Here is a 71477-nt window from a genome sequence, read left to right as displayed (position 1 = left end):
GAGGGGAAATGGCCGTTGGAAGCGAATTCATCGCCAAATCGCTCAAAGACCCATCCGAAGAGGATACCTCAAGGTGGGCCCTGGCCGGACTGCATATGTGTGTTCGATGTTATAACAGACTATAAAGCGAAGTCGCACTAAAGAACAACAGAAGTGCGGGTACTTACGATCTTACTAGGGGCTTCCCCCTGGGCAGCCACTCCTCCTCGCTGTAGGCGGCCATGGTGGAGTAATCCGGAAGGGACGCCTTTCCCTTCTTGGGCGTCCTAGCCTCCCCCTCTGGGTCGGCCTTCCTTTTCTTCTCCTCCCCAGTGTAGGGAGGCGGAGTTTCCTCGTGTTTCCCCCCGCCTCCACGGGAGGAATCTTCCTCGTCATCTTCGGACGACGAGTTTATGACGGCCTTGCGCCGGGGACCCTTCCTGGTCCCCTGGGCCGCCTTCTTAGGCCCTTCGGCCTCCCCGGATGGGGCAGCCCTTTCCTTTTCCTCTTCCTCTTCGTGGGAAGAGTGTTCCTCGTCGTCTTCGGACGAGGCGTCCGGTATGACCTTACGCCGGAGACCCTTCCTGGTCCCCGAGGCCTTCTTTTCAGCCTTCATTTCTGGCACCTTGTAGGGTGCTGGGACTAGCATCTCCGTCAGGAGAGCGGTCGCTGGGCCTTCTAGCAGTGGAGCCGGACAGACGATCCGCTCCGCCGTCTCCACGTACTCCTGATTAAGTACACACGATGACTTAAAATCCTCCCATAAGTATGCTGGGAAAACTACATCTGGTGATGGTTAGAAAACTCACCGGACGGGGGGGGGGGCGCGGTGTGGAGTCAGTGGTCCTCGGATGTGGGAGGAGGTATTTCGGAGGCCTTGAACAGCACCTTCCATGCGTCCTTGTGTGTCGTGCCGTAGAGCTCTTGAAGTGTCTGGTGTTCGGCCGGGACGAACTCCCACAGATTAAAAGCCCGTCTTTGGCACGGAAGAATTCGGCGGACGAGCATGACCTGGACCACGTTGACAAGCTTGATTTTCTTGTCAATCATATTCTTGATGCAGTTCTGAAGTCCGGTCAGCTCCGCAGGCTCACCCCAGGCCAGGCCCTTCTTTTCCCAGGAGGTGAGCCGCATGGGAATTCTGGATCAAAATACGGGGGCCGCCGCCCAGTTGGCGTCGCGTGGCTCGATGATGTAGAACCACCCCGATTGCCACCCTTTCATGGTCTCCGCGAAAGAGCCATCAAGCCAGGTGACGTTGGGCATCTTGCCCACCATGGCGCCTCTGCACTCCGCTTGTTGGCCGCTCACGATCTTCGGCTTCACGCAGAAGATTCGTAGCCACAAGCCGAAGTGAGGCTTGATGCGGAGGAAGGCCTCACACACGACGATGAACGCCAAGATGTTGAGGACGAAGTTTGGGGATAGATCATGGAAGTCCAACCCATAGTAAAACATAAGCTCACGGACGAAGGGATGAAGAGGAAACCCTAGTCCACGGATGAAGTGGGCGAGGAACACGACCCTCTCATGGGGTACCGGAGTTGGAATGATCTGCCCTGCATCCGGCAGCCAGTGCGCAATATCTGTGGCCAAGTATCCGGCCGCCCGGAGCTTCTTGATATGCTCCTCCTTCACGGTGGAGGCCGCCCACTTGCCCCCTGCTCCGGACATGTTTGCATGTGCGGAGAAGGTGTGAACTAGGGCGCTGGAGCTCGAGGGTGCGAGAATGGATAAGCAGGGGAGGAAGAAGGCATGGGTAAAAATGGGGAAATCCTTATCCCTTTATAGTGGCGACGAAGGCGGTGCGCCTCCCCACTTGCCCGTTGAAGATCGCTTATTTCCCAAGCGCCGCGATTGATGGTGCGGTTGGGTTACCCATACCCGTATTGATGGCAATCCCATGATAAGGGGACATGATCTCTACTTCGACAAGACGTGCCGAGGAAGCCGCCTCGCAATATGCATTGTGGCTGGTTGTGGGAAAACGATTCGAATAATGACTCGACCGTAGTGTCATGTCACGTTGTCTGAAGTTGTCAATGGATTACATTTGTGGAATATCGTTCTCTCTATGGTGGTATGTGAAGATCATCTTGCGGATCCAGACATGATTTAAGTGTTCGATAATTACTTTGGAGTATTTGGAGATGGAACCTGCCTTGCAATGCCAAAGACAAAACTGCGCGCCGGACTCATCGTCATTGAAGCCTGGTTCAGGGGCTACTGAGGGAGTCCTGGATTAGGGGGTATCTGGACAGCCGGACTATATACTTTGGCCGGACTGATGGACCATGAAGATACAAGACTCAAGACTTCGTCCCGTGTCCGGATGGGACTCTCCTTTGCATGGAAGACAAGCTTGGCGATCCGGATATTAGATTTCATTCTTTGTAACCGACTCTGTGTAAACCCTAGCCCCCTCCGGTGTCTATATAAACCGAAGGGTTTGGTCCATATAGGGATGATCATAACAATCATAATACTCATAGGCTAGCTCCTAGGGTTTAGCCTCTACGATCTCGTGGTAGATCAACTCTTATACTCATATCATCAAGATCAATCAAGCAGGAAGTAGGGTTTTACCTCCATCGAGAGGGCCCAAACCTGGGTAAAACATTGTGTCCCTTGCCTCCTGTTACCATTAGCCTTAGACGCACAGTTGGGGCCCCCTACCCGAGATCTGCCGGTTTTGACACCAACACCTAGTGCTCCAGGATCCATCAATGAACTGACAAACAAAAAGCAATCAAAAGGAAACCACAATCGCAATGAAAACGGGAAAAGAATAGGATGTGAGAATCGGTCGGTGCTACGCAAAAAGAAGATTCTTGGAATGAAAATATAGCAGCATCACTGATTCTTGGAAGTGAGTAGCCTGGAGTGAGGTTTTCTTCAAGAAAGGGGAGAAAGGGCTTCAACAAGCGTTCCAATGAAATGATGGTTGCTTCGTCCAGTCCAACTTCGAGGCCACTTTACCACTGCTGGTAAAGGTGTGGGTTTTCTGATATGATGGGTCATGACGGCCACACCGGGGTGACCGGTGAGTTTCTACTGTAGCACTTCGCTGTGATTTGGTGGATGGCACGTGGGCCCGGATGCTTTGATGTCCCGCATGTAGATAAAGCGGCTTGTCATGTAGAAGTGCTCAATATTGTGCACCGTGACCAAGGCGGAGAGGAAAACGAGAGAACTACATAATTAATGCATGAGTTTAATTAGGGTAGTTTTGTAAAGTACGAGATACATTCCTCCAATCGCAAAATGCCTTGGTTGATGAGATTTGAGATTTGAGCCCAATAAACCGGAAGGGAGATTTGAGATTTGAGATACTACACGCGGTGTAGTCTAGTCACTTGTTGGAATCTCTAGAAAGACTTATACCACATGATTCTTTGCTTCTTCTTACTACTACGTACTACTTCGCCGACATGTGGGACAGCCAGCAGCATCCGGGTCAACGTAATACATGTCATGCACCAGATTAGAGTGCGGAACGGAAGGGGGGCATCACCCCGGTCATACCGCCTGGCCCTGTTTGGATACTCTAACTCGGTTAAAGGTTAGAGTTAGATTCTAACCCTGAACTAACCCTGAAGTAACTCTAGCGAAAGAGGTGTTTGGATGACAGGGTTAGATGGAGCGTGAATACGGCGAGGTGCCTTCATGGGCGGTGCGAGAGGGAGGGAGGGAGAGGATGAGAAGCTTAGAGGAAGTGGGGAGGGATCTGCTGCGGGGAGAGCGAGAGAAAAATGTGTTTTTTAGTGTCCCGAGAAGAACTAACCCAAATAAGCACCTTGGGTGGGTTAGATTTTTTTGGTTAGTTGAGTTCAAACTAACCCAAACTAACTCTAACACATGGATCCAAACGGTAACCCAAACTAACCCTCCTGTTTGGATATTTTTGGGTTAGTTGAGTTCAAACTAACCCAAACTAACTCTAACACATGGATCCAAACAGTAACGCGCCATCAAATCACACAGCCCGACCTTTCCAGCAGTAAGTAAGTTGAATCCGCTACTCCCTCACCCTCCTCGCCTCTCTGTCAAACCACCTACGCAAAAACTGCCGCGCGTACTGCCCGGGAAAAGCCCCGCCGTCAACTTTTAACTATGCGAAATAGTTCGAGCTTGTTCATTCTATATAAATACTAGTACTGTATGTTCATTCACCCGCGGGTTGTTCAATGAATGGAGGTCCGGGTAGCACAAGTGAACAATACTACTACTAGTAGTAGTAAGTAGGAGTCGTACATGTAGTCACCTTAAATAGAGAGTTTCTTTTCTTTAATGCCACGTACACAAATTGAAATGCTATTTGTGGAGAGAAAAAGATATTCACTCCACTATATATGTACGCAGGGGCCTGAGCACTTGCTTTACTAGGGTTGCTCTCTTCATTCTCTAATCCTCTACAGATATAAACAAGACAGCGGTAGCGACATTTTCTCTCTGCTTACCGTTGGTCACAGATCCGGCCGGATCCCTTTGGCTGGTGTGTGTAGAGGACTAGGTGCATCGTGCACGCGGTCATCGCTAGTGAGGTAGGAAACCCACAGCTGCCGGAGGGGCCCGATCCTCTGCCCGTGCAGTTCTCTCCCACACAACGCCGGCTCGGGAGGTCCTCCGACCCTTCTTCCTCCCTGCTGTATTGTCCGCAGATCCGACATGCCGCCGCCGATATCCCGACGACCCTCAGGTATAAGTTCTTCGAAAGCGGCCTTGCTCTACTGCCCCAGCTCCTCACATGTCTCCATGTGCATCTTTTTCTACTCCCATCAGCTCTTCCAAAGCCACCTAAATTTTTAGTATTATTAGTGGTAAAGCTACTTCATGCATTCGAATCTAGGACTTTGTTCAAACAACGAGGAAAGGGGGAAAGTTGTAGCATGAATCTAGGACTTGATTCAAAGAGGAAATAATATGGTGAAAGTAGTAGAGACCGGATACCCAACCGGTCTCTTGGTTGAAAAGGGAAATAATGGGAAAACGCAGTACAAACTGGATAAGGAACAGATCTATTATTGGTTGAAAAAAGGATAGAAAGTGGCGGCTGGTGGACAAGTCAACAGAGTATGTCCAGGATTAGATTTGTTGCCCTCACATAGTAAAAGGTCTCCAGGATTAGAATTGCTGCCCTCACATAGTAAAAGGTCTCAGGATTAGATTTGCTGCCCTCACATAGTAAAAGGTCTCCAGGATTAGATTTGCTGCCCTCACATAGTAAAAGGTCTCCAGGATTAGATTTGCTGCCCTCACATAGTACAAGGTCTCCAGGATTAGGTTTGCTGCCCTCACATAGTAAAAGGTCTCCAGGATTAGATTTGCTGCCCTCACATAGCATGAACAAACTCGGCATCACCACTTTATGCCTCCTTGTAGGTACATTGTGCTGATGCGTCCACTGTCGCATGTCCTTATACCAACCTTTTGCTGTTGTTAATGTAAGGGCGCATGTAAAATGAAGCGATCACACTGTTACCTTAGGGACATGTCTAACCAGTGTTATTGTTAATCTAATGCCTCCAGTGATAAGATGCAATTAAACTGTGTTACAAATGGCACTCCTGCTGTTTTCCCCAGTATGATAAGTAAGTTGCTCCTTTACGCTGCTGAGTGTCCTGGTGTCCCCACGGTCCCATGCCCTTAAACCAACTCTTTAGCTGCTGTTGATTTACTGTATCTGGTAAACAAGCAATGCCACCATTAAAGTAATCCCATATTTGAGGAATCTCATTGTTGATCGTAATGCTTCTGGTAACATGAAGCATTGCTGACGTTTTAAAATTTCTACTGTCCTTGCGTGATTGCCATGAACATAATTAAGATGCTTCTTTTCATTTCGTATATGTTTCGTATATTCTTATTGACCAGCAACTGTTTACTTTCTATCTTTTTGTGCAGATAGGGATATCCATTTCACCTTGTTGCTATTGTGACCTTTTGGTGAACTGCACAAAACACTTTTTTTGGAATGAGTGTCTTGTGCAGTTCAACTAAAATGTCACGTGGGCAACATCTCTCAATTTTGGTGGAACTGCACAAAATGGTGATTGGAGTTTCCAAAATCTCCGTCAAGTTCTGCTGGTAATCTCGTGCAACATTTTATTAGCCTTTGCAAGATGAGCCGTCACTGTCACCACAATGGCACTTTATTTTAGTGGAACTGCACAAAAGGATAAGAAAATTATAGTTGCACCTTACATGAGCCGGACAGCCAACCTTAATGTTCCTCAATTTTAGTGCAACTACTAAAGAAGAACCTGCCAGCTCACGAGAGCAAGTACTTCTTGCTAGCTGAATGATGCAATCTTTGCTTCATTTCAGGTGAACTGCAGAAAAAGGCGCATGAATTGAATCATGGAACTCCAGGCAGGCCTCATCCGAGTGGAGCTGCAGGTTGAGTTCAAGGAGGCCACTATTAAAGTGAAATCATGCTCTTCTTGTTTGTGCTGTGCAAACAGGAATACTCAACTACAGATGTTGTGACGGTCAAGAGCATTCGCCAAGTTCTTCGATTGTATGACATGGCTAGCCAAGATGGATTTAATCCCGATATTCACTTTATCAAAAGGCTCTAATGGGTTGGTTCTGAATCTTGCAAGCTGGGAATCAATGAGATGTGTAGGCATCTTTGTTGTACTTATTATTTGAATCTTATTTGTTGGTTCTGAATCTTGCAAGCTGGGAATCAATGAGATGTGTAGGCATCTTTGTTGTACTTATTATTTGGATCTTATTTGTTGGTTCTGAATCTTGCAAGCTGGGAATCAATGAGATGTGTAGGCATCTTTGTTGTACTTATTATTTGGATCTTATTTGTTGGTTCTGAATCTTGCAAGCTGGGAAACACGGCATGATGATGCAGAGGACAACAACCATAACAAACAGTTCAAACTTGGTAGTATTATCTTTGTGAAAGTGCGACAAATGTGCTGATCGTGTGCGTCCTGAGAATAATAATTCTAATTGTTGTGCATGTTGATCCTGTGGCACTGATAGAACGAGCCAATGCATTGCTTGTTTTAAGTATAAATTTCTATTAAAGCTAATTAAATTTAAGTAAAGTGACCACTAACTCCTGTTATTACAGTACCAATACAGACCCGCTCGTGAACCGACGTGTGGCCGGAGTAGGTTTCTTAATGGAGGCGTTTGAATGCGCCGAGGGTGCATCTTCTGCCGGGCGTGCAGCGGACGAGGGAGGGGTAGTAACTGTTGTCGCCTGTACACACTCAGTTTACTGTTGAATCCAGTTCCCCAAGAGCTGAAAAACGAACTGCTGCCGCCGCCTACACACTCGTTCACTTGAAGAGACTCCAATGGCGATCCGAGGGGTGAGCCTGCTGGATATGGACTTCAGCAAGGAGTTCCCCTTTGAGTTCGCCGTTCAGTCCTATGGCTGCACCAAGTTGAATGTGATGTACACCAACGATCCGGACTCGGTGAAGCTCTGCCTCGCCGAGTTCAAGCAGTACCTACAGGACGAGAAAGCACAAGGTTGCAGGACTAGACCTTGTGCCCATCCATTCGTCTCCTGACAGGGACCAGCGGATCGCCGTCGCCCAGGTATGTGTGCGGGACGAGGTTCTCATCTACCACTTCTGTAGGGCCATCAGAGGTTCTGGAGCATTCGCCCGTTTCATCGGCAGCGCCGACTGCACCTTCGCTACGGTGGAGAGAAGGAAGAACGCGACGATTCGGCCATCTGGTGCAACAAGCTTGTCGACATCCAGAAGCAATACAAGATCATCAGCAACGGGCAGGAGAAGGACTCCGTGGTTGACCTCGCCGAGACCATCATCGACCCCTGATACGCCAACATGAAAGAAGACAACGATACCAAGGACCTGAACACGTGGGAGGTACCTCTGAATCTAGCCTACATAACCTACGCGGCCAAGGACGCATACGCATGCTACGACATGTACAGGCAGATCTTGGACATGAGGGCGTGTCTGCTTCCCGTAACCGACGAGTACACGGACAGCCGCAGCGTCATGATCAAGCGTGCCAGGAAGGTCTAGATGTTGTACTTTATCAGTTTATAAGCACCTTTATCATCTGAGTGTTTCATGCATTAGCCTATGTGTTGTAATTATCTGTTTTGTCCGAAATATTTCTTTCAAGAACCCATTAACCTGTTTGCTTTTTTTAGTGGCTATTTGCTTATGTATGTAACTAGTTCACTTGTCCGTTAGAAAAAACTAGTTCACTCGGCTGCCGTGCTTTGAATCTCCTTCCTCCCAACATATTTTCCTCCTCATGTGGACCCAGTAGGTCTCGTACACAGACATATGCGACCAACCACATATCCATTTGTATTTCTTTATTTTGTTCAATCTTTCGTCCTCTTCCTATACAGCGGCTGGCCATCATAGCCTATGGCGTTTCCCAAGCCATCCCTCTACTACCACACATTGTCCGGCGGCGGCAGCTCCACCGGTCCACCCTGCACCCGAACAAGTCAACCCTCGTACTCCCCTCCGCCTGCGTCTTCCCCCGCTCCGGTTCGTTCGGTCCGAGGTCTAGACTTTGTCCTTCGCCTTGGTGCTCTAGCCGCGGCGCCGCCGTCTGTCGTTCCCAACATGGTCAGCAAAACAAGAGGAATCGGGAGACAACTATTCATCGAGAGGCTGACAGTCCCAGGCCCATCAGGTCCATGGCCTAGGTTTTGTTGTTTAACATGGGCAGCCCATGACATGTTTCAACATTTTTTGGATCCAGCAGGTACCAAGCGGCCTCTGGGCCTCCCAACCTAGCTTGTCTATAACATCAGCAGCCCAAGTTATGTTTGTTTTTTCAAGACGACACACAGCTCAGCTCTATTTTTCTATAAGAATGAAAAACTGAACCTATATTTATATCTTATATATATATATTAGAAACAACGTAAGTTTCCGTTAAACCTATCGTTCGTCCAACCATTTTATAGACCTTCCCACTTCCTTTATTTTTTGTTTTCATTGACCCTATATTTGAATTTCTCCCACTTTCTTTTTCGATGTAAACTGAGTTTTCTCCCAGTACTTTTCCCTAGAACCAACTCAATTGTCCCACGTCTAGCCTAAAAAATAATAATACCCCATGTACTATTAACTCATCAAATTAAAATGATATTTTATTTCGTAAGTTGAAAGTTCTTACAAAATAATAATAATAATTGTTTATATATAACTTGGCAAGTTAACTCCTAGTGATTGCGTACATAAGCTTGCAAAGATTTTACTGACCAATGTAGTAATAGACGTGGAATCATTTGTTTATGTTTTTATAACATTTCTCCGTCTAGCCAAACATGATATTTTCACCCAGCCCAGCAAGTCCGTGGTTTTCGAGAAAAATGCAAATGGGCTTTAAATTCTACCATATATATAAACGGGCTGCATAGATGCTACATCATTGTTTCACCCAGCCCACCAAATGGACTAAAAAACAAATAAACTGGCTGACATGTGGGCCAGTAGGTCGAAGCCTAAGAAGGCGTTGGATTTATATCCAACGGCCGGCATTCTTCTTCAATATCTCGTCTTCCTCCCCCGGCGCTGCCGGGACCGCCTGCTCCAGCCTCCAGCGTCCAGCGGCGTTGTTTTGCGCTCCTCAGCGAAACGCTACCCCGCCGACGGCCAGGCCATCCCTCCACTCCGCACTTTCTGTTATTCTCTGCCGAGTGTAGGCCCACCGCTCACCTGAACCAGTCAAGTTTCCCACTCCTCTCCGTCTGCGACTCCACTACCGCGTCTTCCCCATCTCCGGGTCGTTCCAGTCTGGGGCCTCACCATCATGCACCGCCTCGGTGCACTCGGTGTGGCGTGCTCAACATACAAGAGTCGTCGGAAGAGGACTGTACGTGGAGAGCCTGAGGGCTAGGACCCACGAGGTCCATGGTCGCACGCAAGCAAAGTTCCTCCTTATTACGCACTGTACATGGACTGTACGTGGGAAGGGCTTCTGTATTTCGCGAAAAAAAAACATTCCCCCCGTTGACAGGTCGGACCCACCAGCTATATCTTTGCACGCAAGGAAGTGCCTCCTTATTACGCACAAAAAAATGAATACCCCCTGCTAGCTGGGACCCACCATAGTGGGTGGCTGACTTGTGGGCCTACTAACTTGACGGGGACGGAGGGCTTTGTCAACTTAGTCAATATGAACGATTCTAGCTCTAGTGACCGTACGATGTCCATCCAACGGCCATAGTGCTTCTTCAACATCTCGTCTTCTTGCTCCAGCCGCCCAAAGCAGCATCGGTCGTGCCGCCTGCTCTTGCCTCCCGTGGCCGTCTGTGCTGCCGCGGAGGCCTCACCGCCCCCATACTACTCCCACCGCTGGCCAGGCCATCGCTCCACTCACCCACACCCCCTGTTATTCCACGGCAACGGCAGCCTCACACCGCAGCCGAACCAGTGAACCCTCGTACTCCTTTCCACGGGGGCATCCACTGTCGCGTCTTCCCCGGCTCCGCGTCGTCCCCTTCCTAGGCCTCGCCGTCGTCCACCGCCTTGGTGCTCTCGGCGCGGTGTGGTCAATGTGGTCAACGACCGACTTCCATCAGAAGAGTACTGTACGTGGAGAGGCTGACAGCTGGGTCCACGGCCACAGCCCAGTTTTTTTGTGATTTGCCAAGTAAGTCGCTTTGTCAGGCATGTTGGGCTGCAAATCTTTCAAGATGAGGAGAGCTTCTACCGGCTGGCCAAGAAAATGGCCTATCAGTAATGAGAAATGGGTTGTACATTTTTAAAACACATCAAACCGGCAATTAGTTTCAAATTTCTTTTATTTATTTTGAGATTTTAAATTGCATTGATTTCTATGCGTGGACAATTTGTTGGATTTTATATTGATATACATTTATTTTTAAAATCAGTTTGAATGTGACTCGAAATTTCGGGATTAAAAATAGTTCACACCGCATCGAAATATGCAAAATTTCGTACAATTTTTTAACCGTGGCCACAATATTGGCTGTAATGCTAACAAAAAGAATATGGGCTCCAAAAAAACCTTAAGTATTAGCAAATGGGCTGTAAATTATTAGAAATAATGGCAGATGGGTTGTATGTTGTTTTCCACATATTTGAGGCTTTCCTAAAAAAAAGGTTGACGCACAAGTAGTGACTGTTGGATGTCCATCCAACGGCCGTCGTGCTTCTTCAATCTCTGCTCTTCCTACTCCAGTCGCTCAAACAAGCGCCGACGGGACTGCCTGCTCCCTCCTCCCCACGGCCGGCCTGTGCTGCCGCGCAGGCCTCACCGCCCCACCGTACTCCCATCACTGGCCTAGCCATCCCTCTACTCACCCACACCTGTTGTTATTCTCCGGCGATGGTAGACGAACTAGTAGACCCTTGTATAGTCGTACTCCCCTCCGCGTGGGAAACAACTGCCGAGTCTTCCCTGGCTCCGTGTCGTTCCCTTCCTAGGCCTCGCCATCGTCCACCGCCCTGGTGCTCTCGGTGCGGCCTGGTCAACGTGGTCAACGACCGACATGCATCTGAAGTGGACTGTACGTGGAGAGGCTGACAGCAAGGTCCACGGCCGCATGCAAGGAAATGCCTCCTTATTACGTGCAAAATAATGATTCCTCCACCTGACATCTGGGACCCACCGAAAGGCCCTCTATATTTCATGAAAAAAATGTTCCTCCCGCTGACAGGTCGGACCCACCAGCTAAATCTTCGCACGCAAGGAAGTGCCTCCTTATTACACACAAAAAAAATGAATACTCCCCCTGCTAGTTGGGACCCACCTTGGTGGGAGGCTGGCTTGTGGGCCTACTAAGTTGACGGGGACGGAGTGCTTTGTCAACTTAGTCAATATGAATGATTCTAGCTCCAGTGACCGTACGATGTCCATCCAACGGCCATAGTGCTTCTTCAACCTCTAGTCTTCTTGCTCCAGCCGCCCAAAGCAGCGCCGATCGTGCTGCATGCTCCTACCTCCCATGGCCGGTTGTGCTGCCATGGAGGCCCCACCGCCCCTACTATTCCCACTGCTGGCCAGGCCCTGCGGCGACGGCAGCCTCACACCGCAGCCGAACCAGTGAACCCTCGTACTCCTCTCCGCGCGGGCTTTTACTGTCGCGTCTTCCCTGACTCCGTGTCGTCCCCTTCTTAGGCCTCGCCGTCGTCCACCGCCCTAGTGCTCTCGGCATGGCATGGTCAACGTGGTCAAGGAACGACTTCCATCAGAAGAGTACAGTACATGGAGAGGCTGACAGCTGGGTCCACCGTTGTTGCAAGGAAGTGCCTCCTTATTACGTGCAAAATAATTATTCCTCCACCTGACAGCAGGGACCCACCGGACGGGCCACCATATTTCGCGAAAAAAACGTTTCCCCCCTGACTACTTGGACCCACCAGCTACATCTTCACACGCAAGGAAGTGCGTCCGGGCAAAAAAAATGATTCGCCCCCCTGACTGCTGGGACCCACCAGCTATATCTTCGCACGCAAGGAAGTGCCTGACAGTCGGGACCCACCTAGTTGAAGTGTACATAGAGTTATTATTCTGGTCGCGAACACGTACGTACATACTGGTCGATGTAGAGGCATGCACGTGTCGTAGTAGAGGCGCGCACGTAGCATGTACACGTACGTAAAGCGGCCAGTGTGAAAGAAAGAAAATACGACTACGTACATACATACGGGTAGGGTCTCGAACGCCTACTCGCGCATACGTACGGCTAGGGCTCGTGTACATGGCTGGGTCAAAACGGAGAAATAGTGTCGTCGTCGTGTTCATGGGGAGCCAACCGGCTGGGTAGGAACGGAATGCGTCGTCGTGTTCATCGGGAGGGCTTGGACGGAACAGCCGATGGAAACAAGGCCTGGCGTACCACAGGACGGAGGAAACGGCCTTGTGTTCGACCGGCCACGATCGAAACAGGATCCTGTTCATCGAGAGGGGTCTGGCGTACCGCAAAACGGAGGAAATAGACCTCCTACGGTCAAAACGGGGGTCCTGTTGATCGGGAGGGGTGTGGCGTACCATAAAACGGAGGAATAGACTTGTGCTGGAGCGCTACGGTCGAAACGGGTGTCATGTTCATCGGGAGGGGTGTGGCGTACTGTAAAACAGGACTCCACGGGATACTGTTCATCTCCACCGTCGACCCCCTCCAGCCTCCACGGGCTACTGTTCATCCATCGTCGACCTCCTCCAGCCTCCACCTGCGACTGTTCATCCACGGGCTCCTGTTCATCCAGCCTCCACCGCGCGCTACTCCAACGGCTACTGTTCAATCAGCCCTGTCCACGGGCTCCTGTTCAACCACCCCTCCACGGGATCCTGTTCAACCACCCCTCCATGGGGCTACTGTTCATCCAGCCCTCCACCATCTATTGTTCATCCAGCCCTCCACCGTCTACTGTTCATCCAGCCCTCCACGGGGTGGTCCTGTTCATCCAACCCTCCACGGGGTCCTGTTCATCCAGCCCCAACCGGCTCGATCGATCGGGGTCCTGTTTATCTAGAGGCAACACCACGGCGTCCTGTTCATCCACCCCCACCGGGAACTGTTCATCCAACCCCCCCCCCCCCCACAGCAACGCTCACTGTTCATCTAGAGGCAGCATCGATCAGCTTCAATTAGCAGCAGTAGCGAAGGAATCGCTCGATCGTGTTCAGTTAACAGCCATCGATCGATCGCTCGGGTTCAATAACGCGTAGCCTGTGGTGCAATCGCTCGGGTTCAGTTAGAGCCCAACGCCTCGCTCGGGTTCAGTTAGATCCCAATGCCTCGCACCCACGCGCGTGCGTGTATGAGAGAAATGCACATCGCTCGGCCCCGACCACCCATCGTAACCGGGAACACCCCGATATTTTCCTCGCTCTCGCTTCTACCACGGTTTTTTCCATCATGGACGGCCCAAAGAATGTCATGCAGCTGTGTCTCCGGCCCGCCCAGGACGAAAAGCCCATTTTCTGTCATGATTTTTTGTCATAGAAGTAGGAGCCCACCACATCTATGATGATACTGGGTTTTGTCACAATTATCGTCATAGAAGTGTCATAAGTATGACAGAAAAAAAATTTGTTCGGCCCAAAATGTCACGGATGTGTCTTTTTTTGTAGTGACATCAACACCATAGCCTCTCCGATGATGTGTGAGTAGTTTACCACATACTTTCGGGTCCATAGTTATTAGCTAGATGGGTTCTTCTCTCTTTGGATCTCAATACAAAGTTCTCCTCGATCTTCTTGGAGATCTATTCGATGTAATACTTTTTTTAGTGTGTTTGTCGAGATCCGATGAATTGTGGGTTTATGATCAAGATTATCTATGAACAATATTTGATTCTTCTCTGAATCTTTTATGCATGATTTGATATCTTTGCAAGTCTCTTCGAATTATCAGTTCGGTTTGGCCTACTAGATTGATCTTTCTTGCAATGGGAGAAGTGCTTAGCTTTGGGTTTAATCTTGCGGTGTCCTTTCCCAGTGATAGCAGGGGCAGCAAGGCACGTATTGTATTGTTGCCATCAAGGATAAAAAGATGGGGTTTATGTCATATTGCTTGAGTTTATCCCTCTACATCATGTCATCTTGCCTAATGCGTTACTCTGTTCTTATGAACTTAATACTCTAGATGCATGTTGGATAGTGGTCGATGTGTGGAGTAATAGTAGTAGATGCAGAATCGTTTCGGTCTACTTGTCACGGACGTGATGCCTTGATACGTCTCCAACGTATCTATAATTTATGAAGCATTCATGCTATTTTATTATCTGTTTGGAATGATTACGGGCATTATTATACACTTTTATATTACTTTTGGGACTAACCTATTAACCAGAGGCCCAGCCCATATTGTTGTTTTATTTCCTGTTTCAGTATTTCGAAGAAAAGGAATATCAAACGGAGTTCAAACGAAAGAAACCTTCGGCAGCGTGATTTTTAGGAAGAATATGATCCGGGAGACTTGGAGTTCACGTCAGAAGATCATCGAGGAGGCCACGAGACAGGGGGCCGCGCCCACCCCCTGGGCGCGCCCTACCCTCTCGTGGGCCCCTCGAGGCTCCCCCGACCGACTTCTTTCGCCTATATAAGCCTACGTACCCTAAAAACATCGAATAAGAAGACAGGTCGGGAGTTCGGCCGCAGCAAGCCTCTGTAGCCACCAAAAAACCTCTCGGGAGCCCATTCCGGCACCCTGCCGGAGGGGGAACCCATCACCGGTGGCCATCTTCATCATCCCGGCACTATCCATGACGAGGAGGGAGTAGTTCACCCTCGGGGCTGAGGGTATGTACCAGTAGCTATGTGTTTGATCTCTCTCTCTCTCTGGTATTCTCTCTTGGCACGATCTTGATGTATCGCGAGCTTTGCTATTATAGTTGGATCTTATGATGTTTCTCCCCCCTCTACTCTCTTGTAATGGATTGAGTTTTCCCTTTGAAGTTATCTTATCGGATTGAGTCTTTAATGATTTGGGAACACTTGATGTATGTCTTGCCGTGTTTATTTGTGGTGACAATGGGATTTCACATGCCACTTGATGTATGTTTTGGTGATCAACTTGCGGGTTCCACCCATGAACCTATGCATAGGGGTTGGCACACGTTTCCGTCTTGACTCTCCGGTAGAAACTTTGGGGCACTCTTTGAAGTACTTTGTGTTGGTTGGATGAATCTGAGATTGTGTGATGCATATCGTATAATCATGCCCACGGATACTTGAGGTGACAATGGAGTATCTAGGTGACATTAGGGTTTTGGTTGATTTGTGTCTTAAGGTGTTATTCTAGTATGAACTATATGATGGATTGAGCGGAAAGAATAGCTTTATGTTATTTTACTACGAACTCTTGAATAGATAGAACAGAAAGGATAACTTTGCGGTGGTTCCGTACCCTACCATAATCTCTTCCTTTGTTCTCCGCTATTAGTTGCTTTGGAGTGACTTGTTGTTGCATGTTGAGGGATTGTTATATGATCTATCTATGTTATTATTGTTGAGAGAACTTGCACTAGTGAAAGTATGAACCCTATGCCTTGTTTCCTATCATTGCAATACCGTTTACGCTCACTTTTATCATTAGTTACCTTGCTGTTTTTATATTTTCAGATTACAAAAACCTATATCAACCATCCATATTGCACTTGTATCACCATCTCTTCGCTGAACTAGTGCACATATACAATTTACCATTGTATTGGGTGTGTTGGGGACACAAGAGACTCTTTGTTATTTGGTTGCAGGGTTGTTTGAGAGAGACCATCTTCATCCTACGCCTCCCACAGATTGATAAACCTTAGGTCATCCACTTGAGGGAAATTTGCTACTGTCCTACAAACCTGTGCACTTGCAGGCCCAACAACATCTACAAGAAGAAGGTTGTGTAGTAGACATCAAGCTCTTTTCTGGCGCCGTTGCCGGGGAGGCTAGATAAGCGGCACTCACACCACGTCAACTAAGCTCTTTTCTGGCGCCGTTGCTGGGGAGGTGAGTGCTTGAAGGTATATCTTTAGATCTTGCAATTGAATCTTTTTGTTTCTTGTTTTATCACTAGTTTAGTTTATAAAAGAAAACTACAAAAAAATGGAGTTGAGTTTGTCTCATACGCTTCGTCTTTTTAATATATTTCGTGAGTATGATGAAAAGGAAAATTGTGCTCAAGTGCTAGAAGGAGAAATCTATAGAATGTTTGATACTAAATCTTTGAATGATGAGCATGATTGCAATGTTGTTAGTATGAATTCCTTGAATATCCATGATGCTAATGATATGCAAAGCCACAAGCTTGGGGAAGCTATGTTTGATGAATATGATATATTTTGTCCCCCAAGTTTTGATGAGCAAATTTATTATGATGAAAGCATGCCTCCTATTTATGATGAGTATATTAATGAAAGTGGGTTTGGAAGAGTGTCAACTTTAGGAAGTAGTGATCCCACTATTTTGGAGGATGTTGAATTTTATTGTGATAAACATGAAAGTGGATTTGGAAGAGTGTCAACTTTATTTAGTGATGATTCCACTATTTTGGAAGAGGTTCCAATTGATTATGAGAACAAAGTTGCTATCTATGATGATTATTGTGATGACTTGTATGCTATTAAGAATAATGATAACCATGAAACTTGTCATCATGATTTTAGTTTTCAATTGGATTATGCCTCACATGATAATTATTTTGTTGAGTTTTCTCCCACTACTATTCATGAGAAGAATTTTATTTATGTGGAGAGTAGTAAATTTTCTATGCTTGTAGATCATGAAAAGAATGCTTTAGGTGCTGGTTATATTGTTGAATTCATTCATGATGCTACTGAAAATTATTATGAGGGAGGAACATATGCTTGTAGGAATTGCAATAATGTCAAGTTTCCTCTCTATGTGCTTCAAGTTTTGAAGTTATGCTTGTTTTGCCTTCCTATGCTTGTTGATTATTGTTCCCATAAGTTGTTTGCTCACAAAATCCCTAGGCATAGGAAGTGGGTTAGACTTAAATGTGCTAGTCATATTCTTCTTGATGCTCCCGTTATGTTTCAATTCTTATCTTTTATGTGAGCATCATTGTCATCATCATGCCTAGCTAGAAAGACATAAAAGAAAAGCGCTTGTTTGGAGACAACCCAATATTTCACCTTGCTGTTTTTGTGTGTCCACATGATTATGCTACTGTATTAATCATGTTTTATAGCTTTTGTTTCAATAAAGTGCCAAGTAAGACCTTTAGGATGGCTTACGGTGATAGTTGTGTTGATCCTGCTAGAATCAGAAACTTTTGCACCCAGTAAATTAGTTTTGTTAATTCACAGAAATGTGATTATGATATGATTCTTTTTTCTATGGATTGGTACACGAATTTTTTAGGACGTCCTAATTTTATAGGATTTTTGGAGTTCCAGAAGTATACGTTTGATACAGATTACTATAGACTATTCTGTTTTTGACTGATTCTGTTTTCATTGTGTTGTTTGCTTATTTTGATGAATCTATGAGTAGTATCAGAGGGTATGAACCATAGATAAGTTGGAATACAGTAGATATTATACAATTATAAATTTAGAATGAGTTCATTACAGTACCTAAGTGGTGGTTTTATTTTCTTATACTAACGGAGCTTACGAGTTTTCTATTAAGTTTTGTGTTGTGAAGTTTTCAAGTTTTGGATAAAGATTCGATGGACCATGGAATAAGGAGTGGCAAGAGCCTAAGCTTGGGGATGCCCAAGGCACCCCAAGGTAATATTCAAGGACAACAAAGAGCCTAAGCTTGGGGATGCCCCGGAAGGCAACCCCTCTTTCGTCTTCGTTCATCGGTAACTTTATTTGGAGCTATATTTTTATTCGCCACATGATATGTGTTTTGCTTGGAGCGTCATTTTATTTTGTTAGTATTTGCTTTCTGTTATTTATAATAATGTTTTGCATCTTTATTTTCATTAAAAATGTCAAAGATAGCCTTTACCATGCTTATTTTGCTAGTATACATATTGCTGTTTGAAAACAGAAAGTTTACGGCTGTTGCCAAAATTCCCTAGAAAACTCAGAGAATGATATAATGTTGAAACTTTTTGCATAATGAGATCTGATAAATCTTCTACAGCGTAGTATTTTTCTCATAATTTTTGGAGTTAGGGAAGTATTGATACTCTTGCATTCTTTACAGACTGTACTGTTTTGGCAGATTGCTATTATGGTTGCATTGTTTGCATATGATTGCTTGTTTAATGATTCTACTTGAGGATAGGAGTATTAAATATGCAGAGGCATTTAGTATGCAATGTTGAATAATAATGTTAGTGATTTGTTACAGTAGAAAATGATAAGGTTTTGCATTGGTTTATACTAACCTATCTCACGAGTTCTTGTTGAGTTTGGTGAGGATGAAGCTTTTGATAAAAAGAGAAACCATGATATGAGAGGGATTAAGGAGACACAAAAGTTCAAGATTGGGGATGCCCAAGGCACCCCAAGATAATATTTCAAGAAGTCTCAAGCATCTAAGCTTGGGGATGCCCCGGTAGGCATCCCACCTTTCTTCTTCAACAACTATCGGTTAGTATCGGTTGAGCCTAAGTTTTTGCTTCTTCACATGAGTTGTGCTATCCTTAAAATGTCATTTTATTTTGCTTTGCTTGATGTTTGAATAAAATACCAAGATCTGAAATTCTTTAATGAGAGAGCATCTTCACATAGTTACATAATTATTTAGCTACTCATTGATCTTCACTTATATCTTTTTGGAGTAGTTTTTCGTTTACTCGTGTGCTTCACTTATATCCTATGAGTAAATTGTTGAATGAGTTGATTGTCATAAAACTGAAATTATATATGTTTCATTTGCTTATCCCATGGGGAGTAATGACTTCCCATCTAAGAAGCAGAGGTTGTAAATTTATTGAAGGTTAGCAAGCATCGTATTGGTCATTTGAACAATTCATGAAAGAATATTGAAGGAAGAGAGATTTCACATATAAATACACTATCCTAGACATCTTTTATAATTGGGAGCACTCATTAAGTATGACATGCTAAAGAGTTGATGTTGGACAAGGAAGACAATGTAATGAGTTATGTTTTCGCACATCTCAGTTAAAGTATATTGTCATGGATCATTCAAACATGTTGAGCTTGCCTTTCCCCCTCTTGCTAGCCAAAACTCCTTGCACCAAGTAGAGATACTACTTGTGCTTCCAAATATCCTTAAACCCAGTTTTTCCATGAGAGTCCACCATACCTACCTATGGATTGAGTAAGATCCTTCAAGTAAGTTGTCATCGGTGCAAGCAATAAAAATTACTCTCTAAATATGTATGATCTTTTGGTGTGAAGAAAATAGCTTTATACGATCTTGTTATGGAAGCAATAAAAGCGACAGACTGCATAATAAAGGTCCATATACAAGTGGCAATATAAAGTGACGTTCATTCGCACTAAGATTTTGTGCATCCAACCATAAAAGCACATGACAACCTCTGCTTCCCTCTGCGAAGGGCCTATCTTTTACTTTATGTCTTTTACTTTTATGCAAGAGTCAAGGTGATCTTCACCTTTCCCTTTTTCATTTTATCCTTTGGCAAGCACCTCGTGTTGGGAAGATCTTGATATATATATCCAATTGGATGTAAGTTAGCATGAACTATTATTGTTGACATCACCCAAAGGTGAATACGTTGGGAGGCAACACCAAAAGCCCCTAACTTTCTCAGTGTCCGATTGAAACTCCATAACCATTAGTATTGCGTGAGTGTTAGCAATTGTAGAAGACTATATGATAGTTGAGTATGTGGAGTTTGCTATTCCTGAAAATAAGATGAATTGCAATTGTTAGATGACTGAGAATGAAGTTTGCTAGTTTTCAAGAAAGTTTATGGTCTATGCTTTGACATGTGATGTCAGGACCCCAACTCAATGCCACATCGATCGAGCATGTAACACCTCATATCACTTTGCAGCCTCACGCACGGTATTCCCACGGGTGTCGCCTTACCTTTGCCCGGGACCGTTTACGCCTTTTGGCACACGTATATGATAGTGTCGCTAGCATCCATATGATAAGGAGCCCGGGATGACATGGCTAGTCGTAAACCCAAAGTGGCACAAACTTACAAGGGCAGGCATCCATGACCCAGCATCGAACGTGTCCGTCATCAGCGAGTGAATCCAGGCTGTAGCGGGCTAACAGGACTCCGGTATTCATCGTGTGACATTTCCCCGAGGGGACAGACACATGAACGAAGAAGGACACATGTCGGCCAGCCTAAGTGTTCCGGAGCAGTAGCAAGCTACCATGGCTCAGTGGAAGCACTAGGAGACATTTCCCGGTAAGAGAGGCTACCAAGGATAAACAACTAGATAGTCAGATCCCACACATACCAAGCATTTCAATAACATACACACAATATGCCCGATATGTGCAAATACAAAATGGCATCACAACATGACTCTACAACTCAAGTATTTTATTCAATAGGCTCCGAGGAGCGAGATATTACAAACATGGGTCTCATGACCCAACATTCAGAGCATACAAGTCAAAGCACATGCGGAAGCTTAACATGTCTGAGTACAGACAACTACAAATGAATGAGGCTGAGAAGCCTGACTAACTACCAGATCCTGCCGAGGGCACAAGATCGTAGCTGAGGGAACAAGCTAAACATCGAAGTCCACGCGGAACTACTAGCGAGACTAAAGTCTCTCTGCAAAAACATAAAATAAGCAAACGTGAGTACAAATGTACACAACAAGACTTACATCAGAACTATCTACATATGCATCATTATCATCAAAGGGGAATGTGGGGTTTAACTGCAGCAAGCCAGCTTTGACTTGGTGGCTATCCTGAACTACGACTGCAAGTAACTCTTTTAAGGTGGCGCACACGAGTCCACATATTCACCATATCAATACACCACTATGGATTCGCTCCCATCTCCCTACGAGAACGCCATCCATAGCACTCACGCTTATCTTGCGTATTTTAGAGTATCCACTTTCACTTGTCTATGAACTGTACAGGCAACCCAGAAGTCCTTTACCGCGGACACGGCTATTCAAATAGATGATGTTACCCCTGTAGGGGTGTACTTCTTCACACACGCTCTCACCACTTACCGCCGTTTACACGACATGTACGCGGCAACCTTCAAGCGGAAGCCCAACGTGGGTGTCGGCCACAGCCTACCTAAGCACTCAAGTCTCTATCCAGGTTTATCGCCTATTCAGGTTCCATCCGCAGGGAGTCCGACCGAGGTTTCCACATACGGCCCCGAACGATGTGAGTAGGGTTCCCGAGACACCAAATGGGCGCCCGGTACACCGTGCCACGTGCCTACCGCATCACAGCCCACCCCTCCGGTCAGCGCTGCCCACAGCCTCCAGCATACTACAAACACCAGAAACTACTTGCAACTCCTGGACAGAGGACAAGGGTGATTAAGAAGCCGAGAGGGTCCATTGGTTTCGGGTCCAATGCGTGGTAGTATCTGTTTCATGGATCACAAACACAGAACTCAATTCCTGAGGACGGCTTCAATGAGACAACCCACCATGTACTCCTACATGGCCTCTCACCGCTACCTTTACCAAATCGTGTTCGCACACTTAGCTCACACACAGTAGGACATGTTCACACACCTCTGATTCATCCCCGATGAATCAGACATGACTCAACTCTAAGCAGTAGCAGGCATGACAAACAAGCATGAATGAGTAGGCACAACAGGGCTCAAACAACTCCTACTCATGCTAGTGGGTTTCATCTATTTACTGTGGCAATGACAGGTCATGCAGAGGATAAAGGGGTTTAGCTACCACAACAAGTAACAGATGAATCGTTGTTGTCCTAATGCAGTAAAAGAGAGGAGGAGCGAGAGAGTAGGATTGTATCGGAATGAACAAGGGGGTTTTGCTTGCCTAGCACCTCCGAAGATAATATAGCTCTTCATCAGTGTCATCAATCACGTTGTCGGAACATGTCTATCGAGAGGGAGCAACCACCGGCACACAAGAAGGAACACAATCAATGCAATGCGAAAATATGATGCATGATCATGACATGGCAATCTGCTGTGATTTGGGCTAATGCAACAGAAAGTCATTTTGATTGAAGTGGAGTTCAAAGCTAGATCAAACTCCAACTCCAAATCTATTATCAAATTTGCCCTAACCATGTTTTATCCTAAACAATGAGGTTAACTAGCTCAAACATGCATGAAAATGTTACAGATGGATAGATTGGATTTTTCTGATCATTTTTCATATATAATTTATTTGATTTGGAGCTACGGTTGATTTTATATGATTTTTAGAAGTTTGCATTATTTTCTGAAATTTCCTGAATAAGAATAAATACAGAAAATAATTAACTATGTCAGCACTACATCACTGTGATGTCAGCGGTCAACAGGCGTCGACCAGGTCAAACCTGACCAGTGGGACCCACTAGTCAGTGACCCAGTCAACTAACTAAGTTAGTTAGCCCTAACTAACTGGGCAGGGCCCACTAGTCAGTGGATGTAGTAACTAACCTAACTAGTTAATTAGTGCTAACTAGAGTAATAAGTCGGGCAGGGCCCGCAAGTTAGTGAGAGAGAGGGGGAAGTCAAACCGGGCAGTGGGGTCAACCCACGCTAGTCAACGGGTCAGCGGTAGCCGGTGTTTAGCCGCCTGCGGGTCCAGATGCGGCGTAGGGCTTCGGAAGATGCCCACAGGGATCGGTTTTGGACGAGGTTTGCGGCTACGGAAAGCTGAGAGTCTCTCGCATCCAACGGAGGCAACAGCTCGCGCCAGAGTGGACTAAATCAACGACGGTGGCAACTTTTGCGGCGGCCGGAGTTCGGGCGAGCTCAGGTTCGGTGTTAGGGAGCACGGCAGGAGGAGCTGGTGCATGCGTTCGGCTCCTGGGAGCATGGTGAGAACGGCAACACGCTCAGAAGAGGGCGGAGGTAGCTCTGGCCGCGGCAGCGACATGGCACAGTGGCGGCGAGATTCGGGCACGGCGGTGAAACTAGCTGGGGGCGCAAAAAGAAGAGAGAGGAGAGGGGGGAGACGCAGTAGCTCACAGGGAGGACGGGAAGAGGGTCAGTGTGCTCGAGGAAGGCTTGATGGCGGCGGAATCCCGGCTGCGATCTCCCGTGGCCGAGGAAGAAGATGAGGTCGAGGACGACGCGTCGGCGCTCTTCTGGTCGCCTGAGTCGACGTAGAGGGCTACGGCGATGATTCAGAGCTCCTGGACTGCTCAAGGGGAGGAGGGAGAGGCGGTGGCCGCGGCTATGGCGGCAGCGAGCTCGCGGGCGTCTCGGCCATGGTGGAGAGGGTGAGAGGGAGTCGGTGGGAGAGTGCGGGGCGGTCATAGTGATCCAGACGGCTCTCGCGGGTCTGTCCGCGGCGCCACGCAAGCTAGCAGGCAGGAGGTGGCATGGGCGCGTGTGTGCGCACGGCGAGCACGCGCTCGGCGTCCTTCTGGCGCGGTGGAGACGACAACTGGCAGCGCCAGTCAGCTGGGCCAGAGTAGAAGGGCCGCCAGGTAAGTGCCCCAGGTAGGTTCTCTCTCTCTCTCTCTCTGGTTTTTCTATTTATTAATGTTTTCTATTTTCTGCAATTGGTTTTGATTTGATTTAAAACATCAAATCCTTTTTTTTACTTTCTGTAACTTGTAAGTGAGCTCAGGAACTAGTCCAAGGTCACAGGCAACTTACAAAAATATTGGAACTTTATTTCTTATATAATAGAAATAAATTCAACTCAAATATGTCATTGGTTTAAGTCAAAGGCCCAAAATAAATATTTCTGTGATTCCAAAAATATTGATTTGAATTTCACTTCTTACCAATATTTTCACAGAGTAACAGGAACATTTCTTTGGACTCATTTGATGAGAATTAAATGTTGATTACTTTTAAAAGGTTTTTGAGGCTTTGAAAATTCCCTCAATTCAAATTTTAGAATTTAGACATGATGATCATGCAAGGACAAGCAAAGGCTAAATTAGGGTTGTGACAACTCACCCCCACTAAACAAGAATCTCGTCTCGAGATTCAAGCGTAGGGTAAGATGAAGGGGGAACGCAAATTAACACAATCTTCACGATCCGGGGTCCACTTCAAGTAAACGTTGATTCGATCACCAACTTTGTTCGGTGTCTTGCTCTGAGAACTCCAACCAACACGACAACGGGAGGAAAGGAAAAAAAAACTCTAGAAGGATCGATCTTCTCGAAGATCAAACAACTTAGGATCAACTCATGGGATGAGACATTGAAACAACTCTCGAGCTCAGACATGAAACATACATCCAAAGGAATAGAGTGAAACAGACGATGAAGGTTCGCTAGGTAGACAACAATTACACACCTGAGAGGATGGTGAATGGTTGTCAACGTAGCGAGAATTTGAGTTGCCATGATACCATAGCAAGACATCTCAGAGAGGGTGACTCATAGAAATATCCCCTTAAGTGGCAAAAAGAATTACCTTTGATTCAAAGAGCATTGAAACCCTTTATACTAGCTTAAGGCAAATCGTAATCCATTTGAAGGAGTCTCGATGAATGACATACCCGGACTAATATGGATGATGTGGACTACCTTGTTGAAGACAATGCATGGGATGACTTTTGATTATCATCAAAAATGGATGGAACCCATGGTAGGATGGCACAATGGCGGTGCAAGCTGGGGCAGAATGCAAACGTTGGAATGATTCTAGTAACTGGGGAGGAGCTGAACAGTAGAGAGTGATTTCACTGTTGGAGTGGTTATAGCATGACCGAAGAGACTAGGAGCAATCCTAGTTAGTGCCAATGATAATACCTAGTGCTTGTGCGTGCTCTCAAGAACTTGAGCATTTCCATATTCATCAAGGTTTTACCAATATCCATGTCAAGGATCCTGGCAACACAACATACCACCAAGATGAATAGTGATGGACTATGCAGATGCAAAGGAAGATAACACCTTCTCAGATTTCACCTTAGCGAGGCCAAGGGATCAAAATTAGGATGATCGACCGAGAGACATTTAGCACTCCGTTTCTAATGTTCTCCTTGATGTACTAGCGTATCCCATTCACAGATATGGTTTGATATCTAGAACATCAAGTAAAAGGTCGGACTTCGGAAACACAAAATCCATAAGCGACAACTAGGGAGTAAATCCTATGAAATCCCTATGGGGAGGTGGTCAACTTCTTCAACTAAGATACTACAATAATAGGCCTTCTGGCTAGGTGTGTTGGCCACGACATCCACGTTACCGGGTACAGAGAGACCAATATTATAATTCTTGGAACACGTTCCAACCATCATATCTGCCTGAGATTCAGATCTAGTTGGTAGATAGTCCAGACTCATCAACTCTAGAAAGAAAAATGAAAGTTTGCAACACAAATCGACGAGATGACGTTGCGAGATTCTCGGGGATGAACTACGATAGCAAGCTCCAAAACATGAGACGGTTCTGCTACAAACATGTGAACACGCTGCCTCAGGCAAGCATGACCAAGTAGTAGTCTTATAATAAAACACTACCGAGTCCAGGTGGGGAACCATCATCGTGGATATCGAAGTCCTTACATAAGTCTAGCTCTTAAGAAGGAACTTCTTCTCCTTGAACAAATCAATCAGTGGCTTGGTGTGCTAGGAAACTCATATAGAATGGAGGCGACCAACCTATCAAACCATAGAGTACTTCGCACATGCGTGACTAACTTGGGATTATTCCAAAGAGGCAACATTGACTTTATCGAATTCATGGTGGCAACTTGCATCAAATGCACATGAATTGTAGGAAGTCACTTCTTCCATCCAGGCATATGCTTCATGAGTTAGCATGAAGAAATGCTTTCAAAAGTTTCCAATACTAGCTTAATGTTCAACAAGATTATGGAGAAGATAAGGATGTTGTCGATGGGCTCAACAACAATTCATCCAGTTTCCATATAAATGGAATTCGACAATTATGTGAACACGGTGATAGCATTGGTCAGAACAAAAGATATAATGGTGTATACTCGAAGGATCAACCACGAGTAAGACAACATTAAGAACATCGTTGGTTCTGATTTGATTTGAGAATATCCCACACTCAAATCAAAGTTTTGATAAGATAATAGGTCCAACAACTGATCACAGGGACCAATCGATGAAGATATCATCTTTCTTCAACATACATACAAAAAATCCCTCAACATGAGCTAAGTCGGGCAAGCTTTTATCTTCCAGCTCTCCAAGTTGTTGTTTAGCTTAACCAACTAGCTCAGGGGTATCCAACACGGATTCTTGGAGAAAGGGTGGTTTACAAGAAGCCAACTTGATCACGAACTCAACATAGAGGTCAGGTGACAACCTGGTGATACTTCCAAGAAGATATTCGGAAAATCACGAACCACCGATATATAACTAAGCTTGAGAACAATCTTGCTTTCGAGACAAGACGATATGATCAAAAGAGCGAGGGATTGGCACAATCCTAACTCACTGATCGAAGAGTGCACCAAAAGATAAGGACTAGGTAGCACAATCAACCTTAGGGTGATGATTCAATAATCAACACACTAAGAATGAAGCTACAGTCCTTTAACTACCAAGCAACGGGGTTGCTCGGAGTATAGATTTCACACATCACGATTCACTTGTCGGCGTTCCGGTTGCAACAACACGGGGACCGAGAAATGAATAGCGATGGTGAGAAGTATCACTACATCAAGAATCCATAAGAGAAGGTGCAACCCTCATGACATTCCTGACATAAAGTGGGTAATACTTCAGGGTAGAACAGAACAAAAGCTAGGTTGGCATTTTGATCTGTGAGATACAACTACTTTGACCCAATCCTGGATATGGACGAGGTACTGGAGTTTGTTTCTCCTAGTCATTCCGGAATAGAATGGCTTGATGGACCACAAGAGTAATAGGCATCGATGAACGAAGGCACGCATACTCTTGACTATCAATTGATAGACGAAGGTCAGAAAACAACTAAAAAGGGACAACTCAAAAGAACATATGATTTTCGGAGTTGTGGATGCATAGATTAGCATGTCGAACGAGTTCAACATATTTCTTCCGGATAATCCATGCAGAAAGGTTGAGCTGGCAGAGTCACAATATAGAATGAAGAACTCATCGAGAGCACTCCTGTTGTGATCTTTTGATCCAACAAACTTTTGCCAGAAGTGGTTCATAGTATTTGGAAGAAGGAAATACCACGGACCTCGAGGACTAATTCAAAGGTTACTAATATCCTAAAGGAACGAGCAAACACTAACAACATGAGGTAAGTAGGGTGAATCTCGGGTTCAAAGCCCCAGGAATAGAATACCTACTAACTAAATGGCATCACGGGATGCTTTTGAGAATAAAGGCCAGAATCATCATACTGGGACACAAATCATGGCTATATTACTAGATGATCCCCTAAGACACCTAGGGTCATAATAATAGCTCCAACATATACGTCGAGGCAATAGAGTACCTCAACTCACCATTTAGTGTGGTTAACCTGGCCAGAAAGGTCATCGAAAATAGACGAAAGGATTTTGCAATTGCATCAGATTGTTTAGAAACCTGGGATGACTCGGACAGCATAACGGCTGTAAATACTCAAAAATATTGGAGACATGCTACAAAAATGGTGGCATCGCCACTCAGAAGCACCATATCAAGGTTTTGAGATCAACAATTAACATACAGAAGTAGTCGGAACTTAACTGAGGCTTGAAACCAACAATCCTATAAGTCTACGGATTAGTAACATGTGATCCTGATAGAAAGAGGAGATAGCCTAGTTCCTTAACCCCGTAGGAAAGATAAGATGACTCAGATCAGAAGGGCATAAGGTATAAGGAGTAAAAAGAGCCTTACGTCCATCCCACAATCAATTCCCTTATATAACTAAAGAATTTCTAGACTCAACTTCGACCAGTTTGGCTTGGTAATCCTACATGCAGTCAAGCTCTGATACCAAAGCTGTCAGGACCCCAACTCAATGCCACCTCGATCTAGCATGTAACACCTCATATCACTTTGCGGCCTCACGCACGGTATTCCCACGGGTGTCGCCTTACCTTTGCCCGGGACCGTTTGCGCCTTTTGGCACACGTATATGATAGTGTCGCTAGCATCCATATGATAAGGAGCCCGGGCAGACATGGCTAGTCGTAAACCCAAAGTGGCACAAACTTACAGGGACAGGCATCCATGACCCAGCATCAAACGTGTCGGTCATCAGCGAGTGAATCCAGGCTGTAGCACTGGGCTAGCAGGACTCCGGTGAACCGGGCTGTAGCGGGCTAACAGGACTCCGGTATTCATCGCGTGACATTTCCCCGAGGGGACAGACACAGGAACGAAGAAGGACACATGCCGGCCAGCTTAAGTGTTCCGGAGCAGTAGCAAGCTACCATGGCTCAGTGGAAGCACTAGGAGAAATTTCCCGGTAAGAGAGGCTACCAAGGATAAACAACTAGATAGTCATATCCCACACATACCAAGCATTTCAATAACATACACACAATATGCCCGATATGTGCAAATACAACATGGCATCACAACATGACTCTACAACTCAAGTATTTTATTGAATACGCTCCGAGGAGCGAGATATTACAAACATGGGTCTCACGGCCCAACATTCAGAGCATACAAGTCAAAGCACATGCGGAAGCTTAACATGTCTGAGTACAGACAACTACAAATGAAAAAGGCTGAGAAGCCTGACTAACTACCAGATCCTGCCGAGGGCATAAGATCGTAGATGAGGGAACAAGCTAAACGTCGAACTCCATGCGGAACTACTAGCGAGACTAAAGTCTCTCTGCAAAAACATAAAATAGGCAAACGTGAGTACAAATGTACCCAGCAAGACTTACATCAGAACTATCTACATATGCATCATTATCATCAAAGGGGATGGTGGGGTTTAACTGCAGCACGCCAGCTTTGACTCGGTGGCTATCCTGAACTACGACTGCAAGTAACTCTTTTGAGGTGGCGCACATGAGTCCACATATTCACCATATCAATACACCAATATGGATTCGCTCCCGTCTCCCTACGAGAACGCCATCCATAGCACTCACGCTTATCTTGCGTATTTTAGAGTATCCACTTTCACTTGTCTATGAACTGTACAGGCAACCCAGAAGTCCTTTACCGCGGACACGGCTATTCGAATAGATGATGTTAACCCTGCAGGGGTGTACTTCTTCACACACGCTCTCACCACTTACCGCCATTTACACGACATGTACTCGGCAACCTTCAAGCGGAAGCTCAACGTGGGTGTCGGCCACAGCCTACCTAAGCACTCAAGTCTCTATCCAGGTTTATCGCCTATTCAGGTTCCATCTGCAGGGAGTCCGACCAAGGTTTCCACATACGGCCCCGAACGATGTGAGCAGGGTTCCCGAGACACCAAATGGGCACCCGGTACACCGTGCCACGTGCCTACCGCATCACATCCCACCCCTCCGGTCAGCGCTGCCCACGGCCTCCAGCATACTACAAACACCAGAAACTACTTGCAACTCCTGGACAAAGGACAAGGGTGATTAAGAAGCCGAGAGGGTCCATTGGTTTCGGGCCCAATGCGTGGTAGTATCTATTTCATGGATCACAAACACAGAACTCAGTTCCTGAGGACGGCTTCAATGAGACAACCCACCATGTACTCCTACATGGCCTCTCACCTCTACCTTTACCAAATCGTGTTCGCACACTTAGCTCACACACAGTAGGACATGTTCACACACCTCTGATTCATCCCCGATGAATCAGACATGAATCAACTCTAAGCAGTAGCAGGCATGACAAACAAGCATGAATGAGTAGGCACAACAGGGCTCAAACAACTCCTACTCATGCTAGTGGGTTTCATCTATTTACTGTGGCAATGACAGGTCATGCAGAGGATAAAGGGGTTTAGCTACCACAACAAGTAACAGATGAATCGTTGTTGTCCTAATGCAGTAAAAGAGAGGAGGAGCGAGAGAGTAGGATTGTATCGGAATGAACAAGGGGGTTTTGCTTGCCTAGCACTTCCGAAGATAATATAGCTCTTCATCAGTGTCATCGATCACGTCGTCGGAACACGTCTATCGAGAGGGAGCAACCACCGGCACACAAGAAGGAACACAATCAATGCGATGCAAAAATATGATGCATGATCATGACATGGAAATATGCCGTGATTTGGGCTAATGCAATAGAAAGTCATTTTGATTAAAGTGGAGTTCAAAGCTAGATCAAACTCCAACTCCAAATCTATTATCAAATTTGCCCTAACCATGTTTTATCCTAAACAGTGAGGTTAACTAGCTCAAACATGCATGAAAATGTTACATATGGATAGATTGGATTTTTCTGATCATTTTTCATATATAATTTATTTGATTTGGAGCTACAGTTGATTTTATATGATTTTTAGAAGTTTGCATTATTTTCTGAAATTTCCTGAATAAGAATAAATCCAAAAAATAATTAACTGCATCAGCACTACGTCACTGTGACGTCAGCGGTAAACAGGCGTCGACCAGGTCAAACCTGACCAGTGGGACCCACTGGTCAGTGACCCAGTCAACTAACTAAGTTAGTTAGCCCTAACTAACTGGGCAGGGCCCACTAGTCAGTGGCTGTAGTAACTAAGCTAACTAGTTAATTAGTGCTAACTAGAGTAATTAGTCGGGCAGGGCCCGCAAGTCAGTGAGAGAGGGGGGGAAGTCAAACCGGGCAGTGGGGTCAACCCACGCCGGTCAACGGGTCAGCGGTCGCCGGCGTTTAGCCGCCGGCGAGTCCAGACGCGATGGAGGGCTTCGGAAGATGCCCACAGGGCTCGGTTTTGGATGCGGTTTGCGGCTACAGAAAGCTGAGAGTCTCGCGCATCCAATGGAGGCAACAGCTCGCGCCAGAGTGGACTAAATCGACGACGGCGGCAACTTTTGCGGCGGCCGGAGTTCGGGCGAGCTCGGGTTCGGTGTTAGGGAGCACGGCAGGAGGAGCTGGTGCATGCGTTCGGCTCCTGGGAGCACGGTGAGAACGGCGACACACTCAGAAGAGGGCGGAGGCAGCTCTGGCCGCGGCAGCGTCATGGCACGGCGGCGGCGAGATTCAGGCACGGCGGTGAAACTAGCTAGGGGCGCAAAAAGAAGAGAGAGGAGAGGGGGGAGACGCAGTAGCTCACAGGGAGGACGGGAAGAGGGTCAGCGTGCTTGAGGAAGGCTTGACGGTGGCGGAATCCCGGCTGCGATCTCCCATGGCCGAGGAAGAAGATGAGGTCGAGGACGACGCGTCGCTCTTCCGGTCGCCTGAGTCGACGTAGAGGGCTACGGCGATGATTCGGAGCTCCTGGACTGCTCAAGGGGAGGAGGGAGAGGCGGTGGCCGCGGCTATGGCGGCAGCGAGCTCGCGGGTGTCTTGGCCATGGTGGAGAGGGCGAGAGGGATTCGAGGGGAGAGTGCAGGGCGGTCAGAGCGATCCAGACGGCTCTTGCGGGTCTGTCCGCGGTGCCACGCAAGCTAGCAGGCAAGAGGTGGCATGGGCGCGTGTGTGCGCACGGCGAGCACGCGCTCGGCGTCCTTCTGGCGCGGTGGAGACGACGACTAGCAGCGCCAGTCAGCTGGGCCAGAGTAGATGGGCCGCCAGGTAAGTGCCCCAGGTAGGTTCTCTCTCTCTCTGGTTTTTCTATTTATTAATGTTTTCTATTTTCTGCAATTGGTTTTGATTTGATTTAAAACATCACATCATTTTTTTTAACTTTCTGTAACTTGTAAGTGAGCTCAGGAACTAGTCCAAGGTCACAGGCAACTTACAAAAATATTTGAACTTTATTTCTTATATAATAGAAATAAATTCAACTCAAATATGTCATTGGTTTGAGTCAAAGGCCCAAAATAAATATTTCTGTGATTTCAAAAATATTGATTTGAATTTTACTTCTTACCAATATTTTCAGAGAGTAACAGGAACATTTCTTTGGACTCATTTGATGAGAATTAAATGTTAATTACTTTTAAAAGGTTTCTGGGGCTTTGAAAATTCCCTCAATTCAAATTTCAGAATTTAGACATGATGATCATGCAAGGACAAGCAAAGGCTAAACTAGGGTTGTTACTTTATCGTGAGAAGTTTTATGAGATGAACTACTGTTATGACATATTATCATGCTAGAAAGGGGGTTGAAATTATCATTGATCAAACTTGTGCACCTTCTAGCATTCACACTTCATAAATTCTTTCTTTTATCATTTACCTACTCGAGGACGAGTAGGAATTAAGCTTGGGGATGCTGATACGTCTCCAACGTATCTATAATTTATGAAGCATTCATGCTATTTTATTATCTGTTTTGAATGATTACGGGCTTTATTATACACTTTTATATTACTTTTTGGACTAACCTATTAACCGGAGGCCCAGCCCATATTGCTGTTTTATTTCCTGTTTCAGTATTTCAAAGAAAAGGAATATCAAACGGAGTCCAAACGGAATGAAACCTTCGGTGGCGTGATTTTTAGGAAGAATATGATCCGGGAGACTTGGAGTTCACGTCAGAAGATCATCGAGGAGGACACGAGACAGGGGGGCGCGCCCAAAACATTGAATAAGAAGATAGATCGGGAGTTCCGCCGCCACAAGCCTCTGTAGCCACCAAAAAACCTCTCGGGAGCCCGTTACGGCACCCTGCCGGAGGGGGGACCCATCACCGGTGGCCATCTTCATCATCCCGGTGCTATCCAAGACGAGGAGGGAGTAGTTCACCCTCAGGGCTGAGGGTATGTACCAGTAGCTATGTGTTTGATCTCTCTCTCTCTCTCTCTCTCTCTCTCTCTCTCTCTCGTATTCTCTCTTGGCACGATCTTGATGTATCGTGAGCTTTGCTATTATAGTTGGATCTTAAGATGTTTCTCCCCCCTCTACTCTCTTGTAATGGATTGAGTTTTCGCTTTGAAGTTATCTTATCGGATTGAGTCTTTAATGATTTGAGAACACTTGATGTATGTCTTGCCGTGTTTTTCTGTGGTGACAATGGGATTTCACGTGCCACTTGATGTATGTTTTGGTGATCAACTTGCGGGTTCCGCCCATGAACCTATGCATAGGGGTTGGCACACGTTTTCGTCTTGACTCTCCGGTAGAAACTTTGGGGCACTCTTTGAAGTACTTTGTGTTGGTTGGATGAATCTGAGATTGTGTGATGCATATCGTATACTCATGCCCACTGATACTTGAGGTGACAATGGAGTATCTAGGTGACATTAGGGTTTTGGTTGATTTGTGTCTTAAGGTGTTATTCTAGCATGAACTCTATGATGGATTGAGCGGAAAGAATAGCTTTATGTTATTTTACTATGAACTCTTGAATAGATAGAACAAAAAGGATAACTTTGAGGTGGTTTCGTACCCTACCATAATCTCTTCGTTTGTTCTCCGCTATTAGTTGCTTTGGAGTGACTCTTTGTTGCATGTTGAGGGATTGTTATATGATCTATCTATGTTATTATTGTTGAGAGAACTTGCACTAGTGAAAGTATGAACCCTATGCCTTGTTTCCTATCATTGCAATACCGTTTACGCTCACTTTTATCATTAGTTACCTTGCTGTTTTTATATTTTCAGATTACAAAAACCTATATCTACCATCCATATTGCACTTGTATCACCATCTCTTCGCCGAACTAGTGCACCTATACAATTTACCATTGTATTGGGTGTGTTGGGGACACAAGAGACTCTTTGTTATTTGGTTGCAGGGTTGTTTGAGAGAGACCATCTTCATCCTACGCCTCCCACGGATTGATAAACCTTAGGTCATCCACTTGAGGGAAATTTGCTATTGTCCTACAAACCTGTGCACTTGCAGGCTCAACAACATCTACAAGAAGAAGGTTGTGTAGTAGACATCATATACATGATCATGCCTAGATATTCTCATAATTATGCGCTTTTCTATCAATTGCTCGACAGTAATTTGTTCACCCACCATAGAATTTTCTATCTTGAGAGAAACCACTAGTGAAACCTATGGCCCCGGGGTCTATTTTCCATCATATTAATCTCCCATCAAATAGCTATTTCTGTCGCCGTTTATTTTGCAATCTTTATTTTTCAATCTATACAACAAAAATACCAAAAATATTTATATTATTATCTCTATCAGATCTCACTTTTGCAAGTGGCCGTGAAGGGACTGACAACCCCTTTATCACGTTGGTTGCAAGGTTCTTGATTGTTTGTGCAGGTACTAGGGATTTGCGTGTAATCTCCTATTGGATTGATACCTTGGTTCTCAAAAACTGAGGGAAATACTTACGCTACTTTGCTGCATCATCCTTTCCTCTTCAAGGGAAAACCAACGCATGCTCAAGAGGTAGCAGTGCTTCAATAAAGAAGCTTTTAGAGCATCTACAACTGAGCGTCCCAAATCCGCCTCAAACGCTCGGGAGAGCTGCCCGGTCACTGATCGATCATGAAAATTTGATGTAGACGGGCGCCTCAAATGGGCCTCAAACGCCTAGGTTGACTGGCACCTCTCATATCCAACCCAAATATGGGGCAGTGTATGGATCTCGGTCCTTGCCGACAGGGAGGTCTCCTGCTCCATTTTTAGGTGTTTTCTTGTGTTCATTTAGGGTTTGTGTTCTGCCCAGGAAGACGAGACGACGACGGGGGCTTTCTGAACATGGACTAAGTTTCTCCCCGCCTAGCCGCCATTTTGATGGTGCGTCTAGTGCCATCAGAGGGCGTGTGGAGATGTGTTTCCGATGGATATCACGGGATTCAGTCGGTGTTTGTCTTCGGTGGATCCACTTGGATCAAGTCTTCATCCGTCTTTGTTCATGTTCGTACAGATCATATCCTTCCGATCTTCGCTTCTCTTCATCAGCAGTGGTTGTTGTTCTGGTGCGCTGGTCCTATTGGGCCTTAACACGACGACGACTTCCCTACTATCTACTACAACAAGGTTTGCCTGGCTCCGGTGTGGGAGGGCTATGACGGCGTCGCACCTTCGGCTCGTTTCAGTGCTTGTACTCATCGATAGGTGGTCTACGGACCTGAATGTAATTTTTACTTCTAGTGTTCTTTGTACTACCTTGATAGTTGATGAATAGATCAAAAAAATTCTCGCAAAAAATAGTTGGGGATATCAGGAAGAAATCAGCACATCAAGGCCTCAAGATCAAGATCTAGTTTCTTTTCGCTACCGCTAGGAGTTAACGTGCCAGGACGACCCGCTGCCATACCCCTCACCGCCCACACGACCAAGGAACCCATCCATTGCCGCCATCACAAGAGGACAGCCCGCCTGTCGGGTTGCCGCCCCGACATCCCTGATCGAACATTGCGCCACTAGAAGAACGACTGCCACCGCCCCGTCATATATGGTCGGCGCCTCCAGCCACGAGCAACTGCAACCTCATTGGTCACAGTCTCCTTTGGTACCCTATGGATGCGTTTGATAGGCTGCACATACCTCAGCCAGGCCTGCGCTAGAAGAAAATAGCCCATTTTGTTACCCGCATTCACTGTTGGGTATGCATAGCACGAAGATTAAAGCACCACTAGACCTGCATCCAGAGGAACGCTCAAATCGGCCGTTCTTGTGGAGCCAGACCCGCGCGGTGCAACCCTAGGCATGTGGGCGTGGGCGGTTGCATGTGTGGGTGCGGTCCCCGCCTAGGCACGTGGATGTGTTGTTTCCAGACGCGTCGTCATAAATTACCCTCACCACTCTTTCCCCTCTTCCCCACTCACACCGGCGGCGACGACGGTGGCAACCACCTGAGCTCTAGTGATCCAAGACGGCGGCGGCAACCACCGGAGCGCACGGCCATGGCGGTAAGACATCGTCCTCTCTATACATCCACTGCTTTTGACTCGGGCTAGATTAGATTAGAGCACGCGATCGAAGAGTTATGGAGGGGATTGAACACATCGGGGGTGGAGGATTGCCATCAATTGATTCTTCATCGACGGCTACTAGGGTTCATAGGTTATTTTTTGATTACGTCGAGGGTGGGAATTGGGGCACAAACTTTCTTGTCTAGCCGCGGCGACCCTGGAGTCGCGTCGAGTGGCGGGGGGGGGGGGGGTAGCCATCTTCTTTTCTTCCTCACCGTCTTCGTCCTCATCGTCTTCATGAAGAACGATGGGTCTTGCACGATCGCCTGTCGCCGGCGCCCTGGCCACCATCTGCACCTCGTCGTTGTCGGCCTCCGGCGGCCCGAACGTCCTACTCCAGTACACCACGGCACGCTGGTCTTGAGGCATCTTGTACTGACTATACTTGGCCCATCTTGCCCGCTATCCAGGGTCACCGGAGTCTTCCTCATTCATGGCCCAACGCGGGATGTCCACTGACATCGCGCCCTTGGCTGGGTCCAGAATCAGTGTCTTCAGCTCGTGCAGCGTAGCCTTCTTCACAGCATCGGCCTCCTTGTGCATGTCATCGATGTTGCTGAAGTTCGAGCACACTTCTATAGTGTGCTCGAACTTTTTGCGGTCACTAAGCGAGCACCCAAGGAAGAAGGCCCTCCATTCAATGCCCCAGGGGAAAGGGTTGGGGTTGGGGTTGGAGTTGGAGTTGGAGTTCATGGCGAGGGGGAGGTGGTGAAACAGAGAGGTGGAAGAGGAGAGGTGGTGAAACAGAGGGGGTTTGAGTGCGGTGTTGGGTTAGTGGGGTGGTTTAATATAGGAGCGTTAGGCCGATATGAATGAATGCTGACCATTGAACTGCGTGTTATTCATAATGCAGATGGGCAAGGGCAAGGAGGTGGTGCCACCATTGGAGAAGGGCAAGGAGGTTGTGCCTCAATTGGTCGAATTGCCAGTACAGGATCACCCAAAGCCCCAAGCGGAGGAACTATGGCAACTATCATCAGGAGTCAGGACCAAACCACTTCTACAAGGTTATCCTTGCTCCAAAGCTGGAGAGTCTGCCATTGCCTTTGGACTTCACGAAGTACTTCCCCGCTATCCATACAGAGTTCAAGCTCAAGACGAACACCGACTGCGCATGGAGGGTGACGGTGAGGGTGATCAATGGCAGGGTCGGGCCACCTTCGCCGCCGTTCACCAGATCATCGGGTATGACGTTCAAGCTGCTGACCCCCGACACCATGAAGGTGATCGTCTTCAACAATGAGGGCATGGAGGTGGTCACCAAGTGCAAGGAGCATGGCAACGCCTTCGCCGCGACCGCCTGAGCTCCTGTTGTCCGTTCCTTGTTGGCTTTTGCTTTAAGACTTGAGTTTCATTTAAAACTTACCGTACTATGTTGATTTAAAACTTGTGATGTGTGGTAAAGACTTGTGTTTGTGCCTAAGATTATTCTATTGCTACTAGTTCAGTTGTTAGTAGTTCATGTGTGACATTGGTAACCTCACCACATCGAGGAGGAGGTTACCTCGCAACTGTCGTGGATGTAACCAAACAATCGGACTTGTGTTTCTTCTCAAACAAGTTTGCAACCAAACAACAGGGCTTTCGTTTTAGCACATGCAGCCTAGAGGGGGTGCATGCAACCAATCAACATGCAGATTTTGGTTTTTCGGCATGCATATGCTCAGCCGGGCTCAATTGAGACAAGTGTGTAAAGTGACAAAAAATGATACAGGTAACCAAACACGGCCTGCGTGTCGGCAGCCACCGCCATCACGTCTCGAATCTCTCAAACCCCTCATGCCCGCAAAGAGAAGAGAAAACTGCCACCACGAGCCTGCTGCCGCCAGCCGTGTGGGCTTCGTCGACGGCAGCAGGAAGGAATGAGGGAGGAGGAAGCGGGAGAAGAGTTAGCTGGGGTCGCCGCGGCCGCGGCCGCGTCGCGCCGTCGCCCAAGGAGGTGACGCGAGGCCCGAGAGCGTTTTGCTTGACTCACACTTAGATAACCGACTCGAGTGCTGGATCAAAGATGGAGCTAAAAGTTGGCAAACTGCAGGAGTCAAGCAGTACCATACTTAATAAAACAGCCTAATGCCCGGAGAGTATGCCTCCATTTTGTCGTTTTCGTTTGGTCTGGCTCCAGCCGGGACCTACGTACTGATGTACAGTATCAGTCCATAATAATTTTACTTAAAAGGAAAAACTGTAGCTCTTAAAAGAAAAGGCAAAACGCGGGGCTGACGACAACGGCGGATCACCTAGAAAGAAGATGGAATTACGAGTAGATGTCATGGGTAATGGGTCTAAGTTTAACTAAAACACGATGTCGTGTATAAACTGTGTCGTAATCACGTATACACCGTCACCCGAGCGAAGTATTATAAAACTCTGCTGTAAGCCCCGTCACTTGAACGGGATGCTCTGTGTGATGGTAGACGCTGACGGCCAGCGACAAACGATCGCGCGTGTTCGGGCTGAACTCTGAAACCTAGGATTCATTGGGCGGTACAGCCCGCTGTTTAACGATCTAGCTCACCGCTCCACTGCATTTTCCATGGAGGAGAGCTGATAGCAACTGGGCGGGGCGGCTAGCCCTGGCCGTGGAGAAGAAAGGATACGTAAGTGGCACGGTGGCCGAAAGACGGAGGGCGGCCGCAAGAAGCGCGCGGTAGCTGCGTTTGGCCACCGTCCGCCAGCACCCGGCCGAGAGGTGGAGAGACTCACCCACCGGCTACATATCCTGCAGTATAGTCCCCATCGACTCGTCCGCTCGCTTTCCAACTCCAATCTATCGCACAAAAACGATAGAAAGAAACTATGCGCTTTACTATAAGTCTCCTTTTCTTTTCCCAAAAAAAACCATATCTATCTATTGTCCAAAAGTTCAAACAATCCAAATATAATGAAAATTACACTGAGGCCCCTGAGCCACCGAACTGAAGGACCACTACTGCCATCAAAACAAAAATGCTAACACCTACGTATTGTTACATGCCAGACTTATGTAAATCAACTTTTTTCCTAATCCCCACTAATTCCCCTCCCCCCCCCCCCCCCTGATTTTTAGGGTGGTGCCCGGTGCCATCCAATCAAATAAGACCACATCATCATTTACATAAATTTTGTAGCTACCCTTTCGTAGGTGTAGCAAGGCTCACATCAAAACGAGTTGCCGATGCGTCGCTGTCGCCGCTCCCCTATCATTGCCGATGACAGTTGAGAAGTCTTTGTGCATGTGTCCTTAAGCAGTAGCGGCGGCAGGATCATGCCATGACTCAGGCAACTTTCCTGCAATATAGCACTGTAGCTACAGTGCATGCTGCAGTCAAGTCAACGAAGCACACGAGGCTCACGGCCTAGTCCAGCATCTGGGTTGCTTGAAGCCTGATGCGGCCACTGCCCTTAAGGATTAGTGCCCTGAAGTTGCAGGTGTCGTCGTTGAACCCTTAAATCAATCTGAAGTGGCTGACATCGTATCTTTACCTATACCTCCTTGTAATTGGATTAATCTGCTCAATAGACCCAAACACCCACTTCAGACAGCCAACTAAGACATCAACAATGATATTGTCTTAATAATGTTGCATAGGATGGGTACTGAGTTGGAAGAGAGAGATTTTTATTCGATGTAAAGGATGATCTCTTGGTTAAGAAGGTACATAATTTTTTTCTCCATTTTATGGATGTCCTCTTGTAGTAACATGTTTTTCAGTTTCATTTTAACAACTCCATAATTTTACGAGTACACAACCACTAATTGCTAGAGTTAACACCAAGGTATAACTAATCGTATAATGTGGTAGGTGAAGGGTTGCCTTATCAACAACTATACATACTTCATAGACCATTGAAAGCAGCTTCCAATTTCTTGTACAGACTTCCAAGATGAATCTTGTGAACTTCCGACCTCAATAAGAGCTTGAAGATAACTTCCAGAACATTAAACATCTACCTTTAGAAAATGAGGTTTTTTAACATGCTCCCTCTTACCTCCCATTTTCACATGAGAAGTAAGAGTATAAAATAGATCTGAGCCGTTGATTGCATTAAGTAGTGGGTTTGATTAACTCTTACCTTCTAACCTCTCATATGTAAAGAGAGGGTAAGAGGGAGCATGTTAAAATTGCTCTTAGAAAATTGTGTGTACTTCCATCCAAGTTCACATTTCAAAAACTAGGCATGGGTTTTCTACTTTGTTGGCAGGAGAGGTCATGTGTCTCAGAGATGAGAGTTGTAAAAAGTTACAATAAGAGAGCCTCCAAATTTTGGCATGAGCTTTCACAAATTTGGAATGATCCTTTCATCTAGATTTCACCCAACTTTCAGACTGCTAAGTCACAAATTTCAACTAATACCTGCCCTCAAACATCCAAAAGTGCAGTCAGTTGTGATCTGGAGTTTTAAATCTATTTGTTGTCCATAGCTGGATTTGGTCCTTAGACTTAGAAATGACATTCTATCATGCACATCATACCGTACATGTATCCACCGTTCATAGTTACTTTCAGATCCATGCCATGTTTTTTGTTTTTTGACAAAGCTTTTCTTGTTTTAGAGTTGCATAAAGTTTAAATGTTTTTCTTTTCTCTTATTGCGTACCGTGGCAAACGAGTGCACCTTATTTACTGGTACACGACGATGCATTGTGATACACTTTGAACAGGAAAACAAAAAAGCAAACAAAGCAATATGCACTGGAGAGCGGCGTTTGGGCACATGGGAGCGCGCGCTCCTAGTTTTTAAAATGTGTTTTAAATATATTTTGAAATGTCAAATAATTCCAAACAAAAACTTGACGCGTACATCTTGATATTGTACATGCTCACAAAGTCGTTTCGCAAAGAACCGACAAATTATGTGTCGCGTGTGAAAAAGATAAAATTCGATGTTAAAAAATGTTTTTCACAAGACATCCTTTTGTCTTTTTTACACAAAGCACAAAAAATTGTCGGTTTTCTCCGAAACTTGACGTGCACACATATAATATCAAGATGTATGCATTAATTTTTTGTTTAGAGTTTTTTCACGCTTTGAATTTTTTTTTCCCCGTGTGCAGGCGCGCGCTCTCGGGAGCACCAACGGACTTTCGATATGCAATACTGTGATACAAGGCAAACTTTGCCAAAACCAGAAACCCTGGCACAAATCTCGAAGCAATCGAGAGAATCCATGTACGATATATCACGGGCATGGCAGAAAAATCACTCCTATTATAAGATTATATGATAAGTGCTTGCAAGAGATAAAGTAGCCGAAACATGAACGCCAAATGGCAATGCAATTTGTAGCGCAAGAAGCAGATCAGTCTCCATGAAGCCACCTCGGGATTAAACCGTTGAGAGTCGCTCAAGGTTCCGGTCAAAAGAGTCGCTCAAGGAAGGCCACAAAAGTGTTGATTAGTTCGTTGTCGCAGGTCTTTTAGCTCACCAAATCAAACGGCCATACGTTGCCATCAAGCAACCACACCACACCACGAGGCCACCTATATCAACGCCTCAAGAACCCCTCCAAAATCACACATTCCTCGTTCCACAAGGCGCGCGCGCACACACACACACACACTCGCACGCCAGGACACCACCACCGGCCACCACCTTTATCTGCATATCCAATCGTACGAACACCATGGGCGCCATGGACGCGCTCATTTCGAGCGGCGCGCACAACGCCACCACGGCCCCGTTCCTCGGCGCCGGCGGCCTTGCCAGCCTGCTCCCGCAGGTGCAGACGGTGGAGGTCCTCGTGGCAGTTTTCATCTTCGTCGCCATCCACTCGCTGCGGCAGCGGCGCTCGCTGGGCCTCCCGTCGTGGCCGGTGGTCGGCATGCTCCCGTCCCTCCTCCTCGGCGTCCGGGGCGACATGTACGAGTGGATCACCGGCGTCCTCAAGGCGCGCGGCGGCACGTTCACGTTCCGCGGGCCGTGGTTCACCAACCTGCACTGCGTCGTCACCGCCGACCCGCGGAACCTGGAGCACCTGCTCAAGACCAAGTTCGGCAACTTCCCCAAGGGCCCCTACTTCCGCGACACCGTGCGCGACCTCCTCGGCGACGGCATCTTCGGGGCCGACGACGAGGTGTGGCGGCAGCAGCGCAAGGCGGCCAGCCTCGAGTTCCACTCCGCCGAGTTCCGCGCGCTCACGGCCAGCTCGCTGGTGGAGCTCGTGCACCGGCGGCTGCTGCCCGTGCTGGCCGAGACCGAGGCGGCCGGCGCGGCCGTGGACCTGCAGGACGTGCTCCTCCGCCTCACCTTCGACAACGTGTGCATGATTGCCTTCGGCGCCGACCCCGGGTGCCTCCAGAAGGGCCTCCCGGAGATCCCGTTCGCCCGCGCGTTCGAGGACGCCACCGAGGCCACCATCGTGCGCTTCGTCACGCCCACCGCGGTGTGGCGCGGGATGCGCGCCCTGGGCGTGGGCCACGAGCGGGTGCTCCGGCGGTCGCTGGCCGGCGTCGACGAGTTCGCGTACGACGTGATCAGGAAGCGCAGGGAGGAGCTCGCCGCCGCCGCCGCGGCCGGCCGCGAGGAGGACGCCGCCGGCGGGCTCCGCAGGGCCGACCTGCTGACCATCTTCACCAAGATGCGCGGCGCCGACGGCGCCCCCGCCTACTCGGACAAGTTCCTCCGCGACATCTGCGTCAACTTCATCCTGGCCGGGCGCGACACGTCGTCCGTGGCGCTGGCGTGGTTCTTCTGGCTGCTCAGCAAGAACCGCGGCGTGGAGGCCAAGATCCTGGAGGAGGTAGAGGGCATCGTGGCGGCGCGGGGTCGCTGCGGGGAGGTGGAGGAGGAGCTGGTGTTCCAGCCGGAGGAGGTGAAGCGGATGGAGTACCTCCACGCCGCGCTCTCGGAGGCGCTCCGGCTCTACCCGTCCGTCCCCGTCGACCACAAGGAGGTACGTGCTACGTACTACGTATCTTGCTCGTATAATACGTACTTCATGCATGCACACACGATGCTATACATGGCACGATTGTCTCATGTTGCGACCTTGCATTTGGCGTTGGTGTTTGGTGGAACTAACTTGACCTCATGACACCAAGTTCCCAAGTGTGTGAGCCCTCCCACATCATCTGCATGAGGAAATTAAAGCAAGCCAAGGTAGCTTCTCCTACTACAAAACAACGACGTGTAGAATTTTTTACTAGCTAGATGGTGTACGATGTGTACAATTTTGTACCTCGAGTCAAATAGGAACGATGACAAGTCACTGGGTTATTGTGGATACTGCCACTGAGGTTGACTCTTACCCAAGTCGATGGACGCATGCGAATTCCTATTTAATTCGTTGCACCTCACTAACTGGAGTTTTGAACTTGCATCATCATGAAGCTAACGTGTAAAAAGAATTTACGCAAGATTTATACTACTAGGTAGTAGAGTAGTAGGTTGTCAGTTGGTCGTCTACTGATGTTTCTGGGTATCTTTTGTTGCAAGGCTCCATCAAAAGGTTGACAGAGACACGTGTCTCACAAATTCAGTTGCAGTTGCACCTGTGCTCAGGTTTACTATACTTAATTATAGGTTTGCAAATTAAGTTGATTGCCAACAACGGTATGCTTGTACAAAACTCAAAAGTAGATCACAGCATGTCAGCATCTTTAGTCAGATCACCTAACCTTATCTACCTGGACTGGAGTAGGTCAGAGCACATCATAACAAAACTGAAGCAGTGACAGTCAACAAGTTAGCATGTCACCATGATAACCCGTACATAATTTTCTCATGATCCGTCCATCCATGATCAGGTTGTGGAGGACGAGGTGTTCCCCGACGGCACGGTGCTGAAGAAGGGCACCAAGGTGATCTACGCCATGTACTCCATGGGGAGGATGGAGAGCATCTGGGGGGAGGACTGCAGGGAGTACAGGCCGGAGCGGTGGCTCAAGGACGGCCGCTTCATGGGCGAGTCCGCCTACAAGTTCACCGCCTTCAACGGCGGACCGCGCCTCTGCCTCGGCAAGGACTTCGCCTACTACCAGATGAAGTTCGCCGCCGCCTCCATCCTCCGCCGCTACCACGTCGACGTCGTCCAGGGACACCCGGTGGCGCCCAAGCTGGCGCTCACGCTCTTCATGAAGCATGGGCTCAAGGTGACGCTGGCCAAGAGGGACGACAAGGCCAAGCTCTGAACCACATCAGCCTCGTCTGATGGTGTGCTCTCCGGTGATACTTTGCAAGAGAAAAGCTGATGCTGTGTGGAAAAAAAAAAAGCTTCCCTCTCTCTTCTTTCTTTTTTGGCTTTCTGCTTATTACACTTTGATGATATTGTTACTATGTCCTTGATTTGTTTCGTTTTGCATTGTTAGCATCTATATAGTTTAGCCAACAAATGTAGAACCTCTGTATATGTGTACTTTGTAATGGTGAAGCACAGCATGACTATAGCTTCAGGTGTTGTTGTTACCGGCAAAAATATTTAGTGGTATATTATTTGAATATAAAACACCTGCAAGATATGATGAGATCTTTTTAAATAAATGCGCTCTCAATCATATAGAACTGCTTATATTACCAAGAGCAATCTTTCAGAGTTTTAATCAGAAAAAAATCATACGCAGCAACCAGGGACTCAACAGGATATCTAGTAAAGAGTCTTGTCATTTACTCATTATTCAAAGCTCTAGCGTTTTGGGGAAAGTTTCATGGGAACCTGAACAGTGATGTAAAACCAGATGGTAATCCATGGCTTTTTATCGACGTGAGTTGGTGAAAGTTGGTTGGCCAACTTCAAGCCATGCCCTCCCAGCCAACGGTCTGGTTGGTCAACTTCAAGCCTTGCCACTCCACTCTTCATAGAATTCAGCCACAAAATTCTCCATGAATTTGTGCCTTTTCTCAGCTCTCTTTTTCCCAGCCTGTGTGCAGAGTGAACTATGTGTCATGTGTGAATATATAATGGAAGGCTACAGCATATGCGTTGTGTTTATATTGAGAACCATACAAGGTACTTATAACAAGTGATTATACTTAGCACTACCTGCATGTCAAAATATATGTTGATTACAACATCGAAAGTTCGAAACGATACCCGCCATGACATTATGACCATCAACTTCTTTGAAAATAAATTGTTGTAAATTAAAAAATATATGCAAGTAATTTCATGATGAATCAGGCAGTATCAGTTGATGTTGTCAATGTTAGTTATTAGTTGTACATTAAATGACTGACCTTGGTTATTCGTTGTGCATTAAAAATATATTTAACTGACACAGATTATAAACGAAATGTATTTTTACATAGACAACATTAATGTATATAATGGGATTATTAGTAAGCTGGACCTCACCTGCAGGCTATGTGTAACTGAAGCCAATTAGACCTTAACATAACTCTACTACTCTTACTAGGCTCAATACGTCTAAAGCGACAATGATTTCTTTCTGGGTTTAGACAAGACAAGCGTACAGCACAAAATAAAGGACTATTATTTCATAGCTCAGCCCTGACCTCTGTTTTCATCATGTCCTTCAACTTAAAAAGCTTCTCATGGAAATGATTTATTGATGTTTGTTTCTCCTCCTTGGACATGTACTTCTCCTTTGACAAATTATCCCGCGGAAGTACATTAGGATCATGCAATGCACTGTTCTTGCTCCCTCCATATGTAAAACATCTTGCGACACCTACAGTGTTAATTGGGAAGATTAGGGGACACACCACATATTCAGATAAAATATGACTATCCTTTTGGGGACAAATAATAAACAAAATATGACCAGATGTGTAGCAAAAAAGCAAAGTGCATTCTCGATTTTCTTTGGCCAAACTTTATAGCTAAAAGCTGAGAATGTGTAAGCATTTCTCAGTTCTAGTGAACCCAGTAGGATCCAGAACATTTCTTGTAACATTGGTCAGATTAGGTACAACCATGGAAATAAATGACACAGGATGTGTCCTATTTTGATATTTCCATGTACTAGCTCATCTTGAGATTCTAGCGGCATACCACATTCACATGACTTACATCTGCATTCTATCAGTGATGCTTTTGTTTTATCAATGACGTGCCAGGGAGCTAGACAACTAGACATACTATTTGTGTGCATTGCTTGCAGATATACAAACAGTGGTATATTTTGTAATTAATTCTAGTCTATGTGCCAAAACCAAATGCTGAGACAATCATTAAATGAACTTAAAACAGCAGAGCCAAAATAAAGACAAACAGAAGACTGGACGTGCAAGAAAGAATGTTATAACCAGAGCTCCGCATAGTTGTATGATTTTGGAATTATTAAAGAAATTCCATTATGCAGAACGGATACATACATTTATGGTTGAGCAGTACTTACCAATTGCACCAATTGCATCCAGACGATCTGCATCTTGCACGATTGCAAACTCAAGAGTGGGCTCCGCATTAAGCTTCTTTGAAACCTCATTTTTGAATCCTGCAGTCAACATTGCGGATGTAACTCTGTAAGAATTAGGCATACATTGTGCAATGATGTTACAAGAAATCTCAACACACTAAGCACTACTGATGGGTATTCAGTTCAAGTAACAGATAACAACAGTAATCTTTGAAATAGCACAATGAATTATTTTTATTGCGTAAAAATATGAGAACTGATGCATGAAGAGATAATCTGGAGTGCTAATAAATAACATCATATACAGAGAAAACATTAACATGCAGAATAAGCCGATGCAGCCGTTTAAATTTTTATTTGAACTACTCTAAAAAGAACTAAAGTTTGACCAAAGTGCTCCAAGTGAGCTATAACATCGACCGAAAAGAAAAAACATGGTCAATTACAGGAAGTTGCTTCTTTTTCAATTATAACATAACAATTCATCGAAAGATGCACAAAGACAGACAAACTCACCCATCCCTGTAATAATGGCCACTATTTCCTCCCTCTGTCCCTCCTCCAACCCCACCTCTTCAAGAAACCTTTTGACGATGCTCATATCCTCCACATTATCCCTATCCATTCATCCCATCAGATTCACTTACCAAGCATAGAACACTCCTCAACGACCGGACAAGACAGTACAACCGTCAAACAAAAAACAGTACAAGACTTCTATGAGATCACAGTTTAGCTAACTCTTAGCTCAACTTTGCTCTCACTCTTCAAGATCGAAAGTAGACATTTAGCAAAGCAACGTGAAGTTTTCTCACTTGGTGTACTTGTAATCACCTGAACGAACAGAGGTAGCAAGAAATGGGAGTTCCCCCATCAGTTTGTTCAAATCGAGAGCGAATCGGCTCGAGCAAATCCGTAGACACAATCAATAACGAAGCAGTGGGGCGATTGCGACTTACCGATGTCGTGCAGGAGAGCAGCCAGTTCCACCTGGAGCAATCACCCCCCGCGCATTTTAAACCAAAAATATCGATCAGCAAAATTTCGCACGTCGAGTGGAAGAACTGGCGAAGGACAGAGGAAGAGGTGAGGGGTTGTTACGATGAGGAGGCGGTCGGGGGAGGAGACGCCCTGCTCGGCGGCGAGGGAGAGCGCGAGGTCCCGGACGCGGAGCGCGTGCGCGGCGTCGTGGGAGGCGTCGCGTCCGCTCATCTCTCTCTCAACCAGCTCCTCAGCACATCGCACCGCCGCCGCCGCCATTTTCTGTGTGCGGTGTGCAGAGCAGGAGGCGGCTGAGAGTCCGTTGGGGTCGGGGGCTGCTACTGAGACACGGACAGAGGAAGGTGGGTCTTGCCGTCGGCGTACTGCCCCCTGACGTGGGGCCACTGACATGTGGGCCCGGGTCCACATGCCAGTGTGTCAACGGCACGTCAGGGGAGCCGCGTCGGGTCGTGCGAGTATTGAAGAAGTCTGCTATCCTCCGGTCAGTCTGATCACTCTGATAGTAAATTAGTAAGAGCATCTCCAACCGTTGGCCTCCAGGACGCGCGCGAGGATCCTTTACCTTTCGGCAGCCTGCCGTTCTACCACTGACATGTGGGCCTGTGGGAAACATGGCCCACATGTCAGTGGCCCAACGTCACCTAGCGTACGGCAGAGGAGCCGTGTCCCCAGGACGCATAAAAATTGTCCCTTGAGGGTGAGCCGGCAATACATTCGGCGTTGGGGCGGTTTTGTGCCCAGTCGTCGTCCCCAGCTCGTCCTCAGGCGTCGATGTTGGCCCATTTTCCAGCCCCATTTCGGCGAATAAAGCCCATATGAGAGAGAATAGGCTCATATTCGGCGTGGTTCGCCGTGGCTAGGCTGTTCAATTATCAACATAAATATATTTTTTATCATATATTTTATCACAGAAAAATCAAATACTTCAACAAAATAGTACAACAACAAATAGTTGAATACAAATTATATAGTTCAACAAATAAAAACTCATATTTCATCACACGTGTCGCCCGATGGGCGTGCACCCGCCGCTAAACTGCCCCTCCACGGCCGGAAACGCCCAACTGCTGTCGTAGGGCCTGCTGCGGCGAACCTCTGCTATTTTTTCGGCGGGGAATGGCTATCTAGCGGTGAAGGGCGGCGGGTGGCGCGGGATATAGCTAGTGGCCGCCGAGGGCGCGGGGGGTGGGAGGCGAGTCGGGGGAAAAAATCTTGATTTTTCACCTGACTGCGTGGGCCAGCCGCGCTTTTCCCTTGCGCCGGAGCCCCCGACCGCCCGCAACGCGCCGGGTTCGGCCTGCGGCCGCCGGGCGGAAAAAAGGGCCGAACCGGCGCTTTTCGTCGTCCTGGGGGCGTGACTGGGGCATTTTTTGGCGCCGGCGCGAAAAGTCGCCTGGGGGGCCTGTTGAGGGCGCGGCTGGAGATGCTCTAAGACTGAATTTCACCTTGTGAATCGAAAAAAAAGCTCAGAGTATCTACAAACGAACTGCGCTAATTTGGCGATTCGAACGCTATCCGGTACGCTTGAACCTCTTTATATGTATACGTCCGGTATAATTACTGAAGATGAAGATAAAAATAAATAAAACCTGATCCGGATGTGCTAAATTCAAAGTAACGGAATGCTCGGACACATTGATACGCCCTCATATCCTTCCTACATATGAGGGTTCACGGAAAATACGAATACATAAGGATAATTTTCTCTCGAAACATACTTGATACTTTCACACAGCTTTATAAATAAAGCAAACACATAGTCAATACAAACAAGTCCAAATGCAGCAAAGAAAATAGTAATATCTGGTGGAGCATCAGCACGAACACATCCAAAGAAAATAAAACAAAGAATAAAAAAGGCCACCAAATGGCTGGCATCTCAGGAACCCTGAGGCCAGGCAAGGCGCCGCACGGCCATAGTCATCGCCTTCGTCATGCTGCCAAAGCGGATCGTGACTCCTTTATTTGATAGTGGGTGCCAATGTTAAAAAAGACTAATAATTTAAACACTGAGTCACAGGCCCGTTGGAAAGAAAGACCTTAATAACCAACTTGTTATGTATTGTCCATATCCATGCCAACGCCACCAACACAAATCAGAAGAGGCGTCTTCTCCTTTCAGTTTGGTTGGCCCGGGTTTGGAGCAGCCGGAAAACAGGTTCGGACCTAGGCCCCCAGAGCCTCATGGACATAGCACCACAGGAATTGTGTCGCTAGGCACGAGAAGATGTGGTGTCCCGTCTCTCGGACAACACAAAGGGGGTAACGACCATACCTAGCTCCATTTTGTTTTATCACCTCCGTCCTTGATGGGAGGCGATCCCATCGGATTCTCCGTGGAATCTCGCCAAATTTCAACGAGGGTGCACATGCATGGTCACGACTGTCCCCTAGGAGGTTGTATGCATTGCCGGAGAGGTAGATGGGCCGCCGGGAGGTGTTGCGTGCTGCTGGGCGTCAGAGGAGGAGAGAGAGGGTTTAGAAAAAGTTGCATGGGCTGCTCAAATTTGAGAAAAAACGATTATTTTTAGGCTCAACTCCTAATGAAAATTAGAAGTTACTTATATGTTTGAGGGTTCGGTTAGTTCAGGTTTAACTCAAAAGGTTTGTTAGATATTTTTTTTAGAAAATGAGGATATACCCCCGGCTTCTGTATTTGGGCGATGCATGCAATCATTTATTAAGTATTCACAAAGACCTTACAAAGTAATACATCAGAAAGTATGAAGCCACCATCTTAGCAACACCTGTTGCTACTCCTATCCCCTTGATGTAGGGATGCCGAATGTCCGAGACGAATACCAAACAGACATCGCACCAAAGCCTAACATCTAAAGCCGGATGCCCCAGCCAAGCCACAATGCCGAGACTGGGCCACACACCGGTCTGACGCACTCTTAGAGGCCGCTGCCACCGTCTTCCACTAATCCATCTCTAGAGCAGGTACTGACGCACGACCTTTGTACGGCCTGCTGTCGACACCACCATGGCGCCAGACAACACCACCATCCTGCACGTATCCATCCACACGCGCCCGTCACCGAAACACCACATCACCATGTCGTCGGTACCCACCATCGTCCTTGCGGTAGATGTAACACCGCTCCTCCTCTTGCCCCCTCTAGACAATACTTACTCCAAAATGATGCCCCTAGGAGGGAGAACGACACCGAAGGCGTCGTCATCGTCCGATCCGGTAGACCCAGATATAGGTTTTCCCCCGAAACATCCCGATCGAGTTGACGTGACCAGCAACAACGATGCCTCGAGAAGGGAACAATGTCAGAGACGTTGTCATCGTCCGCCAAGACCGCAGTCAGGTGGGCACTCACCGGAAGCCGTGTCGTCTCGATCTCGCGGTTGGCTGGAACCGCGCGGAGCTTCGCCATGAAGACGTATGCCGCCGACTCCTCACCAGAGCTCTCATCGCGCCGCCGACCATCCAAGTGAAGAATCGACGGATCTGGGTGGGATCCAGATTCGCGGCCGCCGCCATGCCCACCATCGCCAGCAGCCATGGAGTCATCGTTTGCCACCACATGGTCAGGGAGCCGCCATGGCCGCGGTGCGAAGCCCCCACCCCGAGGTGCCCCAGCCGCCTCGAGTGGTTGCCGCCTCCTCCTCCTGTCTCAGCGCCTTGGCACCGGGCGCCGCCGCTACCACGCCCAACGGCAGCGGTGGCAGGATCTTTCGCTTTGGGGTGGGGGGTTGGCGGCGCTAGGATCTAATCCCTGCCGGGGGGGGGGGGGCGTTGTGGGGGTCGAGCTCAAAAAAGGTTTGTTAGATATGCCCTAAGAGTTAACTAAGGGGCTGTTTGGTTCCCAACCACAGTTTGCCAAGCCAAAATTTGGCAGCCACAGTTTAGTTGGCATGTGTTTGGTTTTTGCCACACTTTGGCTTGCCACACTTTATTGCCCCTATGGTCCATTTGTCATAGAGACAAAAATTTTGCCAACTTTTGCCAAAGTTTGACGTCCAATTTCTCAGCCACACTTGTGTGGCTTGCCATACTTGCGTGGCTAGCCACACTTTGGCTTGGCCACACTAGTCTCCAACCAAACAGACCCTAAAACATCACGTAAAAAAAACTAAAACATGGTCCATGGGATGGAAACGATGGATAGATGACAAAGCAAAGAACCCTCCCGATCTCGAAGGAAATACATGGAACCCTGATTCATCAACTGGGAACATGATACATAGAGTGAGTGATAACATGGTTCAGCTGAATACACCATCCATTTGGCGAGACAAGCTGACTAACATTGTTGCATCATCCATATACCTAGTCACCTAGAAATATATGCGTGAATCATCTCACTTCTCAAATCCGGCTCATTACTACTAATCATCCCACAAGTTTTTAGTAGTGCTACCACATCATTATCTCACATATAAGTTTACTTAGTAGGATGAAAGGGTGTTATCTCTCCATCAGGCCATGAGGTAAAGATCTAGCCATCATTGGATGAACCAACGATAGTGAGATCTGCCTTCACAACGCAGCTCGATCCTACAACATAGCCTCCCGACGGATCCTTGAGTTTCTTGAGTCCAAGGAAGTTAGGCCATCCCCATCCTTGTCCACATACCCAGAGACCTGAGATCACCACAAAAGTAAGATCAACTGCAGTCATCATCAGGTTACAGACACTAGCTGCTTGATTCACACATATCAGTAGCACTGATACTTGCTAAGGAAAGTTGAACCTGAAGTTCTAGTGAAGTGTTTCCCATTCTTTTGGTCCAGGATGGACAGAGTCATTACAGCCACCTTCTTGGACTCGAGTTGGAGCTCATCCGAGGCATCCGGGTATAAGTACAAGCTGAGGCAATCGGTGCTGTACTTGTCACCACGCGGATACATGCCGATGTACCTGTTGACAAAAATGAGAAGTGACACTTCAAATATAATTGGGTACCCTGGAAAATGTATTTCAAGAATGTGGTTAATATTGAAATCGAAAGTTGTAGCTGACCTTGGGTCTGGCCAGCCATTAACTTTGGACACAACTTTGTGGCCTTACAATTATCTAAGAAAACCATGACTACAATACAAGATACAACAATGTTACCCAAAAGAATTTGAGAAAATAATTGCTGGTATGTGACATATGCAAGAACCAGTGGTACCAAATATATACATGACGATAAAATTTCTGGAAAAAAACAATCCTAAACAGCATAACGTATGACATGAAATTTTATAGGCTAACACAGATTTTAGTACTATAATGTTTCAAATTTGTTCCTAAATTTTCGGTACACCATTATTACAAAACCACTTTTCTATTGAAATTGGAATGTGCTACCGCATATCTGTAAATATACTAGAAGTACAGTCCTTTGGTTGCATGCTTAGAGAACCTGGATTATCTGTAGGACCTTGCCTTGCACAAAAATCTGGCCATCACTAATGTCCGTTGGCATAAAACATTCAACAAGAAGTTTCTGTCCACTATTAAGTTAGTAAGCTGACTAGGTATGGTAAGTTAAAGGATACATATAAGCTAAATGTTGGATAACACATGCAAACTATTTGTATAAATCATTTGTGATGTAACCGTTCAACTGTAACAGATGTATACCAATTTTGTCCGCCAACTTCAAATGTAGGAGAACGGACGAAGTGCTTCAAATCCAATTCAAGGAAATTGTTCATGGTCCAAGTGTATGTTCCTTTGACGAATCCCTTATTCTGGACAAAGAGGTTCTGAACTATGGTAGCCTTCTTCTGAACCACAACAGCCTTCTTTTCAGGAGAAGAGACATCAATCTTCAATATCTCCACAGCAAAGACACAGCTATCATCCACTAGAAAAGCAGATGATTTCTGTAGCTCCTGAAGAGGAATCAAGCAATGCTCCTTCGAGTAGGTATTCTTGAAATCAAAGTTGTAGGTAGCTGCTTTTAGGTAAAGGTTGAAAGATTAGAGAACAAAGAACTTGTAGGTAAGGTGCAAATATACCAAATAATATATGACCAAATCCCATTAAAAAAAAGTGTATAAATATATATATAACCAAACTTCACCCCAGTTCAGAAAGCAAGAAGATATCAAGATAGTGAATTACATACAAATAATGATTATGAAATTTAAAGAGAACATGTGTATGTAGTCCGAATCAGACAAACTTGACAGCAAAGAAAATACAAAGCAACTTCTTCATGGGAAAAGTAATATTTGATTGTATTACCAAATTACAGATATTGACTTGTAATGATGGAATCATGGCATTTATATCTCAAACTTATGATGCACAAAGTATGGATTCCTAGCTGCTATAGGATGGATGTGCTTGAAAGAACACATCCATGAGACTACCTTTGCATCCACAGTACATTCCTTTTGTATGGTTGTATATTGACAACTCAAACACCGCGTGAACCGTGTGACCTGGCACCAAGCTCAATTGGGATGGCACAAGACGAAGAGCAACATATGGAGTTCCAGCACCAGCTTCTTTATGCATTGGAATCACTTGCAGGAACCTGGTAAATGAAATTATGGGAGGAAACCAAACTCAGTCTAGATTTCATAACTGAAGTAGGAGTGAAGTCTAATTTCTTGACTTCATGCACCGTATCAAGCTTTAGCGTCTGACTGATTGTTTATAAGATTGTGATTGCTAATTTGATTACATCAATCAAAACATCATTGGTGAGTAGACGGCATATACTAAATTAATGTGTATATGGATAACATATAATTACTTTTTCTACAAAACAAACCAGATGGTATTTACATCTAATACATGAATTTTGCAGGTTCCTTTTGCAATTATGGTGCATACCAGTTATACCCAGAGCAGCGAAAAGCACCAGATATTGTGCTCTTAGCTCCAGTCTTAAGCAGTGACGAGAAGTCCTGAATCCTCCATTCAAAAACTGGAACATGGGTCTTTCCGAGGTCCTGAATCCCCCATTCTGAATCCGGAACAACATGGGTCTTCCCTAGGAGTGCACGAGCTGATATTTGCACAAGCGCAGTAACTCAAAGTTACACAACAAAGAAAGAGAGAACATGCAATATTCATGTGTATGTTGTGGTTCCAAATAAACAGGATAAAATATCGACCAACAGAAAAATGGCCAACAACATATAAGTTACTCCCTCTGTCCCATAATATAAGCTTGCAAAAACATCTTATATTGTGGGACGGAGGGAGTATTTATGTTCCGATTATATGAATCAAACTCTTGAATGCAATTATTTGTGATAAGTGACCCCTGGTCAATCAGAATAGTTATTCATGTCACCAATCAAGGGTAGAACAAGGCAGAAAATACTTTTTATTGCTTCTAATCAATAAGACATCAAGATCGACTTCCTCAAATTAGATTAGAAAGATAGAAAGCCCATGAGGATGGGAAAATAAAAATCAAATCTTTTTAATTAGTTCTCCTTTTTTGGAATTTTCTTATTATCCTTTCATTTTTTTACAGAATATTTTTTATAGAAAACTTTTAAAGAATACTAAATTCTACAAAAAAATAGCCATCTTGCTAATATATCAACATGATGGTGAGGGCAAGTGCTTCCTCAATTCAGAGCTAGGATCTCATGTTCTTAGACCTTGACTTTTGCCAAGGAATTAGTGCTGCAAATTGCATCCAAATTTTATTTTATAAAAGACACAATCCAAACATCACGATTGACCAGGCATACATACATGAACTCCGGCAGTTGCCCATGGATCTGCTCCTTCCTCTTTTCTCTCCTGTGCAAGTGAGATTAAATCATACTGCATCTCAGGGAAAGGTGGTACATCATCATATAAAATACTAGTACTAAGAACCACGGTAGACAAAGAGGGTAATTATCAGAATCTTCAGAGGTAGAGCCAATCTGGGTCCAAAATAATTACCACGGCATAGAAAAAAATTACCCGCGAAAATAAAGGAGAGAACAGGAAGTGAAAATCACACTCCACGAGCAGGTCGGTTAAAAAGCTACGGCTACGCGCTTTGCCCCTCTATCGATTACGAAAGGAAGCCAAGAACTTGAAGCGCAAAACCCTGAAACCCCTGTTCCGTGAAAAGGGAAGAACTGGAAGTCTGAAAAACCCTCGACTACAGAAGAAAAAAGTGAAGAACAGTAGGATGGCAAGCGCGCGATCCGCGGCAAAGAGACGGGATTTGCAACTCCATGAGGAAGCGGAGGAAGAGAGAGAGACCTGGATTTGGGGGAAAACTGAGAGTACCTCACAATGGAGTTCGTCGGCGTTCGTCGGGGTCCCGGAGGGGGTTTGCCTCTCCACGCTCTCCAGTCACCAGTCACGCCCCTCACTTTCCTCTCCTCTCTCTCCGCCCGACGGTCGCTCCGTTTTCCTCCTCATCTCTTTTTTCCCCCTTATTAGCCCTCTGCTTTTTTTTTTGACAGCACTCGGCGTATTCCAGTTGGGGGGTGAGATGACTGAAGATAATTTGCCGATTCATCATCCACCCAGTACTACGACTCATACAAGGCACATCTTTCCCTGATTTTTTCCACAAGGCATACATATAACTTATCAATTTTTATACTCCCTCCATCCCAAAAAACATGTCGCGGCGGCATTTTTTCAATTTAGCCCTCGTGGTTTTCCCGACCAAACTCGCGGTCCTCTGTCTCCTTCCTCACTCTTCTCCGACGCCGACCGATTTGGTCGCGCCTCCCTTGCCCTCGCCCCCGCCGCCTTGCTCCCCCTCCCGCCGCTGAATGCCGCTCCCCCTACCCCCCCCCCCCGCGCCGCCCCACGCGGTGGTTTCCGTCCTCTCCGCCCGCCGCCTCGTTCCCCTCCGCTCACCGGCCGTGAAGGTTCGATTTTTCGGAGACCACTGTCCGGAGTCCTCGCTCTCCTTCCGCCTCTGTCCATCGTCAACCACCTCCCCGCCTTCGACCACGAAGCTTGCCCCCTCCATGACGCCGTCGACTAGAGCACTAGAAAGCATAGGTGCCCCTTTTCCACTCCTCGGACGGCTACGCGCTCAAGGTGGAGGAGCTCGCCGGAGTGGTGCTGACTGGCGACTCTGTGGTGGGAAAGTCCAATCTGCTCTCCCACATCACCCGCAAGGAGTTCTGCCTCGACTCCAAGTCCACCATCGGCGTCGAGTTCGCCGCCCGCACGCTCCACGTAAGACCAGATTTCCTTGTTGTTCCCCACCTCCTCCTCCTCCTCAGTTAGATATGCAGCTTATTTTCTTCTTCCCTGCGCTCCAGATGCAGATTATTGCTGCCAAACAAGACGAGCTAGCTAGTAAATCGATTGCTAACAAATCAAATCTGAGTGAAAAGGTACCACTTTTCTGAGTAAACTCAAGTTCATGTGCTTCAGTAATTATTTGAAGATGTAGTCAAGTTCATGCTTCGGTAGTTGATGCTCTTGTTATACTCAGGTCTGTATTATACAGAGATGCTCTAGTACAAAGGATAACAGTGACCTGTAGTTCATGTTGATCAACAAAATTATTGCCAATAAAGTTGATACACATGTTGACATGTAGGAGTATTTGGCAATTCACAACAATCATGTTATACTCAATTCTTGGTGCTGCTATTTTCAGTTTGTAAAATTAGAGTGCTGAAGAAGTGTATTTTCCATTTTGAAACTGAAAATAAGCTGTCAAAACTGAAAGAAATTGGAGTACCGATGATCTGCTTGTACTGTCATTTTTTTGTTTGGATTGTGCACCAAAAGAAACTGTTGCCAATCAGTTAGTACCATAATTATTGACACGGATTATTTAGGAAAATCCATGAGGTTTTCTTAGATGCAAAAAAGTTATGTTTGTTGTGTGTATCACAAATTCAGTTTTAGTTCAAGTGAAGTTTCCTGTCCTTTAGGTTTATTCTTATCAGTGAAGTCTAGTTCCAGTGAAGTTTTAGGTTTATTCTGAAAAAATGCGTTCTTCTTATAAATGAGTGTAGCTACAAATGTTAGACATACTCCGTCAAGTACAGTAGTGCGCATATCTTTGAAACATCTTGGAAAATATGCAGAGTAGTTGTTGATGTTGATCTCCAGCATGTATGCAGAGTAGTTGTTTACTGAATTTTAGGAGTACACTGACTGAAGCAAATTTTAGAATGACTGAATTTTCAGCCAAACTCCGCCTATGTTGTCTCAACATAGCCGGTCCCAAGCCCGGGTAAAGGAGGAGGGTTGTGATAGGCTTGGCGAGCCAACGTAAAAATTCAGCCACTCTTATGGAGATGAAACCCAAAAGATTTTCGTTGGGGCGTAACCCTCTCAGCGACGCGCCACATCGAAACCCGGGTGTGGTGGAAAATGGGCAAGGGCCGGGCCATCACCCCCCAAGTGGCGCGCCGTATCTTGATCCGGATACGGTGGCAAGTGAGGAGGATCGGGTCGTCGCATCCTTAGTGGCGCGCTACATCGGCGCCCGGATATAGTGGAAAATGAGCAAGGGTCTTCGCATTTGACTCGACGAGTGCGAAGGGTAAGGAAGCTAGCCGAGCCTAGGAGGATTCGCTTAGGTAGCTGGAACGTAGGGTCTCTGACAGGGAAGCTTCGGGAGCTAGTTGATGCAGCAGTGAGGAGAGGTGTTGATATCCTTTCCGTCCAAGAAACCAAATGGAGAGGACAGAAGGCGAAGGAGGTGGAGGATACCGGCTTCAAGCTGTGGTACACGGGGACGGCTGCAAACAAAAATGGCGTAGGCATCTTGATCAACAAGAGCCTCAAGTATGAAGTGGTAGACGTCAGGAGACGTGGGGACCGGATTATCCTGGTCAAGCTGGTAGCTGAGGACTTGGTTCTCAATGTTATCAGCGCATATGCCCCGCAAGTAGGCCACAATGAGAACACCAAGAGGGAGTTCTGGGAAGGCTTGGAAGACATGGTTAGGAGTGTAGCGATTGGTGAGAAGCTCTTCATAGGAGGAGACCTCAATGGCCACGTGGGTACATCTAACACAGGTTTTGAAGGGGCGCATGGGGGCTTTGGCTATGGCATCAGGAATCAAGAAGGAGAAGATGTCTTAAGCTTTGCTCTAGCCTACAACATGATTGTAGCTAACACCCTCTTTAGAAAGAGAGAATCACATCTGGTGACTTTTAGTAGTGGCCAACACTCTAGCCAGATTGATTTCATCCTCTAGAGAAGAGAAGATAGGCGTGTGTGCCTAGACTGTAAGGTGATACCTGGGGAGAGTGTTGTACCCCAGCATAAGCTGGTGGTTGCTGACTTCCGCTTTCGGATTCGTGTCCAGCGGGATAAGCGTGCCAAGGTCGCTAGAACGAAGTGGTGGAAGCTCAAGGGGGAGGTAGCTCAGGTGTTCAAGGAGAGGGTATTTAAGGAGGGCCCTTGGGAGGAAGGAGGGGATGCGGACAATGTGTGGATGAAGATGGCGACTTGCATTCGTAAGGTGGCCTCGGAGGAGTTTGGAGTGTCCGGGGGAAGGAGAAGCGAAGATAAGGATACCTGGTGGTGGAATGATGATGTCCAGAAGGCGCTTAAAGAGAAGAAAGATTGCTTCAGACGCCTATACCTGGATAGGAGTGCAGACAACATAGAGAAGTACAAGATGGCGAAGAAGGCCGCAAAGCGAGCTGTTGGTGAAGCAAGGGGTCGGGCATATGAGGACCTCTACCAATGGTTAGGCGCGAAGGAAGGTGAAAGGGACATCTATAAGATGGCTAAGATCCGGGAGAGGAAGACGAGGGATATTGGCCAAGTCAAATGCATCAAGGACGGAGCAGGCCAACTCTTGGTGAAGGACGAAGAGATTAAGCATAGATGGCGGGAGTACTTCGACAAGCTGTTCAATGGGGAGAATGAGAGTTCTACCATTGAACTGAATGACTCCTTTGATGAGACCAGCATGCGTTTTGTGCGGCGCATCCAGGAGTCTGAGGTGAAGGAGGCTTTAAAAAGGATGAAAGGAGGCAAGGCGATGGGCCCTGATTGTATCCCCATTGAGGTGTGGAAAGGTCTCGGGGACATAGCGATAGTATGGCTAACCAAGCTTTTCAACCTCATTTTTCGGGCAAACAAGATGCCAGAAGAATGGAGACGAAGTATATTAGTACCAATCTTCAAGAACAAGGGGGATGTTCAGAGTTGTACTAATTACCGTGGAATTAAGCTGATGAGCCATACAATGAAGCTATGGGAGAGAGTCATTGAGCACCGCTTAAGAAGAATGACAAGCGTGACCAAAAATCAGTTTGGTTTCATGCCTGGGAGGTCGACCATGGAAGCCATTTTCTTGGTACGACAACTTATGGAGAGATATAGGGAGCATAAGGAGGACTTGCATATGGTGTTCATTGACTTGGAGAAGGCCTATGATAAGATACCGCGGAATGTCATGTGGTGGGCCTTGGAGAAACACAAAGTCCCAGCAAAGTACATTACCCTCATCAAGGACATGTACAATAATGTTGTGACAAGTGTTCGAACAAGTGATGTCGACACCGATGACTTCCCGATTAAGATAGGACTGCATCAGGGGTCAGCTTTGAGCCCTTATCTTTTTGCATTGGTGATGGATGAGGTCACAAGGGGTATACAAGGAGATATCCCATGGTGTATGCTCTTTGCGGATGATGTGGTGCTAGTTGACGATAGTCGGACGGGGGTAAATAGGAAGTTAGAGTTATGGAGACAAACCTTGGAATCGAAAGGTTTTAGGCTTAGTAGAACTAAAACCGAGTACATGATGTGCGGTTTCAGTACTACTAGCTGTGAGGAGGAGGAGGTTAGCCTTGATGGCCAGGTGGTACCTCGGAAGGACACCTTTCGGTATTTGGGGTCAATGTTGCAGGAGGATGGGGGTATTGATGAAGATGTGAACCATCGAATCAAAGCCGGATGGATGAAGTGGCGCCAAGCTTCTGGCATTCTCTGTGACAAGAGAGTGCCACAAAAGCTAAAAGGCAAGTTCTACAGGACGGCGGTTCAACCCGCAATGTTGTATGGCGCGGAGTGTTGGCCGACTAAAAGGCGACATGTTCAATAGTTAGGTGTGGCGGAGATGCGTATGTTGAGATGGATGTGTGGCCACACGAGGAAGGATCGAGTCCGGAATGATGATATACGAGATAGAGTTGGGGTAGCACCAATTGAGGAGAAGCTTGTCCAACATCGTTTGAGATGGTTTGGGCATATTCGGCGCAGGCCTCCAGAAGCTCCAGTGCATAGCGAACGGCTAAAGCGTGCGGAGAATGTCAAGAGAGGGCGGGGTCGACCGATTTTGACATGGAGGAGTCCGTTAAGAGAGACCTGAAGGATTGGAGTATCGACAAAGAGCTAGCTATGGACAGGGGTGCGTGGAAGCTTGCTATCCATGTGCCAGAGCCATGAGTTGGTTGCGAGATCTTATGGGTTTCGCCTCTAGCCTACCCCAACTTGTTTGGGACTAAAGGCTTTGTTGTTGTTTACTGAATTTTCAGCCAAGTTTGTTTCTGAACAGTACCGACATGGAGCGGTGTAGTGGCCATGTATAGTAGTGTAGTTGCCCTGTAGTGACCAAAAATTTCAAATTATTCTGATTAATTCAAATTAATCCAAATAAATTTGTTCTCTATACAATATTCAGGACAGATCATTCATTCAGATTTAACAAGAAGCTAGTAAGAGTACTCCAAAATGTATGTGAAATGTGCTCCTACTAAAAAAACAGGACATTATGTCTATCAAATCTTGCAGTTCTCCTTATCAAACGCTCCTTTCCCTTGCTCTGCACCTCTCTCTGCTGCTGCTCTTCTTTTCCTGCTACTCGCTGCTGCTCTTCTTTTCCTAATCAACAATAAATATCTGTTTGGTTGATTGCCTTGTAGAGGATCCTTTGCATATAAACTACTCCTAGTGAAACTACAACACATTCCAATCAATTTATGTTTGCTTATTTTTGTTTTTACTCTCTACAGGAAATACTTTGGCATGGTACAGTTTGACCAGCCACAGGACCAAATCAGTTAACCTACTCCCTTTAGTCTGCATCAAGGTACAAATCTTTTAACTGAATTTTAACAGTCTGGTGATGTTTTCACTGACATCACAAGTTAAATGTTTCCTTGCATGTTCAACTGAATTATGGCCGAGTTTAGATATTTAACAAAATTATGACTGTCAGCATACTTTATTAAGTAATGTGTAAAAGATCGGTGTATATCTCATAAGATGTTTATTTTGTGGAGATTGACCATCCTATATGGAAAACAGCCGGACTAGTTACAAGCCCTTGTGCGGGTGTCCATGTTCTGCCAAAAGTCTCCAGCTCCTCTTGATTTCCTCCTAGATTTTGATTTCTGAAGTCAAACTAAAGCAAAATTTGTTAATGCATTTTAGAATTTTAGAATGACTGAATTTTCAGCCAAGTTTGTTTCTGAACAGTAGTGACATGGAGTAGTGTAGTGGTCCTGTAGTGACCAAATTTTCAAATACTCTCTGTAAGTTGGTGAAAATACCCCTTATATACTCTTACAACCTGGGATTGCAATTGCAATTGCAGTAGTTGATAAAGCTAGATTGATTACAACATGTAGGCCTTTTCTACTAAAGCTAGATTGCAATTGCAGTAGAAGATAATCTCATACCATATCATCTATTGATGATATGGGATTAGCAAAGGCCTTGCTTGCCTCATTAGTTGCTGTAGTTGCTTGTCACATTTCTGTAAGTTAGTTTTCTGGTTCAAAACTTGGTGAAGAAACTGGGTTTCGGCCCTTTATCGAAAGATAACTGATCAGAACTTACTGCAGGTGCATGTTAGCGCCTGTATGCTTTGACATTGTCGAAACTGAAAATTTGCAAGAGTTTGATGTTTATACTGATGTCGAAACTGAAATTTTCCTTACTATTGTTAGCTGTTGAACTTTGTACTCCTCTAGTGGTAGAGATTACTAATCCATGCTAAATTGAAATTTTCCTTACTATTGTTAGCTGTTGAACTCTGTACTCATGTGCCATGCATAAATAGTGTTATCTTGAATGACTGATCTAAGTCGCATTTCTTACGAGTTAATTTTTGATACAGCAAGCAACAGCATGACGAAGAGATTACAACAACAACAGTCGCTACAGATCAATCGACAGGGGAAGAACAGCAGAAGACCAGAGATTGTACTGTACCTTCTTCTTCAGAGAAGATCAGCAGCGAAGAACAGCAGGTCAGCACGAGCATGAGCTCCACCAGCAAGCATGCAGCGTGGGCGAGCGTACATGCACCCGAGCGTGGGTGATACTCCAATCGCAGCGGCGCCGGTTTTTGGTCACCGGAGGAGCTTACTGACGAGCTCCAATGGCAGCGAGCGGCAGACCACCACGGCCAGGCGAACCAGCAACCAATCGACAGGAGAAAAGTGACCTGGAGGACCAGAAGATCACCCTGAAGCTGTTGAGCCGCTCGGGGAAACTAGAGGAGGAGCGACGGTGCTGAGCTCGTGTGCGGAATCGGCGGCCGGAGTGGGAGGAGACGGGATCGATTCCGTCGATCAGCGGCTTCCCAGCAAGCGTGGCTCAAGGAGGGCGTAGGTATCGGCGAGGCGGAGCTCCTGATATGCTCGGGAAGGACTGAGGAGGTGCGACGGCGCCGAGCCCCTGTGCGGACGCCGCTGCCGGAGGGGGAGGAGACGGGCTCGTTTTTGGAGTGAGGGCAGCTCCTGTGCGGAAGCAGCGGCCGGCAGCAGGGGAGAATCTGCAGGATAAGATGCAGCAGCGGCAGGAGCTCCACCGGCCTGGAGCCCGACCGGCGGCAGGATCTTCCCGCGACTAGGGCCTGCGTGCGGGTTGATTTCAGAGAATTCAAAGTTGGGGGAGGGTGTTTTTGTAAAAAATGCGGTAGTTCAAATTTGAAACCCCCTGCGACATGTTTTTCGGGACGGAGGGAGTACTTTTTATCTTACTTTTATAGTGGATGTTTTATGCTGTCGTTTTTGGGGGGTTTGTTTCTACCTATTAGAGCATCTCCACTCGTTCGGCCTCCTATTAGAACATGGTGTAGTCGCCGTCGTCATCCCTGCTGCACCACTGACCTGCGTGGTGACGCCGTCATCCCTGCTGCACCACTGACCTGCGTCGCCAATGCGTGGGGTGGGGGATTTGTGTGTGTGGGGGGGGGGGGGGGTGGACGGCCCGGGCGCCTCCTCGTCACTGTCGTCGAGGATGACTACGCCGTCCTCCTCGCGTCCGCGGCGCTGATCGGCGATCTCCTCGAGGGCGCGGCGCTGATGTCTACTACACAACTTTATTCTTGTAGACTCGTGTTGGGCCTCCAAGCGTAGAGTTTTGTAAGACAGTAGTATTTTTTCCTCAAGTGGATGACCTAAGGTTTATCAATCCATGGGAGGCGTAGGATGAAGATGGTCTCTCTCAAACAACCCTGCAACCAAATAACAAAGAGTCTCTTGTGTCCCCAACATACCAAATACAATGGTAAATTGTATAGGTGCACTAGTTCGGTGAAGAGATGGTGATAAAAGTGTAATGTGGATAGTAGATATTGATTTTTGTAATAGGAACAATAAAAAACAGCAAGGTAGCAATTGATAAAACAGAGCACAAACGATATTGCAATGCTTGAAAATGAGGCCTAGTGTCCGTACTTTCGCTAGTGCAATCTCTCAACAATGCTAATATAATTGGATCATATAACCATCCCTCAACGTGCGATGAAGAATCACTCCAAAGTTCCTATCTAGCGGAGAACATAAGAAGAAATTATTTGTAGGGTACGAAACCACCTCAAAGCTATTATTTCCGATCAATATATCCTAGAGTTCGTACTAAAATAACACCAAGTTATTCTTTCAGATCGATCTGTCAAGAGTTCGTACTAAAATAACACCAAAGCAAATTCAGATTCATAATACTCAATCCAACACAAAGAACCTCAAAGAGTGCCCTAAGATTTCTACCGGAGAAACAAAGACGAGAACGTGCATCAACCCCTATGCATAGATTGCCCTAATGTCACCTCGGGAATCCGCGAGTTGAGTGCCAAAACACATAACAAGTGAATCAATATAATACCCCATTGTCACCATGGGTATTCATATGCAAGACATATATCAAGTGCTCTCAAATCAATAAAAGTATTCAATCCGATAAAACAAAATCTTAAAGGGAAAACTCAATTCATCATAACAAGATAGAGAGGGAGAAATACCATATTATCCAACTATATTAACAAAGCCCGCGATACATCAAGATCGTCCCATCTCAAGAACACGAGAGAGAGAGAGAGATTAGACACATAGCTACTGGTACAAACCCTTGGCCCCGAGGGCGGACTACTCCCTCCTCATCATGGTGGTCATCGGGATGATGAAAATGGCCACCGATGATGATTTTCCCCTCTGACGGAGTGCCGGAACAGGGTCTAGATTGGTTTTTCGTGGCTACAGAGGCTTGCGGCGGCGGAACTTCCGATCTAGGGTCTCCGCCGGGGTTTTTGGAATATTTGATGATTTATAAGGCGAAGAGGGGGTGTGGGAGGCCACCGAGGTGGGCACAACCCACCGGGGCACGCCTGCGGCCTAGGTGCGCCCTGGTGGGTTGTGCCCCCCTCAAGGCACCCCCAGGTGCCGCTCTGGCCCATTGGATGTCTTTTGGTCAATAAAAATCCACAAAAAGTTTCACGATGTTTGGACTCCGTTTAATATAGATTTCCTGCGATGTAAAAAACAAGCAAAAAACAGCAACTGGCACTGGGCACTGGGTCAATAGGTTAGTCCCAAAAAATGATATAAAGTTGCTATAAATGATTGTAAACCATCCAAGAATGATAATATAACAGCATGAATACTTCATAAATTATAGATACGTTGGAGACGTATCATTGGCACGCCATCTCCTCGCGGACGTAGTCCTCCTGCGCCCATTTGAGGGTTGTCTCGGCGGCAGCGGCCATGGCCTCATGCTCCTTCTTCACAGGGAGCAGCCCCGACTCGATCTTCAGCCTGACAAGGCAGGAAGAGGGAGGAGAGTGGCCATGGCCTCCCTCGTTGATGACGAGGGGCCGCCGCGGGTGCGGCGTCCGAGCGACGTCTCCTGTGGCTCCGGCTTGACGGGGCGGAGCGCCGCTGGTGATCCGGAGGAAAGGGAGTCCAACGATGAGGAGGTGGCCATCTCCATTCGCCATGGCGGCGAGAGAAGGAGGGGCGCCGGGTACTCCTAGCGCGGCCTGTTGCCGGCCTCGATGTGCTTGAGGACGGCTTCGAGAGTGCGGCCGGGAATGCCCCACCATTGGCGCCGCCCCTCTGAGTTGAGGCGGCTACGGGGCTCGACGCCATTCGTGGAGGTGTGCTGGTCTTTGTGGCAGCGGTCGAAGTATGCCGTCCATTGCGTGTGGCTGTCAGGGGTGTACCTCAACTGGTTCTGCGCTTGCTCTGGCAATGACGACTGGATGTGCGCTATCTCGTCGCGCCGATCAGCATCGGTGGCCGCCAGAGGCACTGGAACACCTACGGCGCTCAGCCTCCAAGAGCCCGACACCCGCATGTCCAGCGGGGCCGGGTAGTCGGCCTCGTAGAGGAGGCGTGCCTCATCCTCTTGCAGGTGGCGGCGGCCGAAGCCGTTGGCCTTCGCACTGTCTCCTGGGTAGCTGCTACCTCTTTAGCTTGCGTTGGTTTTTCCCTTGAAGAGGAAAGGGTGATGCAGCAAAGTAGAGTAAGTATTTCCCTCAGTTTGAGAACCAAGGTATCAATCCAGTAGGAGACAACGCACAAGTCACCGAATACCTGCACAAACAATCAACAACTTGCACCCTACGCGATAAAGGGGTTGTCAATCCCTTCAGGGTTACTTGCAAAAGTGAGATCTGATAGAGATAGATAAACAGTAAAGTAAATATTTTTGGTATTCTTGGTTTATAGATCAAAAAGTAAAATATTGCAAAATAGTAGATCAAAAACTAATATGACGTAAAAGAGATTCAATATAATGAAAAAGAGACCCGGTGGCCATAGGTTTCCCTAGTGGCTTCTCTCATGATAGCAAATAATACGGTGGATGAACAAATTACTACCGAGCAATTTATAGAAGAGAGCAAAGTTATGACGATATCTAAGGCAATGATCATGAACATAGGCATCACGTCCGTGTCAAGTAGACCAAAACGATTCTGCATCTACTATTATTACTCCACATCGACCGACTCCTGCCTGCATCTAGAGTATTAAGTTCATAAAGAACAGAGTAACGCATTAAGTAAAATGACATGATGTAGAGGAATTAACTCAAGCAATATGATAAAAACCCCATCTTTTTATCCTCGATGGCAACAATACAATACGTGCCTTGCTGCCCCTACTGTCACTGGGAAAGTACACCGCAAGATTGAACCCAAAGCTAAGCACTTCTCCCATTGCAAGAAAGATCAATCTAGTAGGCCAAACTAAACCGATAATTCGAAGAGACTTGCAAAGATATCAAATCATGCGTATAAGAATTCAGAGAAGAACCAGATAATATTCATAGATAATCTAATCATAAATCCACAATTCATCGTATCTCGGCAAACACATTGCAAAAAAATATTACATCGCATAGATCTCCAAGAACATCGAGGAGAACATGGTATTGAGAATAAAAGAGAGAGAAGAAGCCATCTAGCTACTAGCTATGGACCCGTAGGTCTGTGGTAAACTACTCACGCTTCTTCTGAGAGGCAATGATGTTGATGTAGAAGACCTCTGTGATCGAATCCCCCTCCGACAGGATGCTGGAAAAGGCCCCTAGATGGGATCTCACTGGTGCAGAAGATTGCGGCAGTGGAAAAGTGGTTTCGTGGCTCCCCTGGATGTTTTCAGGGTATATGAGTATATATAGGCGAAGGAGCTAGGTTAGGAGACCCACAAGGGGCCCACGAGGTAGGGGGCGCTGATAACCCACAAGTGTAGGGGATCAGTTGTAGCCTCTTTCAATAAGTAAGAGTGTCGAACCCAACGAGGAGCTAAAGGTAGAATAAATATTCTCTCAAGTTCTATCGACCACTGATACAACTCTACGCACGCTTGATGTTCGCTTTACCTAGAACAAGTATGAAACTAGAAGGACTTTGTAGGTGTTGTTGGATAGGTTTGCAAGATAATAAAGAGCACGTAAATAAAAAGTAGGGGCTGTTTAGATAAAGAAGTAATAAAGTAAATATAGCGAGTGTGGAAAAGTGGTGGTAGGAGTTGTCAAATTGTCCCTAAGCAATTGACTACTTTACTAGACCGATGGCAAGTTTTATGTGGGAGAGACATAAGCTAACATACTTTCTCTTCTTGGATCATATGCACTTATGATTGGAACTCTAGCAAGCATCCGCAACTACTAAAGATCATTAAGGTAAAACCCAACCATAGCATTAAAGCATCAAGTCCCTTTTATCCCATACGCCACAACCCCCTTACTCGGGTTTATGCTTCTGTCACTCAAGCAAGCCACTATAAGCGAATCATGAACATATTGCAACACCCTACAGCGGGAATCCCTCACGCTTGGGCGACACTGAGGACACAATAGGATAGCAACATAACCACAAGCAAATTAAACCAATCATAGCAATTCATCAATCACCGATAGGACAACGAAAATCTACTCAGACATCATATGATGGCAACACATCATTGGATAATAATATGAAGCATAAAGCACAATGTTCAAGTAGAGGGTACAACGGGTTGTGGGAGAGTGGACCGCTGAATATAGATGGGGAAGGTGATGGAGATGTTGGTGAAGATGGCGGAGGTGTTGGTGTAGACCGCGGTGATGATGATGGCCCCCGGCGGCGTTCCGGCGCCACCGGAAGCGAGGGGGAGAGAGCCCCCCTTCTTCTTCTTCTTCTTCCTTGACCTCCTCCCTAGATGGGAGAAGGGTTTCCCCTCTAGACCATGGTCTCCATGGCGTGGGACGGGTGAGAGCCCCTCCAAGATTGGATCTATCTCTCTGTCTCTCTTTGTTTCTGCGCTCCCCGATTGTGCCCTTTCACCGTTTCTTATATATCCGGAGATCCGTAACTCCGATTGGATTGAAACTTTCGCCCAGATTTTTCTCCGAAAATTAGCTTTCTTGCAGCAAAAGAAGAGCGTCAACCGCCTTACGGGGTGCCCACGAGGATCAGGGGCGCGCCCCCTGCCTCGTGGCCCCCTCGGGCACCGTCTCACGCTGATTTTACTTCCCGAAAATCATAAATATTCCAAAAAATATTCTTCATCCGTTTTTATCCCGTTTGGACTCCATTTTATATGGGTTTTCTGCGAAACATAAAACATGCAACAAACAGGAGCTGACACTGGGCATTGGATCAATATGTTAGTCCCAAAAATAATATAAAAAGTTGTCAAAAGTATATGAAAGTTGTAGAATATTGGCATGAAACAATCAAAAATTATAGATATGATGGAGACGTATCAGCATCCCCAAGCTTAATTCCTGCTCGTCCTCGAGTAGGTAAATGATAAAAAAGATAATTTTTGATGTGGAATGCTACCTAGCATAATCTTTATCATGTAATCTAATCATGGCATGAATATTAAGACACGAGTGATTCAAAGCAATAGTCTATCATTTGACATAAAAACAATAATACTTCGAGCGAACTAATAAAGCAATCATGTCTTTTCAAAACAACATGGCCAAAGAAAGTTATCCCTACAAAATCATATAGTCTGGCTATCCTCCATCTTCATCACATAAAATATTCAAATCATGCACAACCCCGATGACAAGCCAAGTAATTGTTTCATACTTTTGATGTTCTCAAACCTTTTCAACTTTCACGCAATACATGAGCGTGATCCATGGATATAGCACTATAGGTGGAATAAAATATGATGGTGGAGGTTGTGTGGAGAAGACAAAAAGGGAGAAAGTCTCACATCAATGTGGCTAATCAATGGATTGTGGAAATGCCCATCAATTGATGTCAATGCGAGGAGTAGGGATTGCCATGCAACGGATGCACTAAGAGCTATAAGTGTATGAAAGCTCAAACTGAAACTAAGTGGGTGTGCATCCAACTTGCTTGCTCATGAAGACCTAGGGCATTTGAGGAAGCCCATCGTCGGAATATACAAGCCAAGTTCTATAATGAAAATTCCCACTAGTATATGAAAGTGACAATATAGGAGACTCTCTATATGAAGAACATGGTGCTACTCTGAAGCACAAGTGTGGTAAAAGGATAGTAACATTGCCCCTTATCTTTTTTTGGCGGGCTTCTTTGGCCCCCTTTTTTTATTTAGGCTTCTTTGGCCTCTCCTTTTTTATATTTTTTTGTGGGGCAATGCTCTATAATGATGATCATCACACTTTTATTTACTTACAACTCGATATTACAACTTGATACTAGAACAAAGATATGACCCTATATGAATGCCTCCGGCGGTGTACCGGGTTGTGCAATGATCTAGCATAGCAAAGATATCAAAAAACGGACAAGCCATGAAAACATCATGCTAGCTATCTTACGATCATGCAAGTCAATATGAGAATGAATGCTCAAGTCATGTATATGATGATGATGGAAGTTGCATTGCAATATATCTCGGAATGGCTATGGAAATGCCATGATAGGTAGGTATGGTGGCTGTTTTGAGGAAGATATAAGGAGGCTTATGTGTGATAGAGCATATCGTATCACGGGTTTTGGATGCACCGGCGAAGTTTGCACCAACTCTCGAGATGAGAAAGGGCAATTCACGACACCAAAGAGGCTAGCAATGATGGAAGGGTGAGAGTGCGTATAATCCATGGACTCAACATTAGTCATAAAGAACTCACATACTTATTGCAAAAATCTATTAGTCATCAAAACAAAGTACTACGCGCATGCTCCTAGGGGGTAGATTGGTAGGAAAAGACCATCGCTCATCCCCGACCGCCACTCATAAGGAAGACAATCAATAAATACCTGCTCCAACTTCGTTACACAACGGTTCACCATACGTGCATGCTACGGGAATCACAAACTTCAACACAAGTATTTCTACAATCCACAACTACCCACTAGCATGACTCTAATATCACCATCTTTATATCGCAAAACTATTACAAGGAATCAAACATATCATATTCAGCGATCTACAAGTTTATGTAGGATTTTATGACTAACCATGTGAATGACCAATTCCTGTCATCTCTCTAAATAGATATAAGTGAAGCAAGAGAGTTTAATTCTTTCTACAAAAGATATGCCCACGCTCTAACAAATATAAGTGAAGCAAAAGAGCACTCTATAAATGGCGGTTTTCTATGTGAAGAGAAACAGGCAATCCAAACTTCAAATGATATAAGTGAAGCACATGAAGCATTCTATAAAGACATACTCAAAAGATTTAAGTGAAGTGCAATGAGCAGTCTATAAATCAACCACGGACTATCTCATACCAGCATGGTGCATAAAATAAAAAGTGAAAACTAAATACAAAAGACACTCCAAGACTTGCACATATCGCATGAATGAAACGAATCCGAAAACATACGATACTTGTTGAAGAAAGAGGGGATGCCTTCCGGGACATCCCCAAGCTTAGACGCTTGAGTCTCCTTGAATATTTACTTGGGGTGCCTTGGGCATCCTCAAGCTCGAGCTCTTGCCTCTCTTCCTTTTCCTCATATCGAGACCTCCTCGATCAAACACTTCATCCACACAAAACTTCAACAGAAAACTCGGTAAGATCCGTTAGTATAATAAAGCAAATCACTACTCTAGGTACCGTTGCAAACCAATTCATATTTTGTTTTTTCATCGTGTCTACCATAATATAGCTTTTCCATGGCTTAATCCACTCATAGAAATTGATAGTTTCATCAAAACAAGTAAACTATGCATCAAAAACAGAATCTGACAAAAACAGAGCAGTCTGTAGCAATCTGAACATTCACCATATTTATGGTACCCCAACAATTCTA

At 46.2% G+C, this 71477-nt stretch overlaps 3 protein-coding genes and 1 long non-coding RNA gene across 7 annotated transcripts; 2 read left to right on the top strand and 2 right to left on the bottom strand.

Moving 5' to 3' along the window:
• The first annotated feature begins 41817 nt into the window (after positions 1-41817).
• On the top strand, positions 41818-44694 carry LOC123122012 (cytochrome P450 86B1). The gene is made up of 2 exons (XM_044542133.1): positions 41818-43202; positions 44056-44694. Exons 1-2 carry the CDS (start codon positions 41934-41936, stop codon positions 44437-44439), a joined length of 1653 nt encoding a protein of 550 aa, XP_044398068.1. The 5' UTR covers positions 41818-41933; the 3' UTR covers positions 44440-44694.
• A 108-nt stretch (positions 44695-44802) lies between these two features.
• Positions 44803-48089, bottom strand: LOC123122021 (uncharacterized protein YpgQ). Its single transcript, XM_044542145.1, has 7 exons — positions 47728-48089; positions 47586-47616; positions 47442-47460; positions 47143-47243; positions 46606-46704; positions 45761-45936; positions 44803-45165 (listed from the first exon to the last, which is right to left on the bottom strand). Exons 1-7 carry the CDS (start codon positions 48034-48036, stop codon positions 45079-45081), a joined length of 822 nt encoding a protein of 273 aa, XP_044398080.1. The 5' UTR covers positions 48037-48089; the 3' UTR covers positions 44803-45078.
• Positions 48090-51733: 3644 nt separating this feature from the next.
• Positions 51734-56009, bottom strand: LOC123121997 (protein roadkill). Of its 3 annotated transcripts, XR_006460010.1 has the most exons (8): positions 55833-55977; positions 55302-55373; positions 54423-54597; positions 53954-54120; positions 53217-53532; positions 52608-52676; positions 52339-52505; positions 52137-52228 (listed from the first exon to the last, which is right to left on the bottom strand). XR_006460010.1 is itself a non-coding variant. In XM_044542118.1 (7 exons), the coding sequence occupies exons 2-7, from the start codon at positions 55321-55323 to the stop codon at positions 52083-52085; spliced, it is 993 nt and encodes a 330-aa protein (XP_044398053.1). In that variant the 5' UTR covers positions 55324-55349; positions 55833-56009; the 3' UTR covers positions 51734-52082. The 3 variants fall into 3 exon arrangements, 2 of the variants coding, with proteins under 2 accessions (XP_044398053.1, XP_044398045.1); XM_044542118.1 differs by lacking the exon at positions 52608-52676 and having other exon boundaries at positions 51734-52228; positions 55302-55349; positions 55833-56009; XM_044542110.1 differs by lacking the exon at positions 52608-52676 and having other exon boundaries at positions 51734-52228.
• An 817-nt stretch (positions 56010-56826) lies between these two features.
• Positions 56827-62706, top strand: LOC123090969 (uncharacterized). 2 transcript variants are annotated; one of them, XR_006442685.1, is made up of 3 exons: positions 56827-56905; positions 61505-61581; positions 62618-62706. It is a non-coding gene; the product is annotated as an uncharacterized lncRNA (long non-coding RNA). The 2 variants fall into 2 exon arrangements; XR_006442684.1 differs by having other exon boundaries at positions 62614-62698.
• Positions 62707-71477: the final 8771 nt, after the last annotated feature.

Source organism: Triticum aestivum, chromosome 1B, assembly GCF_018294505.1.
Source record: "Triticum aestivum cultivar Chinese Spring chromosome 1B, IWGSC CS RefSeq v2.1, whole genome shotgun sequence".
Classification (NCBI taxonomy): Eukaryota; Viridiplantae; Streptophyta; class Magnoliopsida; order Poales; family Poaceae; genus Triticum; species Triticum aestivum.
The sequence above is the reverse complement of the archived record's forward strand: the minus strand, read 5'-3'. Positions and strand labels throughout refer to the sequence as shown.

What these genes read in the sequence shown, in the direction of transcription:
- LOC123122012 (XM_044542133.1), top strand. Translation starts at nt 41,934, where the DNA reads ATGGGCGCCATGGACGCGCTCATTTCGAGCGGCGCGCACAACGCCACC. An exon ending in TCCCCGTCGACCACAAGGAG is followed by an intron (nt 43,203 to 44,055) that starts GTACGTGCTACG and finishes ATCCATGATCAG; the next exon opens with GTTGTGGAGGACGAGGTGTT.
- LOC123122021 (XM_044542145.1), bottom strand. Translation starts at nt 48,036, where the DNA reads ATGTGGACCCGGGCCCACATGTCAGTGGCCCCACGTCAGGGGGCAGTA. An exon ending in CCCCCGACCGCCTCCTCATC is followed by an intron (nt 47,617 to 47,727) that starts GTAACAACCCCT and finishes TGATTGCTCCAG; the next exon opens with GTGGAACTGGCTGCTCTCCT. An exon ending in AGGACATGATGAAAACAGAG is followed by an intron (nt 45,166 to 45,760) that starts GTCAGGGCTGAG and finishes CTCTGCACACAG; the next exon opens with GCTGGGAAAAAGAGAGCTGA.
- LOC123121997 (XM_044542118.1), bottom strand. Translation starts at nt 55,323, where the DNA reads ATGGGCAACTGCCGGAGTTCAT. An exon ending in GGGCAACTGCCGGAGTTCAT is followed by an intron (nt 54,598 to 55,301) that starts GTATGTATGCCT and finishes TGCAAATATCAG; the next exon opens with CTCGTGCACTCCTAGGGAAG. An exon ending in AATGTACTGTGGATGCAAAG is followed by an intron (nt 53,533 to 53,953) that starts GTAGTCTCATGG and finishes ACCTAAAAGCAG; the next exon opens with CTACCTACAACTTTGATTTC.